This window comes from Pleurodeles waltl, chromosome 4_2 (assembly GCF_031143425.1).
Source record: "Pleurodeles waltl isolate 20211129_DDA chromosome 4_2, aPleWal1.hap1.20221129, whole genome shotgun sequence".
NCBI lineage: Eukaryota > Metazoa > Chordata > Amphibia > Caudata > Salamandridae > Pleurodeles > Pleurodeles waltl.
This window is the reverse complement of record NC_090443.1, coordinates 220,009,366-220,081,454: the sequence shown is the minus strand read 5'-3', so window position 1 is coordinate 220,081,454 and position 72,089 is coordinate 220,009,366.

The window sequence follows — 72,089 nt, the reverse complement described above, 5'->3', positions numbered from 1 at the left end:
TTTTGGACTTTTTCCACTGATCCTTGTTTTTGTCAAGATTCGGAGTGCATATAACTAGGCTAAAAGCTCCTAAAACATGCACGTGTGAGAAAAAAGCTTGACTGCAACAGAGTAGGCATAGCTGGAGATCGAATTTTTAGTCCAGTAAAGAAATTTACTCATGTTGTTCTTTGTGACTACAGGAATCTTAGGGCTAGATGTAGGAAGCATTTTGCATGCCGCAAACAGCGAAAATCACTGTTTGCGACATGCAAAATGCACTTTGCAATGCACAAAACCCGGTTTGCGATTCGGTAACCTGGCTACCGAATCGCAAAATGGGTTTGCGAGTCGCAATTAGGAAGGGGTGTCCCCATCCTAATTGCGAGTCGCAGTGCAATGCAGGATTGCCTTGTAACCTCGAACACGGTCGTAAAGCAATCGCAGTTTGAACCCATTTAAAATGGGTGGTAACCCATTCGCAAAAGGGAAAGACCCCTTCCCCATTGTGAATGGAACTGCAAATATATTTTCAGAGCAGGCAGTGGTCAATAAAACAAACACGTTTAATTTTTTGTTTTTGAAATGCATCTCGTTTTCATTTAAGGAAAACAGGCTGCATTACAAAATAAAAACTGCTTTATTAAAAAGCAGTCACAGACATGGTGGTCTGCTGTCCGCAGCAGGCCACCATCCCTGTGAATGCCGCCACTCGCAAGGGGGTCGCTAATTGCAACCCACCTCATGAATATTAATGAGGTGGGCCCTTGCGACCCCCTTGCGAGTCACAGATGGTGTCAGGGACACCATCCTACATTCCAATTTGCGACTCGCAATTTGCAAGTCGTAATTCGGAATCTACCTACATGTGGCCCTTAGTTATGTATTTTCTAGCACTGCATGAAATGTTTGATGTTTCACATATTCATATATCATTACTGTGATTATAAAGTAAGAGCAAGAACAGAACTTGAGACTCAATACTTTGTTAAGGTAGTTCATCAAAAGTGCCCCAGGGGCTCGAAAGTTGTGTGTGCCTACTTTCTGTTGGCAGGGTACTTTTGTATTACAGAAGATGCCGCAAATGCTTGTGCAACCTCTTGTGCAGTATAGATTGCACTGGTGAGCATATAGTGCCAGCTCAATCAAAAACGGACATTCTATTGTTTGTGTAGTGGTGTGGCCCCGTGAAAATAGGTGAAACACTTTACCTTTTCACCCATTGCTGTATTATGCACTCAGAAGGAAAGAGGCGGTCACGTGGTGCAGTGACTATGCACTCGAAAGGTGTGGCACACCGACAGTCTCGCTCACAGGTTCCTTCTGAAAGGGTTAAAGAGTGGTCCAATGAACGCCTGGGACATCCTCTTGAGGAGGCTGCAGTCACTCACTCCATTCACTTCCAAGGGTCTCTCCCCCTCTTTAAAAAGCAGGTTGGGTGCCGGCTACACTGTGAAAGACAGAGTGGCTTCTTTAAAGAACCTTTCTGCTTTAAAGAACCTGCACCAGCCCACAGGGCAGAAATGGGTTTGCAGCTGACCTGGGGGAAGCACATTATCTGTAATAGGATGTGCTGTCTCAGTTTGTACTCAGAGAACCTAGTTGAGGGTGTGCTCTTGACATAATGCAACCCCAGGTGGCCATGATGTGTTAACTATATGCCATTTTCAAAAAAATACTATAACATACAATGATATATGTGCAAAAACACTCTAGGGTTTGCATGGAAATGTCTCTTGAGTGCTTATTTTGTGAATTGAGCCTCTTTAGAAGTTCACGCAAAATGACAGAAAAGAGAACAAAGGCCTAAGTATGAAAACAAGACTGCAACATGAGGTGCCTTCATTCAAGGAGCATAACTTTCCCCCATACCATGTTTTGCTGAAAGGAATAGGACACTGGGAGCTGTCTCCCTCCTGGATGTATCTAATGTCTGTTCTGTGGCTCACTGGTTCACTCAATTGGGCTAATGGAAGGGTTAATTCAAGATCGTAGACGTTTACTGTATTTTAGTTAATTCCATCACATATAATTTTATAATCAGCAGCTATTGTGAAGAAAGTCATAATACATTTTGCTGAATGAACAAGATAGCGGTGCACCTGGCCAAACTAGTTGAACAGTACCTGCATAATAATTATGACAGTTTCTGGTTGTCTAAAAATGTATCAGTCACAAATGTTGAATATAATAAAGCTAAGAATTTAACTTTACACAGTGAAAAGTGAATTGCATCTTTGTCGTACAGCCACATGGACCACAGCAAAGGAAATTACAATTCAAATCTAGTCATTCAAATGAGAATAAAAGTAATTCTAATATTCCATTAAATGATGTATGTACCTCCCTTGCTAGCCAGTTTAAATCAGTTCTCTTGTCCTTTCCTCCTGAATAGAATTATTATTAGAATACATGTCTTTATAAAGATGTGTTCAGGAGGATACTCTATGTACTGTAGTGCCTCCACCCCATCTACCTTGTAATAAAAGCACTGCCCCCTCACTGGAATCTCATCAAAGAAAACGCTGTTAGTTTACTTGGCGCAATAGACACCATGCTGGTCCACTAGCGTTATTACAGGCACGCCTTCTTAGGCTCAGCTACCTTAGAAATTCACATTTCTCTTTAGATTAATGCGGCTGTCGTGTTCAAATGCTGGTCACCTCTTCTTCAGCACCATTTACTTCCCGCACAAGGTGAGTGTAGGACACAGGTGACCACCCTAATTATTGATGAACATTATAATTCCTAATATCACTAAATAACATTTAATTGCAAAAGCACCCAAAACATAAATGTAATCAGTTAAAGATACGCCTCTTGGGCTCCTTCTTGTCTATGGAATATGATTTTGAAATCATTGACAATCCAAACTGTGGCCACAATATATTTTTTTAAATACTATAATGTAAAGAATGTGAAATGTGTTATGATTCAGTAATTTGTGTTGTAAAAAAAATCTAGCATGACCAATGCTGCAGAATGGATATTTAGAAGTGGCTGATTTAGATCTCAAAATAACCTAAACACAATTATTTTACAACAATTGCATGTATTTAAACACGGAAAAGGTTCTGGGTAAGGGACTGGAGATCATTAAAAAGTCTAAATGCAGAGAAATAGTTTACAGATATGAGAATATTTATGCATAGTGAAAGTTTTGAAACAGTGCTCCAAAACGGAGAAGAGGATTTACCACTGTCCTACTATTCTATGCTCCTACAATTCTCTCAATACAAAAGGTGGGGTGTGTGGGTAGACCTAGTGCTCGTGACAGGAAGGAGCCCAAATTGCAACATGAATGCAGCACATTTTTCCACCCAAAACTGACCCTCTGTTTCGAACTTGGGTAGCTCTATATTTTGGACCCAACTCAACTGGCACATAGGACACATAGCCAACCTGTACATTCTTGAAAACGAAATACCTAGCAGTGACCAGGGTGGGCTGACTTGCGTGGCTCTTGCCACATTTTTCTACCCAGTATTCGTTGCAAACATCAAATTTTTACTAAAAAACAAATTTTCCTCACATTACTGTGATGGAAGGTTCTGGAAGCTACAGGATCCACACAGATTCCTTCCACTCAGCATTCCTCTAAGTCTCCTAAAAGAAATGTTACCTCACTTGTGTGAATGTACCTAGAGCCCACGACAAGAAATGACCAAAGATGCAACATGGAAGCAGAGCATTTTTCCAACCAAAACTGAGCCTCTTTTTCCATTGTGGGTTGCTCTAGATTTTGGACCTTAGCTCAGCTGACACATAGGGAAACCAGCCAACCTGTACATTTTTTAAAACTAGACACCTAGGGGTATCCAGGGTGGGCTGGCTTGGCTTGTGTGACTCTTACCCAGAACCCCTTGCATACCCCAAGCTTTGACTAAAAACACATTTCCCTCACATTTCTGTCATGGAAACTTCTAGAATCTGCCAGGAGCCACAGAACTTCCTTCCTGTCCTTCCCCCAAGTCTCCTGATAAAAATGGATCCTCACTTGTGTGGCTGGGCCTAGTGTCTGCACCACAACAAATCAAACCAAGGTCAAGGAGGGCCCCATTGCAAGTACTCTGATTGATGTTAGTTTGATTAGTTCCTGCTGCGGGTACTAGAGCCAACCACACAATTGTGGCAGCATTTTTATTGGAACAACTGGGGAAACACTGGGTGGTAGGAATTCTGTGTTTTACTTCTGATTCTGGAAGAATATGGCACAGAAATGCAGGGAAATGTGTGATTTTAGTCACATTTTGATGTTTGCAAGGCATTGTGGGTAAGAAAACTTGTTGGGATCCCTGAAAGGCACAGCACCCTGTACTGCCTTGGGTGTCTAGTTTACAAAAATATCTAGAGTTGGTAGATTTTCCCAAGAGAGAATGTACACCCTGGCAGAGAAAGACAGAAAAGACAAATATTACTTCACAACCACCTATTCCTCAAGTACGCACAGATACTAGATGGATTTGGCACAAGGGTGAGTGAAGGTTCAAAACGTAAATTTTTATTAACAAGCGATTTCACAAAAATGAAATAGACTGTTGATAATTGAAAGGTCAACCAACTGAACCAATGACTGACAGCTCGTGAGCTGTAAAGTCGTGGAAAGGCACCAACAGATTTACAGGCAACTCACACACCTTTTATACATGACACACACACAAGACCATTCACACTGCCAACCCTGGACCCAGCACATTACAAAACTCACATCAACAGACAGCGCCAGCCAGGGGCCCATCACTTCCATTTGCCCACATGACTGAAAAAGCAATCACACCATCTTGCTGCTGATGGAGTGTGTGGACTCGCGTTTGGCTCACATTGTGTGTTGTGACCAGTAGCAAGTCACTACTCACACACCGCCAGCCAAATGCCAACCCAGGCACATCATCAGCCAAGCACCAGTCCACACACACTGCCAGCTAAGCACCAGTCGATGCACAGCACCAGCCAAGCTCCAGACCCTGTACACTGCCAGCCAAGAGCCAGTCCACACCCACCACCAATACAATTTGTTAACAAAACAAAAGACAATTGGAACTAGATGCAAAACTGTCAACTATAATTACAAACACAAAAGCTTTAACTAAATACATCACACTAATGCCAACTATGAAATGTGAACAAAAAGTACAAAACTATACAGACAAGTCAGATCACTTTACGCCAATAAACCTGTTGAGTGTATTATAATTTAAAACATGTGCACACACATAGACCACGATTCGAAGGACACTCAGGACCGTACATATGACTCTCCTCCTGCATGCCTCTTTGAACACAGACACTACACTTCCTGCAAGGTTGTTTTTTTGGGGGCGCGGAAGGATTGTAATCAGGAAAGTGGCGATCTTTCAATCTAGCCACATTCTGCACCACTCCAACTCTAGGAACACTTGCCTAATCCACTACAACAAGGCTGCGTATCACAGACTGCTAAAACTGAACAAATGTCATCTTTGAATCTGGAGAATAATTCTTCAACAAACAAACGCATTGAAGGTTGCTAAAAGAAACAAAATGGATAGCCAACTTCTTATACCAAATGTAAGCCTTACGAACAGCAGTGCAAGGTTCCAACCTCTGATCAACTATAACTACACCACCCATGTGCTGATTGTAGTCTAAAATGCACACAGTTTTGCGCAGTTCAGCAACCTGACTCCAAACAGTCACAGGTGAAGTTCTTTCATCATGGATGGTAGTCAGCATGTAGACATCTCCCCTGTCTGGAAATTTCACAGCTAGAAGTTCATCACTATGCAAGGCAGTGCTCTGTCCCCTCTCAAGTTTTTTTCTTTTTATAAACAAGCTGTTTTTGGTAACCTTTATGGTTAGAGGGGAAGTTCCACAAGCACAAGTGTCCACTTTGAACAATCCCCTGAACAATTGTGCACCAGTGTAGAAGTTATCTTTATATTAATGGTGATCTTTGTGAAAAAGTCCTCTACCAAGTTCTCACTCAACTTTCTCACTAACTCCGAAAGTGGAGGGACAACCAGTGGGGTCAATAGAGGAATCCCTACCAGTGTACACCCTAAAATTGTAGACATATCAAGCACAGCTCTCCGACAGCATATTCATCTTAATTCCATAACGTGCCCTCTTGCTAGGAATGTACTGCCTAAAAATCAAACAGCCCTTGAACAGACCCAAAGACTCATCAACAGCTATTTCCCTCCCTTGAACATAGGTCTCTGGAAATGGATTTCCAAAGTGAACAGGGTCAGGCCAAATCTTAAAAATATGGTCCCAATCAGGGTGTTCTAGAGGCAATGCTGAAGCATTATCAACAAAATGCAGCATCCAAAGCAGAAGAAAATTCTGATCATTATTCATGGTTTCAGGAAACATAACTGTTGTCATCAAGGGACTGGTGGGCCAATATGAAGACAGAGAAGGCTTCCTTATCAAGCCCATCAACAAAGTTAAACCCAAGAAGTTCTTCAACTCATCCAGATTTGTGGTAGTCCACCGGGTAGCTCTGGAGTGGGGCTAAAGTCTGACACTGTTGTCCCTCAGATACTGTTCAGCGTACAAATATCTCATGCAAAAACATCATACATAAACAACTGAAAGAAATTTATAGGCAAAACATTTTTAGTATTTATTCTGCACCCTCCGACACCAGTGAAAGCAGGCAACGCAGACTGCACCATGCTTGGGGCAACCAGAGTTCAGCACTTCCAATGAGAAGCCTTTTAGCCCCAGGCTGCAATCCAAATGCCTCTTGCTGCACTATTGGCACATCAGTGTCCTCCTCTAAAAGAAGCACTTTCTCCACAGTGAGAGAATATCTTCATCATCAGATGATTCCTCTCAGAGAAAGAAATCACTGCCAGAATCTCGGACTTCCTCCTCTGCCTCCGATGCAGAGTCAGTCTCCTAATCCTGGTCAGAGGAAGATTCGAAAGCCATACCAACAAACTTCTGAGTGTTAAGACTGTGGCTAGCTATCATCCTTACTAATAAAATTAATTTGACAAAAAGTTCAACAATAACCAACACTGTGTAAAATAAGTAATAAACTGTGGCTTTATCAAACAGAAATGAAAGCTACTGCCAATTAGTAACCTGGAAGGAAAAGTCAATTAATACAAAGTACACAAAAACGTATATACTTGAATATCATACCACTCACTTGTCAGAGACAAATAGATTCAGGATCACCAGCACCTACTCTGTACAGACACGGCAAGCACCAACAATATCCTAGTCTGAAGGAAAAAACAAAGAAAACTACACACAAGAAAACACAATATACATCATGCACAAATCCAATCACACAGAATAAAACAGAAACTAAATATATTACTATTATTACACCATTTACAAAAAGCTCATTCATGCATGGGTACTCATGTGGAGTAAACAGTACAAAAAAGCTTTTATTACCAAAGACATGCAACTACACAAACTGCAGATCTACCAGTGCCAAGACCTTAACTAGGAGTCATAGCAGTGGAATGTAAAAGCTTTGCACTAGAAGAAAAGGAAAACATTAAATTATGATCACAAATGCCAATTATGACAAGAAATAAATAGTTAAAATGATAAAACACCATGACCATGCAAATGCCAGCCACAGTCATTGCCAGCCAGAAGCCAGTCAACACACACTGTCAACCAGATGCCAGTCCACATACAGTACCAACCTGCGCCAGTCCACATACACCAGCAGGCAAGCACCAGTCTACACACACAAGGAGGAAAGAACAAGTCTACACACAACGCAGGCCAAGTGCAGGTCCACACACGCCACCAGCCAAGCACAAGTCCACACACACCACCAGCCAAATGCATGTACACACACAGCCAGACAAATGCCTGTCCACACAGACCATCACCTTTACTCTAGTTCACACACAGAGGAACTTTCCCACAGGCAAATGGGCCAAGAAATATGGCTAATCTGCCCCCAAAGGGGGGTATAAATGGTCAAAACATACACTCTCAAAAGGGGAGTGACCCTTGCCCAAGGGGCCATTCCCCAAAAAAGAGCAGTTGGTTTGTATAAAAATTCCTGGTGTGTAGTGGCTTTTTCCCCCCGTATAGGCAGATGGGCCTACAAACATACAACCCATCTGCCTCAAAGTGGCAGAAACAGCCAAAATATTCACCCTAAATAAGGGAGTGACCCTTGCCCAAGGGGCTGCTCCCCACAGCAACAACATCTCCCAAAAGAAAATCCCTGGTATCTAGTGGGCATTCCTGCTGCATGTTTGCGGGCCCATGTGCAATTACTCAGCAGAAATACACTCCAAAGAGACATTGGAGCAAAATAAAACTCTTTCCTTTTCCCTGATGACTCTTTGGTAGCCTCAAACCGTCCCTGGAGGAAAAATCTCACCTTTCCTCCAAACCATGCTGGAAGCAAATGGCTTCTAGTGTGGTCCTGGCAGGTTTTGATGCCAGTGTCCCTCTGTTGTTGTGAGTGAGGGTGACTGGGAGCCACCGTACTCACACGCCCACCGTGGCGTTGGATGACTCCCAGCCATCCGATGCACGCAAGGGGTTGAATAACGTGCAACTGTTAAAAGTGTGTGTAATTATTCTGTAATCATTACATTTCTCAGTATTTGCTATTTTAATAGCATGAGCGCAACATATTTTTTAAAGTACAAAAAGAGTGTTCTCATCTGATCACTTTTATTTATGCACAAAGTTCAAACTTAAACTAGAATAGCTACAGTCTGGAATGCGCTCCCTAAAGGGCATCCAAACAATATTCAGCAGTTTATGTTCTACGTTTGGCTCCTCAGCACATACGTTCATTTATATTAGAAAACATAAAATGTAAGCAAATCAAAAAACCTCTCAGAACTAAAGAGAATTTGACAGAACACCAAGCAGAACCAACCTATAAATGGGCCAGTGGAGACAATATACTGCATGCTATTTCTCAAGACACGCACACACAAAATGCAACACTGCACAAAATCACAAGAAATGCCACCATGAAACCTGAAGACACTGAAATGCACAGCGACAGCTCCTCTGTTAGGGTGAAGGAGCACCAGCCCCCCACCAGCAGCAGCCACTGGAAAACCTTTAACAAATGAAGCGATAATAAACCATGTTCATTATCGTTTAGTTTGTTAAAGGGGTGGGGCATTGGGGATGACGAAGATGTGAGGAGTGCATTGTGCACTCCCCTCAGTGCTCATGTATGTTTGGATGGCCGTCTCAGGCCGGCCAAACACATATGTGCAGTAGGCTCTCTCCAGCCCGGTACTGTGTTGCTGGGCTGGAGAGAGCAGACAAAGGCTCCCAGTTCGCTCGGGAGCTCCCTGGCTGGGTTCTCCCAGCCAATACCGACGCTGCTCTGAGCAGAGTCAGGATTGGCCGCAGGGCAGGCTGGGAGCCTGTGCCTGCAGCGATGGGAGAAAGAGCACAGCAGCAGATAAGGTATGTTTTTTTTTTTTTTTTATTATATTTTACATCCTTCCAACCCTGACCCCAGAGTGCCACACCGCCCTGCCCCACCCCACCCCACCCCTTAGGAGTACAGCGAGCCCCAACTGGAGTTGCATGGCACATCCAAAAACAAAGACAATCGCATTGGTCATTTATACACTTGAACGGCTAGTAGGTAAACATTGAGATGAACCCTCAGGAATCCTTGTAAATGGCAACTCACAACCATAACTAGCACTTAGAGGTCCATTATGCACATGAAAGAATGGGAGTGAGAAAGCCCAATGACAACAGAAACCTAACATGATTACACTCTTACGGCACCACAGACGCAATATTTTAAGATTTATATTATGGCTTAATTACTTCGTAAAGCACATTGGAATGGGATTCAACTTAGGAATGCACAGCACTCCAGCCCAAATGTCACTGGACGCCTAACATTTAAGAATTCATTGGGAACATTTGATGTGATGATACTTGTGCGGTTTATAAACTGAAGTGGAATTAACTCTTGGTTGTACAAAAAGAACCTGCAATAGACACATTAACTATCAGAGCTGCTTTAATTATAAAGGGTTGAAAAAGAAGGTGCTCTAAAATATATTGTTCCTCAGGTCGATGGTTGAACACATCTCGAAAAATGATTCAAAACTTGAGAGCTACCTTTTAATCTATTTTTAAATCTCTTTGACATTCCCCATAATCCTTGTCCTCCTGGCTCCTCACAAGGATCTGCTACCCCATTCAGATCATAGAAATACCCACTCTAAATGATAGTTTCCCTCCAGAATTACTTATCATTACAGTCTCCATCTTATACTATACTGTCACCTTGAGAAACGGAGAATTCATTACATCCGAACCGGATTCACCAGTTTCCAATTCAATTGTTCTCATTAATAATTTTCACATGCGCTGATGCCAGTGAGGCAAGTTTCCCTGCAGTTATTTGATTAAGGCAGGTTTGACAACTCCATGAATCACAGGGCTATCCTTCAATTGTACTACTTTTTTATTTAGCCAAGTAGAGGCGCCATTTGCTAGAAAGATGGGTCTCATGATTCACAATTTAGTGTAAAACTCGACATGAGTTTTGCCAGAAACCTCTTCCTTGCTCACGGCTCATATTTATTCTTCTGAGTTTGACTAGACATTGGAATTTGTACTGGAAGGATATGATTCCAGCAGAGTTCCTACACAAGATAGTGCACATTCATCTCGACTGAGGTCATGTGTTGTGCAAGGCAGACTGTTTGTGCATCATCGGAGGGAATGACACCAGCATCATGCCAATATTAGTAGGAATGATGCTGCAATGCGTTTCCCCCTTGTTCAACGTGGCAAATTTGGTTGCTGCTCTGCATGACACATCAGTAAATCCAGCCCTTAATTGTCTTTATTATGCTTGTGTGTGTGGTGAGAGGTAATTGATACCAATGCTAATAATTTCATCTCTATTTCTGCTATGATAGAGCAACTAAATATCGCCAGATTATGGAAGCAACACTCCCCCTTGCCTTTGTGCACTGGTGGAACAGTTTTCCTTACTGTTATTCTTGCAACAAAAAAGTTATTAGCAAATGCACAATAATGGCACTCAATCACAAAGTATCTGGCATTTGTGAGTGCATTCAGGGGAACAGAGAGCATTAAAAATGGGTTGAGATTTTGCTTGGGCCCCTGTTTGTGGGCAATTGGCATAGGGCAGTTTTGCCAATCTTTTTGCTGAGTTGCCCTACACTAATGTAAAAGTACAGGAATGCACCATATTTATGAAATGTTGTGCCTTTCTGTCTTTCCACGTGCGCCGGCACACAATTTGCTGCCTAGAGCCCACACAGGCACTCTTGCACCAAGTTGTAGGGGTGTCTGCGGTGCATGAAGGATTGCTTTTCTGTGGGATGGGTCAGCTTCCTCCACTAAAACAATCCCGGGAGTTGTTTTCCTCTTTCTATGTGTGGTGCAGAATGCAAAAGTATTAATCCTACAGCTATCACAAACATCCTTGCCAAATATCCCGGAAGTGTTCATTATGCTTACATCATCAGGCACTCCACTATAAACCAACAATTCCAGGATAGACAATATGGCAATGGCCTACTTATAGGCAATATACCATACAAACATAACCAACACAACACAGCAACTGTGTAATACAAACAGTACATACATACGTGGACAGGGAAACACAGATGTATAGACCACAACACATAAGCCACATGCCACACTAAACACAGCATGCAATGCATATCACCCTCACATCCACCCACATCTACAAGTCCTGGCACCACTTGACCGACACATATAGGAGGCTGGCCTGGTTTGTAGGTACTTACACCTTATACCAGGACCAGTTATCCCTAATTAGTGAAATGTAGGCAGTATCTAGAAGCCAGGCTGTCTAGAGGTAGCTGTAGGCAGAGCAGCCAGGGCTGGACTAGGAGACATGCAAAACTCTTGCAATACCACTGTAGTCACACAGTGCTCACACACAAGAAAGTTAATACTCAGTGATACCAAAAATAAAGGTATTTTATTTTAGTGATACAAGACTAAAAATATCTTAGAAGCTATACTCCCTTAGGAGATAAGTAATACACATAAAATATACACTAGTAACCAAAATCAGGTAGTAAACAGTCATAAAAAATAGTGCAAACAGTGAAAATCACTGTAGGCTAGAATGGGCATAGTGGCAACACAAACCATACACTAAAATAGTGGAATGTGAAAGTCGGTTCCCCACCTAGGCAAGAGTAGTGTGTAGAGGAGCGCTTGGAGTGTAAGAAAACACCAAAGGTAAGTAAAGAACCTTACCCTAGAGCCCAGGAAAACAGGAGTAAAGTACAGCAAGTTTCCTCAGAACACACTAGGAGTCGTGGTAAACGATTATGCAAAAACCAAGCAAGACTGCAAGTCACCAAAGATGGATTCCAGGACCTGAAGACCTGTCGAGAGAGGAGACCAAGTCCAAGAACAGATGAAGAGGCCAGGAAGAACAGGAGCTCCTGCTAATCCAGATGAAGGTACAAAAGTGGATTCTTCGGTTGGAAGAAAAAGTCCTAAATGCACCAAAGAAGACAGCTGTGGGTTCCTGCTTGGTGCAAGAGATGTCCCACATTGAGTCATTGGATGCAGACTGGTTTTTGTTGTTGAATTCCACCAACAAGCCTTGGTGCATGCAAATGTCACGGTTGGTGCAAAAAGGTGCTACCTGGATCCAGTAAGGACCTGGGGGTCTTAACTCAGACTGAGGAGACGGAGGGGGCTCTCAGCGCTTCAGAGGACCTCAGAAGACCAGGCAGCACCCACAGGAGTCCCAGGATATGGGGACAAAGGAGTTGCAAATCGAGGTTGTTGCAGCTGTACCCAAAGGGATCCCACGCCGCCGCAGAACAACTCAGGGAGCTGAGCATCGCAGGAAAGAGTGCTGAGGACGTGGGCTATGCTGTGCAGGAAGGATTCCTTGGAGAAGCGCACAGAAGCTCTAGGAGCTGCAAAACACGCAGTGCACAGGGGTGCTGTCTGGCACAGGGAGGTAAGCCCTTACCTCCACCAAATTTAGACAGCTGGACCTTTGGACAGTCAGAATCACTTCAGTTCACCACTTGTGTTCCAGGGATTACGCTCATCGTCAGGAGAATAGTCCCAGAGTACCAGTTGTCGCTGAGAGGTAGAGAGGTGCCTCCTGAAGCAGGGAAGTGACTCTGGCACTCCACAGGAGATTCCTTCAGTCCTTCTAGTGCAGGATGAAGACAGGCAGTCCTCAGAGCATGCACAACCTGGAAACTGTTGCAGTTGCTGGCAGGAGCTGAAGTTACAGAGTTGCAGTAGCTTTCTTGGATACTTTGTTGCAGTTGTAGAGTTCCCAGAGCAGTTCTGTGGTTGATCCGACAGTAGAAGGTGAAGCAGAGGTTGCAGAGGAGTCCTGCTGGAGTCTTGCAAAATCGAATCTAAGGAAACACCCAGAGGAGAGACCTTAAATAGCCCTGAGAGGGGGATTGGTCACCTAACCAGGTATGCACCTATCAGGAGGGGTCTCTGACGTCACCTGCTGGCACTGGCCACTCAGATGCTCCCAGAGTTCCCTGACCATCCTGAAAAACAAGATGGCAGAACCCAGGGACACTCTGGAGGAGCTCTGGGCAACACCCCTAGGGTGGTGATGGACAGGGGAGTGGTCACTCCCCTTTCCTTTGTCCAGTTTTGCACCAGAGCTGAACTGGGGGTCCTTGAAATGAAGTAGACTGGATTATGCAAGGAGAGCACTGTTTGTTTCCCTGCAAAGCATTTCCAGAGGCTCTGGGACACCCCTCTCCTAAAGGAAACACAATGCTCTGCCTTCCTTTGATTGAGCTGCTCAAGCCCCAGGAGGGCAGTAGCCTGTCTGTGAGATGGCAGCATCTGGGGCTCCAGTGGAAACCTAGGAGACACTACTGGGGGTCCATGGTGGACTCCCAGGGTACATGGAATTGGCTCCCCAATGCCAGAATCGGATTGGGGGTACAATTTCTCAATCTTAGACACCTCACATGGCCATATTTGGGGTTACCATTATGAAGCTACATATACTTATTGACATATGTAGAACATGCTTATAATGGTGTCCCCGCACTCACGCAGTCTGGAAAATCGGTCATGGGCAATGTGAGGGCACCTCTGCTAGTGCAGGGTTGCCCTCACACACAGTAACTTAACACCTAGCCTTCAGGAACTGAAGGTTAGACATGTAGGTGACTTATACGATACCTGGTGCAGTGAAAATGGCTCCTTATGGGTGGCAAAAGAAATGCTGCAGCCCATAAGGGTCTCCTGGAACCCCAATTCCCTGGGTAGCTAGGTACCATATACTAAGGACTTATAAGGGGGGTCCAGTAGGCCAATCTGGAGTGAAATAAGTGGTCACTAGACTATAGTGACTAATTTGGAAAAAGAGAGAGCATAAGCACTGGAGTTCTGAGTGGCAGGACTCCAGTGACACAGTCCAGCATACTGACAACACAGTAAACCATACTGACATATAGGCCACAAACTATGAGCACTGGGTCCTGACTAGTAGGATCCCAGTGAGACAGTAAAAACACACAGAGAAGCAGGTAGAAATTGGGGGTAACATGCAAAAAGGATTTCCTACACAAACCCCCTCCCCCAAACGAGGGACAATAAGGCTAACCTTGCCCAGATTACTCTTCATTGTCTAAGTGGAAATATCTGGAAAGTCCATCTGTATTGGAGTGGTTATTCCCAGGTCTATGTTCCCCTGTAAAGTCAATCCCATGTAGGGAAATGGACCACCTCAACAATTTAGGGTTTTCTCCTTTCATCTGTTTTAACCATAAGAGAGGTTTGTTGCCTGTTTGAACTATGAAGTGAGTCTCAAATAAGTATTGTCCCAGCTTCTTCAGGGCCCAGACGACAGCAAAGGCCTACCTCTATGGCTCACCAACTCTTTTCTCTAGGGGTCAACTCCCTACTGGTAAAAGCAACAGGTTGATCCTGGCCCTCTGAGTTTAGTTGTGAAAGCACTTCCCCAACCCCCAGTTCAGAAGCATCTGTCTGGTCAATAAATGTTTTAGAGTAATTTGGGCTTTTTAGGGCAGATGCAGTACACATAGCCTGCTTAAGCTCCTCAAAAGCTATTTGACAGCTGGCTGTCCATAATGCCTTTTTGGGCATTTTCTTAGTGGTGAGGTCATTAAGAGGGGCAGAAATGGAGCCATAGTTCTTAATGAACCTCCTGTAATACCCATTGAGACCAAGAAAGGCTCTGACTTGAGTCTGAGTAGTAGGAGTAGCCCAGTCTAAAATAGTGTGGATCTTCCCCTGTAGTGGTTCAATCTGTTCCCCACCAACTAGGTGTCCCAGATAAACTACTTTCCCCTGCCCTATCTGGCATTTAGAAGCCTTGGTAGTGAGGCCTGCCTTTTGCAGGGCCTCCAATACTTTCCGCAGGTGGACCAGGTGGTCATCCCAGGTGGTGCTAAATACAGCAATGTCATCTAGATATACTGCACTGAATGCTTCGAGGCCTTGGAGGACTGTGTTCACCAACCTTTGGAAAGCGTCAGGTGCATTTTCCAGACCAAAGGGCATAACTGTGAATTGATAATGCCCTCCAGTGGTTGAACATGCAGTTTTTGGTTTAGCATCCTCTGATAGCTTGATCTGCCAATACCCTGCAGTCAAGTCCAAGGTGCTCATATACTTGGCAGATGCCAGTGGATCTATCAGCTCATTTGCCCTTGGTATAGGGTGAGCATCTGTTTTTGTAACTGTATTGAGCCCTCTGTAGTTGACACAAAACCTAATTTCCCTTTTTCCATTTTGACTATGAGGTCTGGGGACAAGCACCACTGGGCTGGTCCAGGGCCTGTCTGAGTGCTCAGTGACACTAAGGTCCAACATTTTCTGAACCTCTGATTGAAGGGAGTCTCCGACATGGACAGGCTGCCTATAAATCTTACTTTTGACAATATCAATAGTATGTTCACACCAAGTAGTTTGACCAGGTGTGAATGAAAGGAGTTCAGAAAATTGGCCTAGAAGGTTCTTGCAGTCCTCCTTTTACTCTGCTGTAAGGCAGTCTGCAAGGACAACCCCCTCCACTGAACCATCAGCTGCAGTGTTGGGGAAGAAGTCAGGAAGAGGGCCACTGTCTTCTTCCTGCCCCTCATCAGTGGCCATGAGTAGGGTCAAGTCTGCTCTATCATAGTAGGGTTTAAGGCAGTTGGCATGAAGTACCCTGAGGGGACGTCTTGGAGTGCCAAGGTCCACCAAATAGGTGACCTCACCCTTCTTTTCCAAAATAAGATGTGGTCCACTCCATTTGTCTTGGAATGCTCTTGGTGCCACAGGCTTCAATACCCACACCTTCTGTCCTGGGTGCTACTCAGTCAGGACAGCCCTCTGGTCATGCCATTGCTTTTGAAGCTCTTGGCTGGCCTGAAGGTTTGTAGTGGCCTTTTTCATGTACTCAGCCATTCTAGATTTTAGGCCAAGTACATAACCCACAATGTCTTGTTTAGGGGGCTTCAATGGTTGTTCCCACCCCTCTTTGACAAGTGGACCCCTAGCAGAGTGACCAAAGAGGGGTTCAAATGGGTTGTAGCCCACTCCTTTCTGAGGTACCTCACTGTAAGCAAAAAGGAGGCATGTCAGGAGGACATCCCATCTCCTTCTGAGTTTTTCAGAGTCCCATGATCATGTCTAGGAGAGTTAAATTAAATCTCTCAGCCAGTCATTTGTTTGTGGATGATAGGATGTGGTGAATTTATATGTTACATTACATTACTTGCACATTTATTTTAAGTATGCAGACATGAAGTTACTGCTCCTGTCTGATAGTACCTCTTTAGAGAAGCTCACCCTGGAAAATATTCCCAGGAGGGCCTTTGTCACTGTAGGAGCGGTAGAGGTCCTTAAGGGGATTGCTTCTTGGTATCTTGTGGAATGGTCCACTACCACTAAGATGAATCTGTTTCCAGAAGCAGTTGGAGAGTAAAGGGGGCCAACAATATCATCACCTACCCTTTCAAAGGGCACCCCAACCACAGGCAGTAGGATTAAGGGGGCCTTTGGGGTGCCACCAGTTTTGCCACTGGGCTGGCAAGAGACACAAGAATGACAGAACTCTTTTGTGTCCTCTAACATGTGAGGTCAGTGAAAGTGAGGGACAAGTCTGTCCCAGGTCTTACTTTGCCCCAGATGTCCAGCCAGAGGAATATCATGCACAAGGATTAGGAGGAATTCCCTGTACTGCAAGGGAATGACCAGTCTCCTGGAAGCACCAGGCTTCGGGTCCCTTGCTTCAGTATAAAGGAGATTGTTCTCCCAATAAACTCTATGTGAGTCACTGATATCCCCAGCTTGATGTCTTAGACCCTCTAGTGTGGGTCAGGTCTGTTGTGCCACACTCAGTTCCTCCCTGGCAGCCCCCCCTGCACCCAAGAGTTCAGCTGTGTCAGCCTGAAGCTCCTCTAGTGTAGGTTCTGCACGAGGAGTTGACTCCTCCTAATCAAAAGGGGAATCTTCTGGAGAGGTAGGGATAGTGGACAAGGCTTTGCCCTTTCTACCCATAATTTTTGGGAGCACTGGGCCCATTGTCCCAGGATCCAAGTTTCCCTGTCCTCTTTGCTTCTTGGCCTGAACCCTGGAAAGAGCAAAGATGTGCCCTGGAATGCCCAGCATTGTCGCATGGGCCTCCAACTCCACTTCAGCCCAAGCTGAAGTCTCCAAATCAATGCCCAGAAGACACTCTACAGGTATGTCGGTGGATACTACAACTTTTTTAGGACCAGTAACCCCCTCACCTCTGGTTGAGATTCACAACAGCCATGGGGTGGCTCACAGTGTTGTTATGGGCGTCAGTAACTTGGTACTGATGACCAAGTAGGTGTTGTTCAGGGTGTAGGAAAATACCATCTTGATTGGCATGTTACCCACAATTTCTGCCTGTTTGTCAGTGTGTTTTTACTGTTTCACTGGGATCCTGCTAGCCAGGACTCTAGTGCTCACAGTTTGTGACCTATATGTGTTGTCATTATGCTTGACTGTATCACCGGACGTCTGCTAATCAGAACTCCAGTGATTATGCTCTCTCTGTGTACCAGATTTATCACTATAGTTTAGTGACTTCATATACTCATTCCAATTGGCACACTTGTCCCCCTTATAAGTCCCTAGTATATGGTACCTAGCTACCCAGGGCATTGGGGTTCCAGGAGATCCTTATGGGCTGCAGCATTTCTTTTGCCACACATAAGGAGCTCATACAAACACTCCTTCAGGACTGCGACTGCAGCCTGAGTGAAATAGTGCACACACTATTTCACAGCCATTTTTCACTGCACCAGGTAACTTATAAGTCACCTATATGTCTAACCTTCAGTTCCTGAAGGCTTGGTGCAAAGTTACTGTGTGTGAGGGTACCGTTGCAATAGCAAAGGTGCCCCCACGTAGTCCAGGGCCAATCCCCCAGACTTCGTGAGCGCAGGACACAATTATAAGCGTGCACTACATATATATAGCATCACAATGATAACTCTGAATATGGCCATGTGAGGTGTCTAAGATTGTGCAATTGAACCCCCAATGCAAATCTTGTATTGGGGAGCCAATTCCATGCACCCTGGGCGCTCCACCATGGACCCCCTGTACTGCCAAACCAGCTCTTTGAGGTTTTCACTGCAGCCCCAGCTGCTGCCACCTAACAACAGGTTTCTGCCCTCCTCAGGATTGAGCAGCTCAATCCCAGGAAGGCAGAACAATGCATTTTCTTTAGGAGAGGGGTGTTAGGCACTCTCCCATTAGAAATAGGTGTTATAGGCATGGGGGGGTATCCGCCCAGAGCCGCTGGAAATGCTTTGCAGGCCAAAAACAGTGCCCTCCTCACATAATCCAGTCTACATTGGTTCAGGGGCCCCCAGTCCCTGCTTTGGCACGAAACTGGACAAAGGAAAGGGGAGTGACCACTCCCCTGTCCATCACCACGCCAGGGGTGGTGTCCAGAGCTCCTCCAGAGTGTCCCTGGCATTAGCCATCTTGGATTCCAAGGTGTGGGAACCCTCTGGGAGCATCTGAGTGGCCAGTGCCAGTGACATCAGAGCCCCGTCCTTATAGGTGCATACCTGAGTAGGTAGCCAATCCCCCTATCAGTGCTATTTGGGGTCTCTCCTCTGGGTGTTTGCCCAGATTCGGTTTGCAAGATTCCACCAGAACTCCTCTGCATCCTCTGCTTCTGACCGTCAGATCAACCGCAGACTGCTCCAGGAACCGCTGTAACTGCATCAAAGTATCCAGGAAGGCTCCTGTGATCTGCAACTTCACCTCCAGCCAGCAACTACACCAGTTTCCAAGGTGTACACGCTCTGAGGACTGCCTGTCTTCACCCTGTACCTTGCACCAGAAGAACTGAAGGAATCTCCTGTGGAGTGATGGAGTCCCTTCCCTGCTTCAGCAGGCACCTCTCTGCAATGACGACCGGTACTCTGGGACTCCTCTCCTGTTGACGACCGTGATCCCTGGAACACCATTGGTGGACCAAACTGATCCTGACTGCCCAAAGGTCCACTTTGACATATTGTCCTGAGGAGGGCCTCATGGACCGTTTGAGCCTTGGAGAATGAAACGTCGACCTTATACTCTTCATGACGCAATTCTTCGCATGAGCTGCTGGAGTCTCTTAGGAGTGATTTTATGATTGTTTGAAAGACTGCATATAAGACTCAAACCTTTTGTGGTTGGAGAGTCAGGAGGGTTGGTGGCCTCCCACTGTCCCTTGGAAGTAAAGGGATTGTGGATAAGAGGGATCACCAGTGCATTTGTGTAAAAACACAAAAAAATCTCTTTGTTGCTTTGCTGTGCTGATGTATATATTATTAGCGAATATATGAAAGATCTTCATTTTCCCAGAAACAAATTACACACTGTTTGAAGATTTATTCATTTATGGAATTTAATCTATGGTTAATTACAACATCAATAGTATTTAATATTGTTAAAATATTTCTATGCAAATGATTCCTCCATGAACATTGTGTGCTTTACAGTTTGGATTACCCAGTTCTGTGGGGAATATTGGGTTACCCTGTTTATTTGTAACTTTTAGGAAATAGGCATTCTCTTGCTTAAACCATTCTCTGACTCTACTTGTTTATGGATTCCCTTTCTTGGTCAGTTTGACATTTGGGCTGTTTGCACCCCTTGCTAGACAGTGACACAAAGGGGGCTGGGGTGTAGCCTGCATATCCTGATGAGCCATCTGTGCTAGGAGGGAGGGGAGGCGGGGTCACTTACACATGAAAGGGCCACATTTTACACCTGAAAGGGCTGTGCCTGCTCTCACACAATGTAGTCTCCAATCCCCCGGTGTGTCTGGGGCCTGGCCTCAGCAAGGCATTATCTTCCAAACAAGAGAGACTTTTCTTTGAAGTAAGCCTACTTCAAAGGCAGAAAGGACTACAAGTAGTGGACCCAAAACCCCTGAAAATGAGATCACTTCTGGAATCAAGAGGAACCTCTGCCAAGGAGAAGAGATGAGGATAAGTGCTGCCCCTGCCTATGACTGTGCTCTGTAATTGCTGCTACTGCCTGTCAAAGGGGACAAAGACTGGACTTTGTTGTGCATTCCTGCTTGAGAAGAATCTCCAAGGGTTTGAACTGAGCTTGCCTCCTGTTGTTGAAGTCTCAGGGCCATCAAAGGCTTCCCCTGCCAGCACCTGGACTCTCTGCTGAGACTCCTGGCCTGCCAAGTGGTGCCCTATCCAGTTCCTGGGCCCTCCAAAGGTGAAACTGGCAGACACAAACTGAAAATCCACGCACAGACCGCTGTGCAGGGAAATTTTAGACACACCTTCTGTGACGTGGCTGATAAACGACATGTCGCTGGCTTTGCGGATGAAATCAATGCTCCACCTGCATCGCGGCTGGAAGACTGACGCAACGTGGCTGGAGAAATGACATGCAACACCCAGTAACAGAGGCTTATAACGACGAAAACCCTAGGCAGAGCAGTTTTGTCATACCGAGCGACCGGATTTTCAACGCAACATCGCTGGGCGTGGAAAATCAACGCAAAGCCTGCCCAGACCTGAGGTGTCTGTCCAGATCGACGCATCGGTCTTTTATGGAGAGCAAAATTACGCACACTGACCCAACCGGAGGAGGAACTATGCAAGATCTCACTGGTGAGTGAGAAATCAATGCACACTCAACTGTGTGGCTTTATTTTGACACTCCTCAGGTACTTTTGTGAAATAACATCATTCTCACTGTTTTCCAAGTATTAAGACTCCTATTCTTTTGAGAATGCATAACTCGACTTGTGTATGTCAGATTTTTATTGATTTGGTCTTGTTTTGTGTTGATAAATACTACCTATTTTTCTAAACCTGTGTTGTGTCATTTTTATGTGTTTTCACTGAGTTACTGATGTGTTGTTACAAATACTTTACACATTGCTTCTTAAATTAAGCCTGCCTGCTCATGCCAAGCTACCAAAGGGGTGAGCAGGGGTAAACTTAGTTTGATTCTCCTTTTCCCTGACTAGAGTGAGGATCTTGCTTGGACAGGGGGCAACCTGACTGCCAACCAAAGACCCCATTTCTAACATTGGTGATCAGCAGCGAGGATTGGACTTGTATTTGTACTTGACACACAATGATTAAGTGTACACTACTGTTTTCAGTGCAGACCATTACGTGACCACATACAGCTTGTTTTTGCTTTTTCTCTTTTGGATTGTTTTTTCCTACTTCCATATTTTTTCTGATCTTTGATTGACTTTGTAACTTCATTGGGGACTTGTCTTTCTGCCTTTGGAACTTTGAACTTTTAACTCCTTATCAAGTCGCAATCTAGAGAATCATCAGCTGGAGCTGCTTTTGATTTAGGGAAACTGGAGTGCTATGCATTTGCCCAGTTTAGGCAGTTCCACTAAAACCTTGCTTGTCCATTAAGGGCCCCAAGAGGCAGAAGGAGCTGCAGAAGGCACTGAGGGCCTGGGTAACAGCCAAGTAAGCTGAGGGGCACACAGAGGGTATGAGGAAGAAGAGCAATCTATTCACAATGGTATAGTGGGTGGTCCTGTTATGTCCAGGGAGCCACTCTCCATGGCAGCTAGCAGTGTGTCATCCAAGGGTCTGACTCCTGAAGAGTTACACAAAAGACAGGGAGAGAGAGCTTGCCAGCTGGAGTTGGAAACGTTTAGGATGCAAAGGGAGATGAAAGAGAGGAGGATGGCCATAGAGGAAAAGATGATACTGCTGGCTCATGAGCTCAGCTTGAGGGAGCTGGAACAGAGGAGCCAGGCCAGTAGGGATGGTGGCAGCAATATAACAATGAAGCCTGAGAGGAGGGTGCACAATCCTAAATACCTTGTGAAGGATTTCAAAAGGGAGGATGGCATATTCTTGTGGTTCAAAGGGTATGAGTCTGCTCTCCACATGAATCTGGTTCCTGAAGCTCATTGGGGAGGTGGGTCTGTGGAAGCACTTTGAGGTAGAGGGGAGGGATACTCTGACATCCTTAGGGGATCCTCGGGGGCTTACCTACTCTATTATGAAGGATGCCCTACTCACAAGGTATTGTCTCACCCCTGAGCAGTATAAGGACACGTTTAGGTCTAGAAGAAGAAGGAATTCCAAACATGGTTGGAATGTGTTGATTCTTTTTGCAGGCCACTGGATGGTTGGATAAAGGTCAGTAAGGTGACAACGTAGGAGGGGCTTTACAATTTAATTGCTTGGGAGCACTTGTACAGTTTATGTCTTCCAGAGCTGGGACAGAGCACCTAATTGGCAGCAAGCTGACTGACCCCAGGAAACTTGCGCAGGAAGCGGACCGCTGGGAGAGCACCAGGGTCCCGAAGAGATATGGGGGAGACCACGCAAAGGGTGGGCAGGGTCCTTCTCAGAAGAAAGGGGGGTAAAGGTACACAGGGGGAGTTCTCTAACGGGTAAGGATTCCCAACCCCCTGGTGAAAAGACGCCATGGTTCTCCAAAGGGAAACCTGTGGAAGTAGGTCCCCCATGTAAGGGTTATGCATGTGACCAGCTGGGTCATGTGAGGGGGGACCCCAAATGCCCCATGAGTACACCATCACCCACTAGTGCACAGTCCCAGGGTTTTGCTAGTGTAGCGCTTGGGGAGGTGTTGGTTCCAGGTAGGCAGGAGCCAGCTGAGATGACCCTTGTCTCACTAGGGGACAGTGAGATGGTCCAGAGAACCCTTGTGGCTGAGAACACTAAAAAGTACATGCAGTGGGTGACCATCAATGGACAGAGGGTGGAGGCTCTGAGAGACACTGGAACCAGTGTGACGACAGTGAGGAGTCACCTGGTGTCTGAAGAGCAGATAGATCCCTGTGTACATCACCAAGTAGTTGCAGTGGACAACTCAGAGTGCCTGTGCAGAGTGGCGCAGGTTCCCTTTGAATACGGGGGTCTCAGGTTCCTTGAAGGTAGCTGTGAGTCCAACCATGCCAGTTGATTGTTTGCTTGGCAATGACATGGAGGATTCCCCTTGGAAGGAGGTATAACACAGGTCACACTTGGAGGTGTTGGGCCTGCCTGGGTGGGAATGCGTATCCACCAGTTTAATAGCAGCCCGTCAGGGTGGGCAGAGGCCCCTGGAGCCAGAAACAGTGGCCCAGAGGACCACCAAAAAGAGGAAGGGCAGCGTGCGTGGGAAACCGGCCCCAGAAGTTCCCATGGTCTGAGAGGAGGTGGAGCCTGAGGTTAATGCCCCGGATCCTACAGGGGAACAGGTGGCTGAGCTGGGGGAGGTCCCTGAGCTGTAACAGTGGCAAAAGGAAGGGGGACCCACCAGGGAGGCATTCTGTGAGCCACAAAAAACATGGCCTACTCTAGTGGGTTTGCAGCAGCAGGCTGCAGACCAGGTGGCTGGCAAGCAGCCAATATCTCACCTGATTTTTTGGGAGGATGGCCTCCTGTATAGTGAGCCTAAGGTTGCTGAGCCTGGGTCAGCCCGGGTGCTGGTGGTACCCCAGTGCTTCCGAGCCTTCCTACTGGGTCTGGCTCATGATGTGCCTTTAGCTGGGCATTTGGGATAGGATAAGACCTTTGAACGGCTTGTCACCCACTTTTATTGGCCCCCAATGCACAGGCACTCGGATGCTAATTGCAGGTCTTTCCAATCTTGTCAGGAAAGTGACAAGAGTGGGAGGAAATGTAAGGCCCCCCCAACCTTTTCCAGTGGTCAGTACCCCCTTTGAAAGTGTCCGTATTGACATTGTGGGGCCTCTGGATCCCAAGACAGCCAGGGGAAACATGTTTATCCTGGTCTTGGTGGACCATGCCACCCGGTAACCAAAAGCCATTCCTCTGAGGTCAATCACTTCCCCTGCGGTGGGTCGAGCATTGATGGGGGTTTTAACCCACCTGGGGTTCCCCAAGAAAGTGGTATCTGATAGGGGCTCCAACTTTATATCCACGTATATGAAGTCTCTTTGTTAGGAGAGTGGGATAACTTATAAGTTCACCACTCCTTACCACCCCCAAAGCCAAGTACTGGGTTAGTTTGCCTCCCTTTTCTCCTTGATACCAGGGGTCAAACATGATGTGGACACTGGGGAGAGTCCACACATGTAACAGAAGGTTTAAAGGGTAACTGATAAGGTCAGGGCTAACATGAAAGATGATGTGTCTATGAGGTTATCCCTAGGGTTGATTGAGTTTTCTAGCAGTGCTTGGGCCAGCCCTGTGGTCTTATTCCCAAAGGCTGCTGATCCTGGTGCCCCCCCAGAGCTCCGGTTCTGTGTGTACTACCGGGGCCTCAATGCGGTCACTAAAACTGACGCGCAGGCCACCCCCGAGCTGATGAGCTCAGAGATCGGTTGGGAGCTGCTAAATACCTCAGCACATTTGATTTGATATCTGGGTATTGGAAGATTGCTCTAACTGAGGGGGCCAAGGAGAGGTCAGCATTTTCTACCCCAGATGGACACTTTCAGTTTAAGGTGATGACATTTGGAATGAAAAATGTCCCTGTCACATCCCAGAGATTGGTCAACCAGGTGTTGACTGGGCTGGATGACTTCAGTGCAGCATACCTGGATGACATTGCAGTGTTCAGTTCCACTTGGAAGGATCATTTGCAGTACCTCTGCAGAGTGTTGGAGGCCCTGCAAAAGGCAGGCCCCACTATTAAGGCAAGCAAGTGCCAAACAGGGCAGGGTTCAGTAGTGTATTTGGGAAACAGGTATGGAGTGGCCAGTTGGCAGTTCTACAGCCAAAAACTGACACCATTCTGCCTTGGAAGCCTCCCAAAACCCAGACTGAAGTGAGAGCCTTTTTAGGCCTCACCAGGAATTACAGGAGGTTTGTCAAGGGGTTGCCCCCTTGAATGAGTTGATTTCCAAGAAGCAATCAAAGAAGGTGATCTGTACAGAGGCTTGACAGCCTGCTTTTGATGCCCTAAAGGCTGCCGTGTGCACAGCACCTGTGATGAAGGCACCTGACTATTCCAAGGAATTTGCTGTGAAAACAGAAGCCTCGGATCATGGTATAGGAGCAATACTCTCACAGCTTAATGAAGAGGGCCTAGATCAACCTGTAGCCTTCATTAGCAGGAGGTTACTTCCCAGGGAATGTAGGTGGAGTACAATAGAGCATGAAGCTTTTGCTGTGGTCTGGGCGCTGAAGAAGCTAAGACCCTACTTGTTTGGGACTCACTTCCGGGTTCAGAGTGACCACAGGTCCCTCAGGTGGTTAATGAAGATGAGGGGTGAAAATGCCAAATTGTTGAGGTGGTCCATCTCCCTGCAGGGAATGGACTTAGAGTGGAACACCACCCCAGTACAGAACATACTAATGCTGATGGTCTGTCCTTAGTGATTAGAACTCCCATGAGGTTGGGTAGTTGCTCCCCACTTTCAGCTGATGGGGAACACGTGTTAGACTTGGCTTCCTTGGCGTGATCTCCCCTAACTTTTTGCCTCTGTTTCCCAGGTTGTTGATGTGTACTGGACTCTGTTTTTGATCCTCTGGGAACTTTACCAGTGCCAGCAAGTGCTCCTTTGTAAATTGTATGTGTAATTGACTTTTCCATGATTGGTATATTTGATTTACTGGTAAGTCCCTAGTAAAGTGCACCAGATGTGCCCAGGGCTGCAAATCAAATTTACTAGGGGGCCTGCAACACTGGTTGTGCCACCCACATAAGTAGCCCTGTAAAACATGTCTCAGACCTGCCACTGCAGTGTCTATGTGTGCAGTTTTAAGTTGCCAATTCGACTTGACAAGTGTACCCATTTGCCAGGCTTAAACCTTCCCTTTTGGGCCATGACAGAGAACAACTAGATGATTGGATAATTTTGATTTTGGATTTTTGTTGTTTTGGTCTTGTTTCATTTAGCTAAATATTACCTATTTTTCAAAACTGGTGTGGTTTTCATTTTTGTAGTGTTTTCATTTTATTAGTGTGGGTTTCTGACTATTCTACCCTGTGGCTGGAGTAGGGTGGACCCGAGAGGACACACACTACCCTCATCATATTGAGGCCTTGGTACCAAAAGAGCCAAAAAGTTGAGAATGGATGTTAGACACAAAAGACCATAATTTACAGTGCACCCCTACCGTGCAGATTGTATTCAATTTCATCAATCTGCCAATAACATACATGTTTGAATAATTGAACTTAGAAAATGTATGTTGTTAGCACAACATACCTAAATATAATCTCAAATGCCCAGCTAGGTGGACCAGGCTTGTTGCTGTCAATTTCCGGAAGGACAAATGTGTTCAATTAACATCTTTAAATGTGTACGTGTCCCATGATTACTTACAACTGATAATGACCAGTACAAATGTCCCCCATTGTGGAACATTGTGTTACACAGATATGAGTACACAGCTTTCGAACAATGGCCTACATATAAGATAGCTATATTTGAGATTTGGTATGTGTCCAATCCCTAAACACACCACTATATCATGCAGCACTTTTCAGACATGATACATATATCATCACACAATCTACAAGTCACATATATAGCTATAATCACACATCAGCATGCCATCTCCAACATTTTTCATACCTGGGGAACCACAGGTTACATCTCTTGCTCTGCATCATTAACTCTCCTCTTTACAACACACCTGAGTGTGAACATATGTTCACTCACATTGAATGGCTTATAGTCAACAGCATCCTTTGCAAATGATTTGTTAAGGGAATTATGTGCCAGAACATGTATTGCACATGGGCCTTCCCATCTTATGTTGAGTATATTAACGTACAGTCGAAATTCTGAAATTACAATGTGGTAGACCTAAATATGAGGAGCATTCCATATTTACACTCAGTACTCATGTGTAAAAATGTATGTGGCTAAGAGTCTTCATACACAGGCACATTTACAAACTGCATCAGTCCTCACATTGTAAAGTGAGTTTACTTTCACTTTTACTTTATAGTCTATTCTGTCTGTGGTTGAGAAAAGTTGTGTGGCATTGGTGCTGGCTGAGGAGTGGTGGTTGGAGAGAGTTTTGTGCTGTGTCCTGTTGCTGTTCAGTCTCTTTTGTTGTATTTGTGAGATTTTTGCAGTGTAATTGTCTTGTCATTGTATTAGTGTTCTCAGGTGTTTGCCTTAGGGTAGTGTAGTTTGTTGGGGTATTTGGGGTTAGGTGGGTGTGAACGGGTCTCCGAGACCGTGTCCCCTCCTACACGACACAGGAACCCCTCGGACAAACCCGTCACGTCATTTCTGCGTTCCCATGGTAACATGGGAACGCTACAGGACGCAGCGGACGCGGACTTCCGGAGGCAGAAGAGTAAATCGAGGACAGACTCACAGGACGAGGGAGAGAACGCCACGGAGCGGAAAGAAGACGACGGAGAACGGAACCAGGACGAGAAGGACGAGAGACGAGCTGTTCCAGGAGGTGAGAAGACGGACACCAATCCCAGCGCGGCTCCGGAACAAAGAAGCCGAGGATCCTGCCACAACCCAGGAGGGTAGTGGCTTGCGAAGGTACGGTCCCTCCTGGGGACACGGGAGCCTACAACTAAAGGGGCACCGGGGAAGGGACCAGGGAAGGTGGGAGAGGGAAAAGGGAGGGCGGCACAACCCACTAAGGAAAAGTATTTCATCACCACTCACTGGGAGCACTAAGATCTATTATAGGCACCATTAAGAAATTACTTTTCCCTCCTATTCACTGTGGCGTACCCTCACTCTCTATCCCTCTTGGAAAAACCCTTCCCCTCCAAATACGCTAAGACCAACCCCAGAACTAGCCCTCCACTTACCTTCGCGTTTTTTCATTTTTTCTTTACCGGTAACCTGTACTGGAGCCTCCAGAACCCACCGACCTAGGAGAGAGGAAAAAGAAACAAGAACGCGCCACCATTAATGAAGAACTGAACAAAAACCCAAGCAACATAGATATTATACTGGACTGTATTTCCCCAGAGTAAAAGAAGATTAAAATATCAAATTACTTACCTCATTACGCAGTCTCAGCCTTGTTTGTACCGCCATAGCCTATCACAGTGGTGTCAGAAGTGGGATCCCCTTCCCAAAGGCTGGTTGGCGGTATAGACAATGAGTGACAAACCCACCCTGGAGGACATGATTAAACAGCTGGCGGAAGCCCAGCGCCATTTACAACTAGTATGGGAAGCACACCAACGGGAGGCTAAGGAAGACAGGGAGGCCTTACAATCGGCCCTAAAAAGCCAAGCTACTATCTTGGCAAACAACCAACTTGTACATGAAACTGCGCTGCAGAAGTTAACAGATACAATAGCCGCCAGTAAAGTACACCCCAATGTCCCTAGTTCCGTTTTACAAAAATTCCAGGAGGGGGAAGACCCGGACTCCTTCTTTACCAACTTTGAAAGGGTGGCTTCCTCCGCTCAATGGCCTGAGGATCGATGGGGACAATACATCGCACCTTTACTCACGGGGATTTTACAGACGGCATACCAAGCGGCTAATCCTGGTGGTACCAACCCATACAAGGACATAAAAAGGAGTATCTTGGAAAGGGTTGGTCATGATGTAGAGTATTATAGAGTAAAATTCCGGAAGGTGAAATGGGGACAGAATGAGGACCCTCGTACCTTTTACTTCCGGGTTAAAGATTTAGCACTCAAATGGTTGGGCCCTATAGGAACTAGCAGGGAAGATGTCATAAAAACAATTATCCTCGAACAGTATTTGGATTCCTTACCCTCCAGTACAAAAAATTGGATAAGGCAACATCCAAAGGTGGATACGGAGCTTGCTATAGATCTGGCTTGTGCCTACCACCGGTCCACAGATGTGAGGCCCCTACAGGCCAGACCCGCCATAAAACCGATCGCACCACCACCAAAGCCCATCCCGCGGTACCTGCTAGAAGACTCTGGGACCCATAAGCAAGGGGAGGGTCACCCGATGCATCTACCACAATGTTTTAGTTGTGGGGAATGGGGCCATATAGCAAGAGTGTGTCCCAGGAAAACGGAAGGAGTTGAACCCATGGAGATAGGGGTTACCCGACGCAGGGTATTATGTACGGGAGTCGGGAATGCGAAATTTAAACAAGTCATAAAAATAAACGGGCGCTTCCCCTCTGCCCTCATTGACTCGGGTTGTAGTCAATCCGTAATACAGAAAAACTTAATAGACCCTATAAACATAACCTCAAGTCAATGGGTCACTATTTGTTGTATACATGGCGATAAAGAGCAGTATCCCCTGACAATAGTTGAGCTAGAATGGGGCGAATATCACGACTTCCTCCCCATAGGGGTTATGGACCAGCTGATTGAAGACTGTATTATCGGTTCTGATTATATCCGGTTCCAACAACTCCTAGACCAAACCCAAACCCAGAAAGAGAACCCGGAGTGGTGGACTGAAGCTCCATTTTCTAATAGCTTCATTGAATGCCCCCCAAGCCACAGGAAACTCACCCGAAGTGAGAAAAGACACGAGAAATTGAAATTTCAGGAAACCCGAGAGGATACAAAACCCACAAGGGTGGTAGCCGAGACTAGTGGCGCTCCAGTAAGCTTCCGCACCTGCCAGAGAGAAGACCCTACCCTCACTCATGCTTGGAGAACAGCTAAAACTGAAGGCACGGATGAGGTGGGTCCCTATTTCCTAGTACAGAAAAAACTTCTTTATAGGATTACCACAACTACCACAGGAGAATGCAAACAACAATTAGTAGTTCCAGAATTGTACATGAATCAAGTACTCTTCCTAGCACATAATCAACCCGGAGGGGGCCATTTCGGTAGAGAAAAGACAGAGGAATATCTGCTCCGGAAGTTTTATTGGCCGGGGGTTTTCGCCCACATTAGGAGATATTGCTTACAATGTCCTAGATGTCAGCTCATAGAACCAGGTAGGCCCAGGAAAGCACCATTACAGCCTCTACCCATCATTGTCATTCCTTTTAGCAGGGTGGGTGTGGATTTAATCGGGCCCCTACTTACCTTGTCCAGGGGACACACATATATTCTGGTTATAGTAGACTATGCGACGAGATACCCGGAAGTCCTTCCCTTATCAAGTATGACTACCAAAACGGTGGCACAAGCCATGATAACGGTCTTCACTCGGACAGGTTTTCCCCAAGAGATCCTCACTGATCAAGGCACACCGTTCATGTCGAACCTTATGAAACAGATATGTAGGTTATTGGGAATGACCCAAATAAAAACGTCGGTTTATCATCCTCAAACGGACGGTCTAGTGGAACGATATAACCGTACCATAAAAACCTTGTTGAGGAAAGTAGTAGACGACTCTGGGAGGGATTGGGATCAAAAGTTACCCTTAGTTCTTTACGCCATTAGAACCCACGAACAGTCCTCCACTGGTCATAGCCCGTTCGAATTGGTCTTCGGAAGACAACCACGTTGTCTTCTGGACATGGCAGCCGAAACCTGGGAGGAGGAAGAAGAGGAAGGGAGACCATTGCTAGAATATGTCCATAAGCTCAAAACACACTTAAAAAATTTATGGGAGGATGTACGGCGACACCTCGAGAAGGCCCAAGATACTCAAAAAAACTATTACGACAAGGGAAGTAAATTGCGTACATTTCTCCCGAAAGATCAAGTCATTATAATGCGACCCACGTCTGAACAGAAACTATTAGCTCAATGGCAGGGACCCTATAGGGTTATTAGAGCAGTCTCCCCTCGTCACGTACCTTATAGAGCTAAGTGTCAATCCCCCAAAAAAACACATCTACCACGTAAACCTCCTAAAGAAATGGGAAGCCGTAGAAGGGCTAGATACTCAAACAGGGACGGGGTGTTTTATATCTCCATGTAAGGAGATAGATCTAGAATTTTTTCCCTTGGAAAAACAACAGATGGAGAGTGTTCCCTGTATTAACAACTCTCTAACCCCAACTGAGAAAGATCAACTGTCAGCCCTGTTAAAACAACACTCACCTTTCTTTTCTGACATATCCGGAAGAACCTCCTTGATCTATCACAAAATTAAAACACCGTCAGGACAAACTATCCGACTACGACCTTATCGCATTCCCGAGGCTAGGAAACATGTCATTGAGGAGGAAATAGAGAAAATGATAGCCCTAGGAGTAATTGAACCCTCTAGTAGCCCTTGGAGTTCTCCAGTAGTTTTGGTTCCAAAACCCGACGGATCTGTCCGGTTTTGTATCGACTTCCGCAAACTCAATGACATATCACTATTTGACACATATCCTATCCCTCGTGTAGATGATGTCTTAGAAAAGTTAGGGAGAGCCAAGTATTTATCCACGTTGGATCTCACTAAGGGCTACTGGCAAATTCCCCTTTCTCCTGAAGACAAAGAGAAAACAGCATTCTCCACACAATCCGGCCTATATCAGTTCACAGTTCTACCCTTTGGTCTTCACGGAGCCCCTGCTACCTTTCAACGGTTGATGGACAGGCTATTAAAACCCTTTCACGTCTTCTCAGCAGCCTATTTAGATGATGTTGTCATTTACTGCGATACCTGGCTAAATCACCTCCAGCATCTCAAACAGGTCTTCACTGCCCTTGCGGAAGCCGGTCTGACGGCTAATCCAAAGAAGTGCGTCTTAGGGAATACAAAAATCTCCTATCTAGGCTATATGATAGGCAATGGGACCCTTCAACCACAAACAAATAAAATTTAAGCCATAAAGCAAGCCCAAACCCCAAAAACCAAGAAAGAATTGCGCTCCTTTTTTGGACTGGTGGGCTATTACCGTAGATTCATACCGAGATACTCCACTATCGCGGCCCCTCTTACTGATCTACTGGCCAAACACCGCCCCAACACGTTAGCACCGTTTACAGATTCTCAAAAGACTAGCTTTGAACAGTTAAGGACATCCCTTACCACAGACCCAGTATTACAATGTCCTGATTTCTCTAGACCATTCCATCTGTACACGGACGCTTCTAACATCGGTCTCGGGCTGTACTCACTCAACCTGATAACGAGGGACGTGACCACCCAGTTGCCTTTATCAGTAGGAAACTTCTTCCACGCGAATGTCACTACCCCACCATTGAGAAGGAGTGTTTGGCCATTAAGTGGGCGGTGGAGAACTTACAATATTACCTTCTTGGCAGACCTTTTGTACTGTATACAGATCACGCTCCTCTTACTTTGCTTGCTTCCCACAAGGACTCCAATTCTAAAGTGTTAAGGTGGTTCCTTGAACTTCAACATTTTACCTTCCAGGTATGCCATGTCCCGGGGTCTCAACAAGGCCCCGCAGATTACCTGTCCCGGTTCCCCTACTCCTCTTCGGTCCTCGACCAGGACCGTTCATGGGATGGGGTGTGTGAACGGGTCTCCGAGACCGCGTCCCCTCCTACACGACACAGGAACCCCTCGGACAAACCTGTCACGTCATTTCCGCGTTCCCATGGTAACATGGGAACGCTACAGGACGCAGCGGACGCGGACTTCCAGAGGCAGGAGAGTAAATCGAGGACGGACTCACAGGACGAGGGAGAGAATGGCACGGAGCGGAAAGAAGATGACGGAGAACGGAACCAGGACGAGAAGGACGAGACACGAGCCGTCCCAGGAGGCGAGAAGACGGACACCAATCCCAGCGCGGCTCCGGAACAAAGAAGCCGAGGATCCTGCCACGACCCAGGAGGGTCGTGGCTTGCGAAGGTACGGTCCCTCCTGGGGACACGGGAGCCTACAACTAAAGGGGCACCGGGGAAGGGACCAGGGGAGGTGGGAGAGGGAAAAGGGAGGGTGGCACAACCCCACTAAGGAAAAGTATTTCATCACCACTCACTGGGAGCACTAAGATCTATTATAGGCACCATTAAGAAATTACTTTTCCCTCCTATTCACTGTGGCGTACCCTCACTCTCTATCCCTCTTGGAAAAACCCTTCCCCTCCAAATACGCTAAGACCAACCCCAGAACTAGCCCTCCACTTACCTTCGCGTTTTTTCGGTTTTTCTTTACCGGTAACCTGTACTGGAGCCTCCAGAACCCACCGACCTAGGAGAGAGGAAAAAGAAACAAGAACGCACCACCATTAATGAAGAACTGAACAAAAACCCAAGCAACATAGATATTATACTGGACTGTATTTTCCCAGAGTAAATGAAGATTAAAATATCAAATTACTTACGTCATTACGCAGTCTCAGCCTTGTTTGTACCGCCATAGCCTATCACAGTGGGCTTATTTTATATATTTGTTTTTGGATCATTGGTTGCTGTGGAGGAAGATAGCAAGATATCTGGCAAGGGAAGTGTTGGAGGCTAGCCTGGTTTGTAGTTGGTACCTAAGATACCTACACCTTATACCAGGTCCAGTTATCCCTTATTAGTGACATGTAGGCAGTATTCTGGCAGCTTAGGCTGTCTAGAGGTAGCTGTAGCAGAGCAGCTTATGCTGAACTAGGAGACATGCAAAGCTCCTACAATACCAGTATAGTTACACAGTACTTACACACAATAAAAGACAATACTCAGTGTTACCAAATAAAGGTTCTTTATTTTAGTGACACAAAGCCAAAAATATCTTAGAGGCAATACTCCTTCTGGAGGTAAGTATTATACACAATATATACACTAGAGACCAAAATCAGGTAAGTAAATAGTCATAGGATAGTGCAAACAGTAGAAAGTACAATAGAATGCAATAGGCCTAGGGGCAACACAAATCATATACTAAGAAAGTGGAATGCAAATCACAAATTGCCCCCTAGGCAAGTGGAGTGTGTAGATGGGTGCTGGGAGTGTAAGAGAACACAAAAGGTAAGTAAAATACCACAACCCAGAGCCCAGGAAAGAAGGAGTAAAGTACTGCAAGTTTCCTCAGAACACACTACAAGTCATGATAAGAGTTATTGCAAGAACCAAGCAAGACTTCAAGCAACAAATAGTGGATTCCTGGACCTGAAGACCTGTGGAGAGAGGAGACCAAGTCCAGAAGTTGCAGAAGATTCCAGGAAGAACAGGAGCCCCTGCCAACCTAGAAGATGGTGCACAAGAGCATTCTCCAGTTAGAAGAAGTCTGTATAAGAGCACCAAAGAAGATGTCTGTGGGTTCCTGCATGGTGCAGAATATGTTCCACGTTGAGATATTGGATGCAGGCTATTTGCGTCGCTGGATTCGTCCAACAAGCTTGGTTCAAGCAAGGTCACGGTTTGCGTCAAAATGGTGCTGCCTGGACCCAGGAGGGACCTGGTGGCCTCAACTTGGACTGAGGAGTGAGAGGGGGCTCCCAACACTGGAGAGAGCCCACAGATGACCAGGCAGCACCCATGGGAGTCATAGGACATGGGGACAAAGAAGATACAAATTGCCGTTGGAGCAGCACAATAAAAGAAGGTCCCACGCCGCCAGAGAACAACTCAGAGAGTTGTGTATCACAGGATGGAGTGTTGTGGACCTGGGCTACACTGTGCATGAAGGATTCTTTGAAGAAGTGCAAAGCAACCCAAGGACCTGGAGATGACCTGATACAAATTGGAAAGGCAAGCTCTTACCTCCTCCAAATTTGGACAGCTGGACCTTAGGACAGTCTGGGTGGTGTTGGTCTACCACCTGTGTTCCACGGAGCACGTTCGTCATCAGGAGAGGAGTCCCAGAGAACCGGTCGTCATCTTGGAAGGTGCTTGCAGGAACAGGGAAGTGACTCCATCACTCCATGGGAGGTTCCATCGGTTCTTCTGGTGCAGGGTGAAGACAGGGTGTCCTCAGAGCATGCGCACATTGGAAACTGTTGCAAATGCTGGCTGGAGCTGAAGTTGCAGGTCACAGGAGTCGTCCTGCATACTTAGTTGCAGTTACAGCGGCTCTTGGAGCAGTGTGCAGTTGATCTGACAGTCAGAAGCTGAAGAAGAGGATGCAGAGGATTCCTGGAGGAGTCTTGCATGCTGAATCTGAAGAGGAACCCACAGGAGAGACCCTAAATAGCCCTGAGAGGGGGATTGGCTACCTACCCAGGTATGCACCTATCAGGAGAGGTCCCTGACGCCACCTGTGGGCACTGGCAACTCAGAGATCTCCAGAGTGCCCCACCACCTTGCAAAACAAGATGGCTAACACCAGGGACACACTGGAGGAGCTCTGAGCACCACCCCTTGGGTAGTGATGGACAGGGAGTGGTCCCTCCCCTTTCCTTTGTCCAGTTTCCTGCCAGAGCAGGGAGTGGGGGTCCCTGAACCGGTGTAGACTGACTTATGCAAGGAGGGCACCATCTGTGCCCTTCAAAGCACTTCCAGAGGCTTTGGGAGGCTACCCCTTCCAAGCCTGTAACACCTATTTCCAAAGGGAGAGAGTGTAACACCCTCCTCCCAAAAGAAATACATTGTTCTGCCTTCCTGAGACTGAGCTGCTCAGACCCCAGGAGGGCAGAACCCTGTCTGTGATGTGGCAGCAACTGTGCTACAGTGCAAACCTCAGAGAGCTGGCTTGGCAGTACTGGGGGTCCATGGTGGAGCCCCAGAATGCATGGATTGGCCCCCAATACCAGATTTGGAATGGGAGGAAAATTCCATGATTTTAGACACCTTACATGGCCATATTCGGAGTCACCATTGTGAAGCTACATATAGGTATAGACATATATGTAGTGCATGCGTGTAATGGGGTCCCCACACTCACAAAGTCCGGGGAAATGACCCTGAACTATGTGGGAGCACCTTTGCTAGTGCAAGGGTGCCCTCACACTTAGTAACTTTGCACCTAGCCTTCAGTAGATGAAGGTTAGACATATAGGTGACTTATAAGTTACTTAAGTTCAGTGAAAATTTCTGTGAAATTGTGTGTGCACTATTTCACTCATGCTACAATGGCAGTCTTGAAAAAAGGTTTGTCTGAGCTCCGTATGGGTGGCAAAAGAAATGCTGCAGCCCATAAAGGTCTCCTGGAACCCCAATGCCCTGGGTACCTAGGTACCATACACTAGGGACTTATAACGGGGTCCAGTGTGCCAATTGGAATTAGAATATGAAGTCACTAAACTATAGCGACTAATTTGGAAGCAGAGAGAGCATAAGCACTGGAGTTCTGGTTAGCAGAACTTCAGTTACACAGTTAAGCACTACTGACAACACACAGATTAGCGAGAAACTATGAGCACTGGGGTCCTGGCTAGCAGGATCCCAGTGAGACAGGCAAAACACACTGACAAATAGGGTTTAAACTATGAGCACTGGGGTCCTGGCTAGCAGGATCCCAGTCAGTCAGTAAAAACACACTGACACACACTCACAAAGAGGCCAAATGTGGGGGTAACCATGCTAGAAAGAGGCTACTTTCTCACAGGAAGGGCCCAGCGCAGATGAACTGCGGACAATCAAAATACACCGGGGTCTTCCACTTTTGAAGACCCCGATGCGACCAGTAATTGTCACCTTGAATGTCACAGATGTATATAGAGAGCTGTGTCTAAGAGGGTTTAATGTGTATTAAGCCATGTACAAATGGCATGTGTGTGAATTTTGACACATCATTTATCCTTGGGTATCGACATCATGTCTGATGGTAAGCTGAGGATGCGTAATTTATAGATTGTTGCAGAGGTGCCAACGTGTGCTGCCATGGATTAATTGGTCTCAGGAAATGTTTTCTATGGCCACACACACGTCAGTCACATTATGTGTCAGAGGTGCTGACTGTCTGCAATGCATGGATATAGCAAACATATGTTTTTACAGCAACCGTTACAGCATTGTGTGCAACACTTTGCACAAATTTAGTCAGGACATGGTACTATATATGTACCTGGGTAGAGCTCTCCAAGAGTCTTTCAAAAGGAGACACTTGCACACCCGGTACTTCACTGTTCTTCAATAATGAAGCTAAGCACTGGATGTACAAGGAGCTCTGTTGACAAAGACAACAGTCAGTTGAGTATACATTGAGATTTGCGGTCCTCTCCAGATGGAGGTGGGACAAGTCCACGGATTGTAGAGAATACGACCTGTGCAGATGAAACAACAGGTTTAAGCCATCATGATAGTTGTAAGCAAGCATGATCACATCAAAGGTGTGTGAAATGTGCATGGCGATTGTGTACCTGGTAGTTAGGAGGTATATCAAGTTTGTGCACAGATAGGGGCAGATACAAGTAAACAGGTGCTGCGCCCAGTGCTGCACGACTTCTCTTGCAGTCCTTAGCTCCCCCCTATTCGCCACCATGTGTGTGCCGTATATGATACAGGGTGCACCATGGCACTGAGTATGTGCCAAATGTCGTAAACATCCTGATGAACATGATGTACCATTCATGGTGAGTGTAAGAGAAACTGATGGTAACCCTGGACTGTACATAGGGGCCCATTGTGACCAATGGTGTGCCTCCTTTTAGTTTCAGCTCTGAGTTTGCATTGAAACTAGGAATAAAAACATGAGGCTGCTGAATCCTTCAGATTGCAGTGCATCATTTTGGCTGTCACCCTACTGGGGTAACACATACCTTGCATGCATCATGCCTGGCACAGGCCTATTGTGGGCCAAGTGGTGACAAAGTGGCACAATATAGATATTGCACCACGCTGTTGAGATTCAGCTGACCATTTGGCCTTGTTGTGCCTTATTTGCATCGTATTGCTTATGACGTTAATGTGGTGGAAGTAGGCCCTAGACCCTCTTGTATCTTGTTCCTAGTGTACAACTTTCGAGAACCATTATCCCCGTGACATGTACCAAATACAGTAGATGCTTCCTAGGCAGATTTGTATGGCCCTTGTTGGCTTACTGCTTGACAACATGTACCATCACAAAATGCTGTTTACTGTGCATGCTTGTTCTTCTTCCACCCAGCAAATTTACTGATGACATGTTCTCCTCATGTTTTAGCTGCCACAATGACTCCAGTGAAAAAACAGAAGTTCACTCAACGTGTGGAAAGTGTCCGGCACATTTGCAAGTCCAGGCTGCTTACATCAGATGATAAGGAGATGCTGCACGGAAAAGTCATCTGGGGTGTGGAAGGCCTTTTCTAATGGTGGATCAGCCAAACATCCTAAAACCACCTCAACTACAGGGGTGTCCTCAGCACCTAGAGTCTGAGGTGCTCCTTCTGGTCCGACACCCTCAACATCTGCAGCACATCAGACAGCACCAGCACCATGACAGCCACCATCATCTGCCACTGGGACCTGCTTTGAGGCAGAAATGCGAAAAGACATAGCCAAGCTTAAGGCTAGGTTGGCCAGCCTGGAGGCAGACAATACCGAAATTACAAAATGTTGAAATTCCTAAAAAGAAAGTTCCAGAAGCTGTAGGTGTCGCCACTCAATACTTGCATGGACCTTCTCTTACCCACTGTCAATCGTTCAAAGTTTTACTGGGTTTTAGGGGGTTAGACATAGGTTTGGTGGGATAGTGTAGGTTAGTTGTAGGATATCATTAGTGTAGCTTGGGGGTGGGATTTAGGCATTGTTTTTGTTTTGGGGTAGCTGGGTGGGGGTTATGTTTAGGGGTATATGTATAAAAAAATAAAAAATTAAAACATTAAAAATGTACAAATACATATATATATATTTGTACAGAACATATGATTTGTTAGTATGTGTGTAGTCTAGTTCATGTTGTCCTACACGTCTATAGTCTCATAAGGGGTAGGGGGACAATGCTTATTGAGTTACGTTATGTGTATAATTTACATTTAGAATAGGATAGATAGCTGTAGGGTTAAGTCAAGATAAGTAAGTATAGGTTAGCTTAGTGTAGGTTAATGAGTAGGTTAGGTTTTTAATAGCTTGTCTGTTTAGGTACCAATAAATCCTGTTATATTTCAGACATTTAGGTGTCCATGATGATTGACTGTATGAGTGTTCTCATGTTTGCACTGGCCAAACTGGAGAAATGCCTTAGAGTCTGCTATCAGTATTGATTTACATGTATGACTATGTGTATCTCTAATGTCCAAGGACCTATCTGATTTGCAGCACTATGACATCAGATACTCAAGACAGTTTTCAGCTCAGTTCCTGACACTCTGATTGTGTATGGAGGCAATATATTTGACATGTAATGATGCTACATCAATTGTCATTGCTAAGATCTGTCACAATCTTTTTAGAAACGTTTTTCACATTATACTCCACCTTATTTGCGGTATGGATACTGGCAAACTGACAGCTGCCTGTCACAGTTTTGAGAATGCTCTTCAGTTCCTCACATATTTGTTGTATTGGTACATTTGTCAGGGAAATTTCCTGACACTTGAAATCTGAACCATTCATGCCATATGTCAACTTGCATGGAAATATGTTCAATACATGCTTGTGAGGCTCAGTAAGGTGTTTGTAGTCTACAATACTATTGGTCACCTGTATCATGTTTGAGTCCTAGTGTGTGCTCTTGTGTCTGATAGTAAGCTACACGTGCCATTTGGTTCTGTTCTCATTCTCATTGTTTCACACAATATAGACATTTATATAAGTTGATTAAACACTGAAAAAAGTGCACGATACATGTGACTATGGTAATTAATTTACACGTGCAAGTTTATTTTCCAATGCAGTAGAATGTCCAATTCACTGACCCCATGAGAGACCATGAGCCATTTGATATACATTGATGTACATCCAAGGGTGAGGGTCATGTCATGAGAGATGGGTCGCAGACATGTGCATTAGTGAGGGGGTGTCCAAATTGACAATATGTAGGAATGTAGACAATGTCAGTCCATAAGCAGATAAGTCAACAATGGTTGAGTGAAGAGGGCACATTGCAAGGTGTCACAACACTGGCATGATCTTAAGCACATAATTAAAGAGATGCTGTCCATGAGGCACAGACTGGTGCTACCTGGTGGTTTTATGTGTGAATGTTTGCCTTCCACATCTTCATTTTTTGATGTATGTGGTACCCCCTGTGCCATGGGTAGTGCTGTTGTTAAAGTGGAGGGGGCCACACACACATCACGGGATAGAGAAGTGAAGTCAAAGGTCCCAGCTGCTGCCACTTGTGGGAACACATAAAGCATCACTGCAGTAAGAAGGGACTGCTGATTTCTCAACACCACAACTACATCACGGTGGTAGGCAATCATGTTTTCCCTGAGGGAGGTCACGTTCCGCTTTATGGACTCAGGGACATTTTGTATCACTCCCCAGCCTGTTACCTATCACGCTGCTGCAAGTTTGGAAGGGAAATTGTTCAAGCCTCTGCCTCATGGGAGCAGCTATGTCGGCCAGGGACTGCTGACGTTCAAGTAGCGGGGAGTGAGTGCCTCTCATGGCATCTGAGTTGTCCTTATTTGGACTAAGGCACCTCTGCACTCCCTCTAGGCTGCCTACCAGGGTCTCCATCCCCACCCGCATCTGCTTGGCCAGCTCCAGTTGGACTCCTCCTGCTGTATTCTGAAAGGTGATGTCTGGGTCCTCAGAGTCCAAGGCTGTGGCAAGACTGGTTGGTGCTGTGTGTTAGAAGTTGGGTGGTTCATACGGAAACCCTGCAGTGCTGTGTGTCCTCCCTGTAACTGGAGATGGTGTCTTAAAGGAACCTAGAAGATCTTGGAGAGTCTCTTCATTGATGGTCAGAAGCCGGTAATCCTTGTCATCTGTAAAATCCAGGACAGGCAGGTCAGTAGGATGTAAGACATCATCTTCTGCAATAGGATAGTGAAATGTCAATCTTTGACTATAGCAGCTTTTGACATGGCTCATCATTTACTTGCTACTGGTGGCTCAGTGACATGTTACTGACCCCAGGTTGTAGTTCTTTATTATGTGTTGCACTGTGCATCACACATGGGGCAACCTTTTAAGGTATTTTGTGCATTGATCCCACACCACCATATTCCTTCTAGGCCCCTTTCCCCAGCTACTCACACTATGGTAGCACACCATTTACATTCCTATTCACCATGGTGGACATTCCCACGGTAGTGTCATAAGTGTTGTCACTATTTTGGTGCTTTACTACACTGACATCATGAATGATGGCACTCGTTCAGCAAAGCACTGGGAGGTCCATTGCTTACGAAGCTTGTGTAACTTTGCCATCTGCCTTTAGCAGGCCCCACACATGTGCTAATTGGATGGCACAGTGCAACCTTTATGGATTGTTAGCCCCATTAGTTAGTCCCTCCCTTCACTAGGGACTTATCTTTGCAAACATCATATCTGCCACAGGCATATGTTGGTGTAAGGATGTACAATGTGGATCAATGCATGCATTTTAAGAGCTTGTTAATGTGGCACAAGGGGAATGGGCAGCTTGGATCCACATTGGCAACTATTTGTATGATGGTACTGTTGCATTACAGGCTAGTGACATTGTGCCCGTAGGGCAACATTGATGCCACTTGTGCCTATTCTTATGTATGAAGGTGTCCCTTTATGTACAATGCCAACCACTCCCACAACACAGGCAACCTTGTTACATGGTGAAATTGAAGCTCCTTGTACAGCAGCACAAATGATGATCACAGACATGCCCCATATGTTCTATATGTTCACTTTTGTGCCCATTCCAGAAGGATGCATGGAGGTGTGTGTGAGTTGTTGTTGGGCTGATCTGTGCAAGTAGCCTAGGGCATGTTGCTCACTGAGGCCCTAATTTGTTCTAAAGTGGGGCAGCTCAGTGCAGCGGCAAAAAATTGCTGCACTGCGCTGTACCACTTTTGAAATGCAGGGATGTGCTGTATTTATAGGAATACAGCACACTCCTGCATTTCCCCCTGTGCAGATTTAACCTCCCTGCACCAACGCAGGCATCCATAGTGCAAGGGTGCCTGGGTTGAGGGGATAGATTGTTTATATGCAGGAAGGTGTCCCTTACTGCGCACAAACAATCAATTATGGCTATTCAGAATTTCTATGCGTGCTGCAGGATGCAGCACACATAAGAACGGCAAAGACACAAGGAGGAAGGATATATTTTACCTTGTTCCGCAATCATAACACCCGCCTGGGGTGGTGCTGAATTTAGTTACAGCCTCAGGTTAACATATATTCTAGTATTCGGGGCAACAACAATATACAATGGGTGTTTTGATTTCAGGCTCCTTTTAGGCAACGTGCTTCATGTATAGGGGTCATATATACAAGGTGGTGTTAAGCCATGGGAAGTGGCTAAACACTATGCTGTATACATGTTGGAGTGTATAGTGCCACAAGAGTGTCACTAACAGTGAGGTTTCGGTGGCAATAGTCCTTTTGACTCCAGCCCTATGTATCCTGATGAGACCCTTTGCATGCATTCAGTGTGTCCTGTGTGCCTCCCCCTTCTACCATTTGTAAGATTCAAGATAGTCCCCCTGCAACTTTTCATACATTTGTGGTAGTTCTTGGTAGTCTGTGCTGTCCTGTCCTGCAATTCCAGTGACCAGCTCCTCCGGGATGACTGCTGTCACCATCTACCCTAGCTCATCCAGGTCATCCTGGGGTGCAGGACTTCCACCTCCAGTCTGCCGTGCTGCCTTTCAGTTCCTGTCCAGTTTCTCCTTATTTTTGTGCTTGCAATTATGCCAGTGCTTTTTACAATCAGTGACAGCCCTCTTAGCCCCTGCTGCACTGTTGACTTTATCTACTATTGCCTTCATATAGCCTCTCTCCTACTTATTGGCAATTTGGAAGTGTCGAACAGCTGTTGTTGGTGCTGCGTCACTTCTCTGACAAAGATGTTATTGTCTGCCTCACTAAAGTGACACTTCCACTTCCTCTTCTCCTCCTGGGACTTTACTGGTCGCTCCTGGCTGATACTGGGCTGATTGGGATCCCTCTGGGTTCTCTCCTGGCCTGAATCCTCCATCTTGTCCCCCTATTTTGTTTTTCTTGCTTGCTCAAAAACGTGCCACAAAGCATTCTAACGCCACTTTTACAGCATTAGCGTCATTTTTCTTTCTGGCATGTCGCATGGTTAGCTACATTTTTTTACACGAACATTTCCTTAGCACCACGGTGTCATAGTTGGACTCTTGCTCTAGGCAACACTGTTGATTTAAGGATGACAGTAGTTATGTTTGTAGGTGACTATGCAAGTCCTACAACAACTCACAACTATCGTCCCAACCATCCCGCCTCACAAGCAGCACCTCACCAAAAACCCAGACACAATTAAAAGGTGATTTGTGGCAGCCTTTACGCAAGGACTCAAGAGTGTGACATATCAGGAAGTGTTGTGGCTAAATGGAGATTACCCTTTCCTCACATAAACAGCATGGCTCAATCAACCAAAGGCAATGAAAAAGATGCAGTAAAGTTTCAATAGGTTTTATTTGAGCAAAACTGCAATCTCCGATAAGTTGCATGGGATGCAATGATTATGATAATGAACAGTGCAAGAAACAGAATGGTAAAGACAAGAGTCATTAATATAAAGACCCCCACCATCTTGCAATAATATGTGATATGTTCTAATACCCTAGCATGATGAGCCTAACCTCTAACCTAGAAGAGAGCTAGGTATGTTAAATCTAATCTGCCAATGCCATGTCCATGAGAAGAGCCCCCCTAACCCTCGTTACCTTGGAATGAGGTCTCTAGCTCAGACTCCGTAGGGATATGAAGACTGGGTCAGCGTCAAGGCGACGTGCAGCATTGATAGCAGCAATGGCATCTGGTCAGAATCTCTCTGACTATCTGTTTAAGTGAGGAGTATTTGTACAGATCTGCTTGGACCCCTGACGTAGGTCTGTTCCCAAACAATAGATAACAAGGCATGCTTGGGTCGGTAGTTTATATACACAATTCCCTGAGGGTTGCCTCATCTTTAAAGTAGAAGAGACCCTTGAGGCTATAAATAGCCTAAAACCTGGCAAAGCACCTGGACCAGACAAGCTTCCTGGAGATCTTTATAGATCGGAACCATATATCTGGTCCTGGTATATTAATGCCATCTCAAATAGCATAGCTGCAGGGGGGCAAATTCCAGGTACATGGAAGGGGGCAGAGATCATACCCATTTATAAAAAAGGAAATGCTAATCTTCCAGCTAACTATAGGCCAATTAGCCTTATAGACAACCTACAAAAGATCTTTGCTAAACAAATTTTGCAGAGGCTAATCAATTGGGTTGAGGAGTACCAAATCCTTTCCCATTTACAGGCAGGGTTTCGTGCAAAAACTAGCACGATAGACCAGGTCTTTCGATTGGCCATATTGCATTGGAAATATGTTCTTGTTGCCAAGCAATGCCTGTATGTGGTATTTATAGACCTGCGATCGGCTTTTGATCTGGTCCCAAGAGCCAAACTGTGGGAAGTGCTGGGTAGATTGGGAGTCCCAGAGGATCTATTACTCCTGTTAAAACAACTACATGAGAGCACTTATGCCCAAGTGAGGTGGGGTGAACAAGGCGAACTGACAGAACAGATCCCAATTAGAAGGGGAGTTCGCCAAGGTTGTGTGCTAGCCCCCCTAATGTTTACCATATTTATCAACGAAGTAGTAAAGGCTGTGTCCATAGGCCAGAATGATGCCCCTTCCCTGAATACACAAAAAATCCCCATCCTGCTCTTTGCTGATGATTCACTCCTCATTTCTAAGACACCAATGGGGTTGCAAACCCTTGTTGACCGGTTTAACCAATATTGTAGCGATCATGGGTTGGAGGTTAATATTAACAAAACCAAACTGATGGTGTTATCCAAGGGACATAGGAAAAAATGTTCCATTCATATTGAGGGAGTACCGTTGAAGGAAGTAAGCTCTATAGATTACCTGCGAGTTAGGCTAACCAGTAAACTATTATGGGAAGAGCAGATTACAAAAAGTGCAGGGCTCCTACAACACAGAGCCTCATCTATATTGCGTTTCTATCAAAGCACCTCTACAAAAGTTGTTTCCCCAGCAATAAAAATGTATACAGCTAAGGCTCAAAGTGCAGCCCTGTACGGAGCGGAGGTATGGGGTTACGCTAACTGTAACAAGATCAGTGTGGGGGAAAACAATTTTGCAAGGGCTTTAACTGCATGTCCACGCACCACACCTCTGCTTCCAATATTTCTAGATCTGGGGTTAAGCCGAGTAGCAGATCTAGCTACTCTAAGACCTCTCCTTTATTGGATCAGGTTATGGATAACCCCCGAACTAGATATATATAAGACCGCATTACTCGATCTATTGAAATGCCAAAACGCTATTACTCTTCCCTGGATTCGCCATGTGGCCCATTGGCTTCGGCTATTGGGTCTGGGTGATTATTGGGAAAATCCCCACAAATTAGAGAGACGGCATAAAAACGTTTTAAAGTTAACCTATTGGTCTTATGTTAAGGATAACTACATAACCCACAAATCCCATGGTCGCTTAACTAATTCCTTCATTGATATTAAATGGTCCCCAAAGTATGAATCCTATCTGGATGTTATACCGGATCTGCAGGGCAAGAGATTATATGCAAGGTTTCGTTTTGGCTCTTTGCCCCTGATGTCACAGATCCATAGGTGGGGGTCGATTCATCTTCCCGATATATGCCCTGCCTGTGGCAGTACTTTCGAAACCATTGAGCATTTCATGTTCTTCTGCCCAGCCTATGCGATTCCGCGATTAAAATGGATTCGCAATATTTGCAGGGACATGGGATTCAAGAACTGCTCTTTGGCTCTACGGGTTTTAAAAAGCCATAATTCAGCCGACGTAATTCTTTCAGTAAGCAAGTATTTAGCAACAGCTTGGCGCATACGATGCCATCTCCAAAAAGTAATTTAAGGTCTCATTGATCGAACAAAGCTGATGATGATGGTGATGATGAATTATTTGACCATGTGGTTTGGACAGGGGTTTGGAATAGATTTTTTTCAGACAATATGTGGGTAATCATCCTGTGTTTCTGCTATTTTATCACTAGTGTTAGCCGCAAAGAGTTATTTTTATGCACCTGTTTGGTATTCGTGCCATTTTAACATGAATCCGATATCTGTTTTAAGTTATTATATAAGCTTTCTATCACACTGTGCTTGTGTTTTTAATGATTTGACAGTGCCTAAATTTGCCTATATGATTGTGCCGGTAGTAGGCTCCCTTTGTCAAAGTATGTTATCTAAATTATCAAGAAACTGTATCACTATGTAACATCAACTTAGCACTTTAAATCTTTAAATCTTGGGTCGGATAGTTTGCATTTATCTTGATGATTGTATTATCTGGGAAATTTGAATCTGTAACCACCTCATATTGTTTTAAGAGCTCTCAAATATTTGTATTATTCTAACATTATGAAGCAGACGTTTTAGAAACCTTAGTATCTAAATGTTAAGTTATTTACCGGGAATAATGGTGGACTATAGTAGGCTATGGCCTATGACTGTGTTTTTTTATTGCTAGAATTTGAAGGTTTTAGAGAAGCTATTTTTATTCTAAACTTTATTTTAAGCCAGTGTGAAAGCACAATGAAACAAATGCACTTTCTTTTGTACAATTTTATGTGTAACTTTTATGACCTATGGTCGAAATAAAGTATATGTATAGTATGTATAGTATAGTACACAATTCCCTCAAAAGTGTGAAGAGGGAAAGACCCTTAAGTGAACACTTACAGTTTGTTTATCTTTGTCGCTTGATATTGACACCTTAGGGCAGAGGCACTGATAATGCAAACTAAAACATAGGCCTAACTAAAAACAAGGCAGCCATCTTAAAAGATTGAATTAAATAAATACGATAAAAAAACGAGCAAGCTAAGTAGGGTAAACGTCACAAGGTGACGGACGCACATGTCTGCCAGCCAAAGGCTAAGTTAACTCCTGTATCTCATTAAAACAAACTAGGATTCACTACACCCTCCCCATTGCCATAACAAGTATGACGCCATAACTTGACGCCACCGAAGATGAATTAATCCAAATGCTAAAAATGGTCTGGAGGAAAAGCTAAAGGCATAAAAACTAGATAACAAAATCACATTTAAGATCGTGTTAAAATCAATAGCTAAAAAAAACATACAAAGAGATATAAAGTCGATCATGGCAAGCACAGCAGGCCAAAGTAATGGTAAGAAGGAAATGTAAATGTTGCATTTGGTATAATAAGCCAATCATCAAATTTTCTAACAATAGTCATGATCTTGAAGAGCATCTTCAAAGCCATTGAATTGAAAGTACCTCAGAAAAGAGGCCACATCGTCAGATGATAGATCGATCACAGGATAGGCAGATGGATCCATGAAGCAGTAGCGCCTAGTAGTCTCTCGTGCAGGCCCACCTGCAGTAGGGGTATCCTCTATAGTGCAAAGAGCCAAATCGTTCAACAAGGATGGCTCATAAGAGGCCTCGCAAATCAGCCTCAGTCTCAAAGAGCACAACCGTGAATGAACCCTCATCGGGGACATCAGCAGTTCTTGGTCCACAGGAGGCACTGGCGTAACAGCAAGACACACCCTAGGCAAGTGTTCGAAGAGGCACCATACGCAGCGAAAGACTGGCTGCATGCACCATAGGAGTGGTCGGAATGACAATGACCAATCATGCTCCAATTTCTCCAGCAAGGAAGCATCGAAGAGCTGAACCATGTGTTCACAGCACAGTTGAGCTGATGGCAGCGGATCCATTGCTTTGCGCAGCTGGAAAGATACAACCAATGCGAATCAGAAGAAATAACAGTAGTATTGCAGCAATCAATGCCAAAATTATAGGAAAGCCGCCAAACACACTTGAAAAGAGTGAATGGATGGCCGATGGGATGACTCCGAAGACAGTCTGGAAGATGGAGACAAATCCAGACCCAACAGCCTCAAAGAAGTGGACAAACCCAGTAGTGCTCAAGGCGTTGAATATTCTAAATACCAGCTCTCCAAAGTGCTTGGGGAAGTTGGTATTTAATAAGGATTGTATCTCAGCTGATGATCTCGCTATCTGGAGACCATACGTCTCTCTAGATGATGTCAACTGGACTTGTTTTTCAAACAGTAGCGCCTTTAATCTGCTCAGCTTGTCATAATTTACATTAACAGTATCAATTTGAGGCCACATTTCTGATTATCTCTCATGTGGGGGGGGAATAAAACTTGTCCACAACACGTAAAGACCTTAGAGACTGAAATTGCGTAGGCAATTCCTGGTCAGATACCGCAACAGCTTTGGTCGTTCCGCACCAAATAACTTCCATTTGAACGTACATGAAATGCTGGTCAAATCAGAGGGACGGGCGTACCCTTAAAAAAACAGGCCAAGTTTGCATTCCCCACATTGCAAAGGCCACGAAGGGACACCTGTTTGCAGATCCTTGCATTACTAACAGTAGTCTCACATTCGCTTCCGATGAGAAATACCTCTGTTTCATTATTCAGACAATTGTATTCAAAGGGCAACTGTCACTCTTCTTTAATATAGCTATCGCCTAGTCGCTCGTACCTGCCCACAGCAAGATGTTTCAGACATTTCGAAAAATGAAAAGTGGAAATGAGCGGATTAATTATGCCATGTAGGAGCCATACTGTTGAAGGACTCTCTGCAAGTGTGAAAGGCCACTCTTCTAACTTCTCTATATGAAGCATGGTGAAGCTCGCTTCCCTTTAGCCATTGTCTGCTGTTTCCTGGATAAATTAAAGGCAGTGAACAATTCACTACCGTTAATGTACTTCCATGGAATTCAGCCATTTTTCAATGTCTGTAATGTCCAACCTAACTGCATGATGGAACGCAGCTGACTTTGTCCATGATATAAAAGGGACATGTCTGTCTGAATGTTATCAATCGCAGTCAACACTATGTTTGTATAAATCCTGTTGGACAGAGAGTTCATGCCATTATCGACAACATCTAAAGCCTTTTCTAAGTTTTCCTTATCCATTTGCCTTAAACACGGTGCAGCTTCTATCTGAGAAAGCTTCCAGATCTCATTATACATAGCATAGATGAATCTTTTAGAGCATGGCTCTCTAGGACCTAGTAAAAAGTCCTGTAAGTCTACATCTTCAGAAAGAGTGTTAAGATGTTCCTTAACTGGGGTTTACGTGTTAGACTGTACCCATTGTTGGCCCAGTTTACCCACACTGTATGTTGTAACTATACCCGTGTGCTGACCCGAGACAAAGCGAGGGTCTGGCTGGCTAATCTTGAAACCCCCTGAGGAATTAAAAAACATGCCTGACATACATTTGTTTCTATTGGCCAAATCAACCACCTGCCAGGACTGGAAAGTGAAGGGTTATAGGTACCAGCCTGAACCTTTCATCTAGCTCTTCCTCCGTGACATTCAGGAATATTTGCCAATCATTAAACTTCGCCAGTGTGGGGATACTGGGCGTGTTCATTTATTTTATTTTTGCTAAATCTAGACAGGATGTCTGTTAAATGGTGTCATTTAAAAAGATCATTTGCACAGGAATCAGGCATGCTCCAAATAAAGCTTCACTGCCCTGTATTTGCCAATCTTGTGTTCCCCATACACTTTTTAAATCAACAGTGTTTTTCCAGTTTTCATAACTCTCAACTGCAAGACGGGAAACAAAGGAATCTGAATAAATCAGCTTCACATCAGTTAGCAACATTTTCCTAATTTTGGAAGGAAGTACTTTGAAATAATAAGACTCAGGATCTTTTGTGTCATGCCCAGAAAAATAAGTAAATTTATCTGTACAACGTTTTGGGCTCCCGACTGGTGGTGTTGAACAGTGTTCCCACTGTGTATAGTTAAATACTGGTCTGTGTCCAGTGGCACAGTGCAGGTAATAATGTCCCCAGTTATTGTAACAGAACATTTCCCCATAATTCAGTGTATGTCTATAAACATCATCACTTTCAAACACTGAATAGTCCTTCATTTCACTTAACATGGAATCAACTATCTGGACATCCCAATCATCAGATACAACACCAGGTGTAATTACATCTGTCATAGAAATTTTAAATACATATGGAATTTGAATGACTTCAGTAGGTCCGTATATATCAAATGGTATGTTGTTCTACACAAACACACCACGAATTGGTACAGTTGAAAAGTTCACTAGGGACAAGTCTCTTGGGACCTTATGTGAGGAATGAAATGGAGTTAAGACTTCATCCACAAGTTCAACTGAGGAGCGTTCAGGGAGGTAATGACCATTTATGAGCAAAAAGAAAACAGTCATGAAACCAATCCATAAAAACAGTGCAAAAAATGTCAAGCAGAACCATACATAGTTCCTTTGGCAGGTTCAATAGTAATGTTTAAGCCATAGGTACAGCTTACGCATCTTTGAAACATTTTCAATTACTGAAGTGGATGAATCTGAAGAAAAGTCATCAATGGCGATGAAGTAACAAGAGGAAGTCTCTGCACACGCAGGAGCAAGTGCATTACTGGTTGATGGATCCACTTCATGTGGAGGCTCATAGTAGATGGTATCGTCAGTCTGTATAGTGTTGGTGTAGAAAACAGCCAAATCTTGGACAGGTGGCATCATTGATGTGGTAACTGGAATTAGCAAGAGCTCAGTTTCCGCGCTCCCCATGTACAAGTAGGTATTTGTAGCATCACTGGACATTGTTATGTAGTCCAAAATAGTGTTGTTATTTCTGCTTTGAAGAGCTATATCCTGTTGGGTAGTGAGAGGGGACCGGGAACTACCCAAGGGACCTCTGGGTCTAATGTGAAGGGTAGGCCACATGGTGAAGTTTGATGTTGTCAATGGAAATGAATCTGTTTCCTTTGGAATCAGGCAACAGTGGTAGGATGACAGTTCTGATACCTTGTACTCCCAGGACTGGGACCAGTGCTCTGTAAGATGGACCAAATTCCTTCTTCACAGTAATCTTCCCATGAACCAGATCCCTGACTGTAGGAATCCAGCCAGTGGAAGTTGTTGATAAATCCCTCATTTCTAAGGTGGCAGCACTGGCGGGTAACTTATCATCACAAAATTGCTGAAGCTCCTGTAAAATAGTGAGACGTTCATTTATGTCAAAAGGTGTGTCTGCTACCACCAAACCAGGGCCATCAAGATCTGGGACATACATAGGTATCCCAATGAGAACCTTATAGGGAGTGTGCCCCCCCCCAGACCGTATTGGCAGATTATTCAGTGCTCTCTGGACCCCATATAGGTGAAGAAGCCAGCTGCAGCCAGAACCTAATACTCTAGCTGTTAAGGACTGCTTTAGATCACTGTTCCGCCTCTCCATGACCGAATTTCCCTCAGGATGGAATGGTGAGGAGTAATGGAGTTCAGCACCCATCACCCCCATGGTGTCCCTGAATGCCTTAGAGGCAAATGCAGGGCCCTTGTCCGAATGGAATGCTGCAACTGCATATGTACCGATCAAGATCAGCAAGTCCTTTATAACAGTTCGAGCATCAACCAACCACTGTGGCCATACCCACAGAAATCTAGAACAAGACTCTACAGCGACTAAGATGTATTTGTATGCACCATCAGGTTGGAGTGGACCGCAGTGGTCCAGATACACATTTTGTAGTGGCCTGCTGGACACTAAGAGGGATGTCTGGGGTGGGCGTTTGATATTAGAGCCCTTTATTTGCTGGCAAATGTCACAACAAAGGACATATTGTTTTGTCTGTTTGTATAGATTTGGCCACCAGAAGCGTTTCTGCCAAAGTGTTACTGTGGCCGAGATACCAGCATGAGCAGAAACAAGACCCTCATACGCTGCTTTTATTAGATATAATCTCTGGTCTTGATTGGGGATCGCTTGATCTCCAACCCCAAGAATTGTTGCATATGCAACATTCTGTGCACTGATGTGGTAAGAATATTTTATAGGGTATGCTTTTGGGAGAGACTTGCCTTCAGCCGAAGCTTTCACTGCAATGAGAATTGAATTATCCAATCTTGTCTGAGAATGAGTCACTGCAGCCACCGAAGCTGTAGCTACTGCGGATTTGGCTGCTTTGTCAGCCAAAGTATTGCCAATAACGTGTACTCCTACACATTGGTGGCCCAATGTATGTACAACATGGACACACAGTAGCTTATCCTTGAGATCAGCCACCCTCCCCCACAATGTTTTGTGTTTTAAGGTGTTCCCCATGGAGTCTCTAAACCCATTCAGCTTCCAATGATTGTGGTACTCATGATAGGACTGGACGCAGCAGTATGAGTCACAGACAATTAGAGTCGGCAAGCCTGGATCAGTGAGTTCTAGCGCTAGAAAAAGGGCTTTACGTTCAGCCAGCTGAGCTGTGCAGTCCCCTAGGGTCTGCGTGTAGATATTATGAGGGTGGAAAACTCCATCCTTCATGACTCCACTCACGGCTGCGCAAGCAGCTGATTATTGATGTTTGCTACCTACAGCTGGTTGCGCTGAACCATCAGTATAAATGACAGCATGGTATCTGTCAAGTGGCAAAATATGTAGAGGAGCCGGGTACTATTGTTCATATTGGAGAAATTCTTGTGTCTGAAGTTTTGGATCAAAGATGTAGTTAACATCAGTGGCGGTCATGGAGGTAGCCTACTGAATCCAGCGTGGATGTAATGCTTTAGTGTTAGGAACACTTGCTTTGGTGACGGCCTCTAAGGCTGGCACAGGGGTAACAACAATGAGCTGTTCCCCTTGGGCAAGTGGCCACTCCTGTTAATGACAGCCATTTGAACTGCAGTTAGAATTGTTTCTGTGGGTGCAAAACGTTGTTCTGCTTTGGAGTATAAATGTGATTTATATGCTATGGGCACTGTGTCGCCCTCGTTAAAGGTGACATAAGTGAACCCAATGGCATCAGCAATTATTCTGATGACCAAATTCGTCTTGTTGTCATGGGTGTGCAAGTGTTTTGCTTCTAGCATGTCCTTTTGCAATTCCCTAAGGATGCGTGTGTGTTAAACTGTCCAGTGTTTGCTAGAAAAATCAGGGCGTATTAAGTGATATAATGGCTTGATATGTTGCACAAAGTCAGGAATGTATGTTCTGCCAAAATTAAAGAAACCAAGTAAAAACTGTAGTTTCTTGAGAGTGTTAGGTGGGTGAAGTTGTGCACATTTCTGTAGAAAGTGTGGGGCCAGGCTCTTTCACTTGTTTGATAGCTCGCATCCCAGGAACTGTACGCTGAGAAAGGCTATTTTAGTTTTCCTAAAATGTAATTTGTAGCCAAGGGCTGCGAATCCTAAGATGAACCTGGCAAGATGAATGTTGAGGACGTCACCTGTGAGATAGATATCACCAACGTAGGACAATGCCTCAGGATCACTATCGTGCAATATCGATGTCACACAGACTGAGAACAGCTCTGGGCTGTTCCTGTAGCCTTGTGTCAAATGGCAGAAGCGTTTATGTGAGCCAAATTAGAATGCACTCAGGTCCCGACTTTCGTGTGCTAAGTTCTGGCAGAAAAACCTGTTGCAGATATCCAACGTTGTTTTGTATTTTTTGCACACTATATTGTTAATTAGTGCTGTGCTATGTGAATTTTGTATAGCATATGTACATCTATGGAATGTTTAAGTGTCTGTAATCAAAGACTATTCTATAACAATGGTCGGGTTTTGCAACAGACAATAACGGGTTATTCATTGCAGAGAAACAGGACTCAATTACTCCCTGGTACTCAAGCTGAGTGAGGATCTCCCTCACTGGAGCTTTTGCTTCGTGTTTAACAGGATATTGTGGCTGAGGTTGGGGTGTAGACCTGATAGATATAACATGACAAGGAAAATCCATGTCCCAACCTACATAATTGAGGTACAACGTAGGTGCCTGGCCCAAAGCCCAATTGACAGCGTATGCTTGTTTTACCGCTTTTGGAACAAGATTAGAGAAAGAAGGCAAAATTACATCTTCCCCATGTGGGAGCTTGCAGACGTGCTCAGGTGGCCAGTCCCTTTCGGCCAGCAGGATATCACAATTAAGTTAATCCCAAAATATCACACCAATGATGCGCTTCACGTCTCCCTCAATTTGAATATTTAAATCCTAAAAAGACTGTTGGGTGGGAGGACGCGGCCACCTGCATTCTCAACTGCAATGAAATCGCTAGTTGCTGTTGCATCCAGATGATCTTTTAGACTCTGGTGACATATCGTGACCTCTGCTGCACTGTCTAACAGTGTCACTGCCCACGTCTTGTTCTTCAGCAATGTTCTCAAGTGTACTGGCAGTTTTAATTGACAATGCTGCCACATTTTTCTTTTTAAACTGTGGCTTTTATTGTGGAGACTTTTCTTCTGTTTTGTCTGAAGACTGTGAAGAGTCTTTTTTCTGTTTCACATATTCAGGACGTCGATCAGGGTGGCCCCCTCTCTCGCTATGTCTATCCGGTGTGTCCTGAAAGAAACGAGGGGTACGTGAATCAATGTATCTGTCAGGAACTTTTATACTTTCTCTAGTTCTGAGAGTGTATCTCCTTTCGGAATTCTCTGGATGTGGAGAATCTGCTCTGTGATTTAATCTATCTTTAAATTGTTTTTGTTTATCCCATCACTTCTTAGAACCCCCCTGTGCTTGTTTAGTACCTTACTTAAGGAAGTACCTTTAATTCAAACTTTGTCGGCTTGGCTCCTAAACTATCCCGTCTTATACTGGTATAGGTATTGGAAATAATTTTCGGTATCTCTTTCTCCCGGTCCAATGGTGGAATCTCTCAGAGACGCTACCGCTTCCCCTTTAATGTTACTGAGTATGATTTAGGAGGTAGCATCGAAGGTACGCATTAATTTAATTCCCAAATCTAGAGCTGGTGCAGCCCTGTGCTAATTCTGTATTTGTTTTAACACTTCCGGCAAATTGGCAAGTGACGGGTTACCATGTGTGGTAGTATAAACTGCAGCGAGAACCGTACCCATGTGGAGCAGTCATTCACTGAGGGAACCATCCCGAATGGCAAGCACATTGTGAGAATTCTATGTTTCTCCTGTGGTCCCGTACCGGGGAACACAGCTTCCAGCTGATTTGTTTTCTGGGCTATCCAGAACGGGATTTTTTCTCGTTCTGTGGGTACCTTACCCATGATAGTATGTAGTGTTTGTGGACTAATCCCAGTAGCCAAATGCTATCCAGTAGGTGCTGGAAGTGCTGGACGTGCTGATGTAGTGTTCAAAGTTCGTATTACGAACTGAACAAGTCGCCTGTATAGTGTTACTAATTCAAGATATAAGTTTCGCAGGTCTGCTGCCTGCATATTTTGTATACCTGGGTGAGGTGTGTATGTGGCAAACATAGGCCACGTTGGTCCATCATTACCTAAGGGACCTAATCTCATGGGTTGTACTGTATGTGGTAGGGTGCCATTATAGCAGTTCTGATGTTCTTGATTAGTAATCGGAATCTCAAGATACTGGTATGCTTGGTACCGTTGAGGTATGTTCGCAATTCTGCATGTGTGGAATGTAAAAGACCTTTGGTCTTCCTCAGGAAAGGTGACCCAAGAGTAGAATGTTTCTGTTTGGTAAGATTCAGTAGCTTCTACTCTGAATGTGACATCCCCATCCTCATCCGTTAAGCCATGCACTACTAGGTGTAGTGTTAATGCTTGTCTAGCATTCTCAGGAATGTCTATGGCATTAGCCATATTGTATAATGGGTATATAAGATGGAACACAAAATGGGGAGTAAAGTCCTTTTAGGAGTTTGAGCTCGAATAACCTGCAGCCTATTTAGGTGGTCCCTGTTCAGCTGAGGAGGATCTTCCCCAAGACCACAGACGGCTCCGTATAATGGTACTTAGGGTACCTGAAGTATGTGAGACAGTGATAGTCGGGGTATCTGTAAATTAGTGCCTAAACACCATCATTGGTGGCGCCATGTCATATTTGGACTCTTGCTCTAGGCTAGACTGCTGATTTAAGGATGACAGTACTTATGTTTGTATGCGACTATGCCAGTCCTATAGCAACTCACAACTGTCATCCCGACCCTCTCGGCTCACAAGCAGCACCTCACCAAAAACCCAGACAGTAAAAAGGTGATTTGTGGCACCCTTCACGCATGAACTCAAGAGTGTGATCTCAGAGAGTTTTGTGGTTAAATGGAGATTACCCTTTCCTCACATGAACAATATGTCTCGATCAAACACAGGCAATAAAGAAGATGCAGTAAAGTTTCAATAGGTTTTATTTTAGCAAAACTGCAATCTGTGATAAGTTTCATGGGCTGCAATAATTAGGATAATGAACAGTGCAAGAAACAGTATGGTAAAGACAAAAGTCATTAATACAAAGACTCCCACCATCTTGCAATAATATGGAATGACATAGAGTAACCTCTAACCTAGAAAAGAGCTAGGTATGTTAAACCTTATCTGCCAATGCCATGTTCATGAGAAGAGCCCCCAAACCCTTGTTACCTTGGAGTGAGGTCTCTAGCTCAGACTTCATAGGGACACGAAGACTGGCTCAGCGTCAAGTCAACATGCAGCATCAATAGAAGCAATGGCATCTGGTCAGAATCCCTCTGACTATCTGTTTAAGTGAGGAGTATTTATACAGATCTGCTTGGACCCCTGACGTAGGTCTGTTCCCAAACAATAGATAACAAGGCATGCTTGGGACGGTAATTTATATAAACAATTCCCTCGAAAGCGTTATGAGGGAAAGTACCTTAAGTGAACACCTACAGTTTGTTTATCTTTGTCACTTGATATTGACGCTTTAGCACAGTGGTACTGATAACACAAACTAAAACATAGGTCTAACTAAAAACAAGGCAGCCATCTTAAAAGATTCAGTTCAATAAATGTGCTAAAACAGAGCAAACTAAGTAGGGTAAAAATCACCAGGTGACAGGGGCACTAGTCTGCAAGCCAAAGGCTAAGCAAATTCCTGTATCCCATTAAAACAAACTAGGATTCACTACAACGGTGCATCATTTGCGCACGGATGGTGCTAAGGAATGGCATTAGCCCGCAGTAAATGTTTTGATGCACAACTGCACTGGCAAAGTTGTGAGTCATTTTTCTTTAATCACACCCAAGTGCCTTGCTGCGCCGCCCTGTGCTACCAGGAAAGGGCAGAGCTGTGCTGTATCTATAAGATCTGGCTCATTTTTGTCCTCTCCCCCTGTGCTGGTGCTAAAATTAGCTGCCTAGAGCCAATGCAGGCACCCTAGCACCATGGTGCAAGGGTCCCTGAATTGTGGAGATGATTGTTTATGTGCACATAATCAATCAGTAATGGCATTTTGTTACTTCTATGTGAGCTGCAGAATGCAGTGCAAGGAGGCATTAAGCCATGGAAATTGGCTTAGAGCCGCCTTGTAAATGTGGAAAAGGGCACATCACCACCCCAGAGTTCCTGGGGGACGCTCCGGTGGCGCTAAGGGTTTGTAAATAAGCCCCTCAGTATATAGTCCTCGTTAGTGTGAATGACTTAGTGTGCTTGGATTCAAACTTGGCACCATCAGATGATATAATGGGGAAGAATTATCCAGGTGTGGGGCTTGTGCCAAGTCATGAAAAATGACAGAAATTGGTCTTGATAAAGTACGTACTTTGCAGCCCTAAACCTTGTGCTCTGGAAGGTTGCCCTAAAAGTAACTTAAATTATGTTTTGCCCTCCTTTGAGTTACTTTGCATAAAGGGGGTAGTCCATAGGTGGTATTGCCAACTCCTATACTATTACACCTGGTGTAATAAAAGCCCATTCTACTAAAATTTGCAGACAGGTCTTTGTGCCACAAAATAGCACCTAATTGAGGCAGGCATTATTTTTCATTGCTCCTAACTTTTCATACATTGTCTGTCTGCTGCAGTGTACAACAAACATTCAATGAGTGAAACGTTTGAAAGTTAGTCTAAACATAGGGCCTCATTTAAGAGGCCCTAGTGCCACACTGCACAAGGGAGGCATTCTGGCTTTAGGAGGCCCACAAAAATGGTGCAATGAAATCTACAAGATTTAATTGCTCCAATTTTGGCTTCATTTTTTATGCCTGTTCAAAACAGGTTTTAAAAAGACGCAGCCATTAAGCATCAATGGGCCTCCTTGCACTTTGCTCCACTAGCGTAACAAATTTCCTCGCTAGTGGAGCAAAGCGCCACAATAGCGTCAAACATTTTTATGCAATTGGCCTAACGTGCACCATGGTGCGCCATATTATAAATACGGCACAGCCATGGTGTTGTTAGGTGGCAGTGGGGAGATGCAAGAAAACTGGCACATTAGTACTGATGCACCAGTTTCTTGTAAATATGGGTATCAGTATTTTATACTGAAAGGGTATCCTTCCAGTTCAAAAATTGAGCAAGACTTCACACACACAACTTTGCATTATGGTGCCAAAGTGTGTGATGCTAAGCAGCCTGTTTATGCACCAGCTCTGGGGAACAGATCAACAGCACCATATATTGGAAGTTATGGCACTATGATGCTCTCTCTCCCTAGAATAATGCAGCACAGCAACCTTGGCTGCTGCACTTCATTGCTCTACTTTTTAAAAAACAATGTGCCCAAGATTTCACAAGACTTATTTAGCCATTTGAGTGGCATAAGTCCTTGGTGAGGCAAAGTTAATATGGGATTTGAGGACCCAGTCCATATGTGGCCAGGGTTCAGTCCTCCAAGGAGAAATGCCTCAGGTATTTGGAACAGGCACTGGTCAGGTTTTTTTTTGCAATTTCAAGTTTCATAGATTAATGATGTTGATTTGCTCCAGCCTGAGAGCACTCGTCTTATCCACCTTATTATTCTGGTACCTAAAGAAAGTGCCTGGTCTCCAACGGTCCTCAGAAGTAATAACAATGCGGGCAGTTCACAAAAGCATTTTTGCCATAATGTATGTTTACACCCAACAATGCCTCTGTTTACACCTATATAGATTTTACAAAAAGAAATGCTGGGAGGCATGATTGGGTAAGGATATTTCATCTCCATTACAGTTTCAACTCAAGGGATGGGAAGTCGCCCAGACAAGGCATGATTAGCCTTGGATGTGAGTTCCTACAGTTTAAAAAAAATATTTTTATTAACCAAGGCTCAGCATACAGTGGATACAGTAGGTAAGTTGCAGCAATCAACATGTATACATTATGACCAAACTAAGTTATGCAGGCAAACATGCCTATAGGCTGTGGTACATTCAGGATGGATGTCATGTGGCTATTAATAACACTGGCACCCACATAATAGCACATCACTGAACATCTCTCCTCCTCTCCCTCATACCTACTACCCCCCATTTCACCACCCACAAAAGGATCCCCGAGTGGCCCACACCTTTTCCCATTTCCTGGGGGCAGCCCCTGTTTTCATAAATAATTTGTTCAGGCATCTCGCACCAGTCTAGGCCTTTTTCCCAGGCATCAATCAGGGGCGGGTGGGTAATCCCCCAAGTTCTTAATATGTTTTGCTTGGCTACCTCTGCTGTAAGACTCAGCCAGCTTTGTTGATCTTGTTCAGGAGGTATCTCCTGTAATAGACAGGAGAAGCCATTTCGGATCTAAAGGAACTGTTGCAGCTAGCACCTGAGTCATCACCACTCTTCCCAGTAAGTCTGTATTATGGACCAGTCCCAAATGATTTGATGGAATGTGCTATTCTGCCCACACACCCACAGGCAAAGGGCAGAAGTACCCCTTTCTATCCTTACTATTTTATGGAGTAGCACCCTAGAGAAATATAACCTATGCAGGATTCTTAGTTGCACTAAGCAGAACAGGCACAGATTGCTATCACTTGTGGGCTCTGGGGAGCTTCTGTCCAATCATCACCCTCAAGGACTCCCAGATCTTCCTCCCATGCCCCCCTCAGTGCCACCATGGGTTCCAGGGAGTTATGAACCATTTGTTTTTATATACAGTAGAAATGGTGTGGTCAGTTATGGTTTCTGTGAGGAGACGGTCCTCTAATGGAGTTGCCTCTGCTAGTCATTCACCTTCAATTAAGCGTCTTCGAAGAGCATGACCCAGTTGTAGGTATTCATATCTTTTGGTTTCTGCAAGATCATATTCTGGGTGCCCCCCACCCCAAATTATTGCTCCCAGATGCTTAATGCAAATCAGAGCCCACTTTGAGAATCCCTTCATTGTGGCCACCTCTCGTAGGAGATCACAGCACCAGACTGATGATAGGGTAGCAGGTTTGCTGCTCCATCCAAATAAATGAGTGGCTTACCTTCACACTCTGACTACTGTTTGTATGTATGTTGGTGTGGTCTGCTCTTGTGCTCCTCGGTATAGTATTCCCTCATAGCCCACATGGCCCATTGTCTCCCCGTCCATCCGGGTGGCCAGCTGCTCCCAGTCAGCAAAACTCCACTCATTCACCATCACCAGCGGATTCACCTAAAAATATCTAAGTATGTCTGGGACAGTCAGCCCCCCATCATAATGATGATGAATGCAATTTATAGCATGCACAGCTACCCACAGGAGTATCCTGGATTGAAACAGCAAGGTCATACAGAAGAAACAGCATAATTTATTGCAGCACAAAAAGCCATGTTTTAAGGGTTTTCCTGAACACCATTGTGTCCACCATTGTGTCCTTCATAGGCCATGTCATAGCCCCCTCGCTGGAGATTTCTCAGGGCTACACATGAGCTAGTATCATTCCAGAGCAATGTTCTAACCTCCTGTTATATGTTCCCATAAAAGTTGAGAGGGATCTCAAAAGGCATGTTTTGAAGGATGTAGTAGAGGCACAAGAGGATCATAATTTTCTACAGGGCAGCTCTGCCCATAAGCATATGCGGTAGGTGCCTCCAGTGTTCCTCATCTCTACACAGTCTGTCAACCTGTAAGAATACATTTCTGCATAGGAATTCAGCTTTGTCTTGATTAACATAGATCCCAAGATATGGGAAGCCATTAAGAGCCAATCGGGCCACTCAACGGGGGGTACGTTTCAGGACACCATATGCCAGGGGAAAGAAAAGCGATTTGATTGAGTGGATGTGTTATCCTAAGGGATCCCCATAAATGTCAAACGCTTGTAGTAGTCTGTCAATAGTGAGGGTTGGATTAGTGATAAAAAGTAGCACATCATCCACATAGAAGGAGATGCGTACCTCCCAGCCTCTGCCACTCCATGTTCCTTTAATGAGAGATCTTGACAGACGAACGCTGCTAGCGGTTCAAGTACCAGAGCAAATATCATGGGGGACAAGGGACAATCCTGTCTCGTGCCCCTCTGAAGGGAGAGAGGGCAGGACACAGCACCATTAACTTTAACCTACGTAAGTGGTCCCTGATACTGGAGTTTGATCTAGCCACAGAAGTGGGGACCAAAGCCCAAACTTGTCAGGGCGGTGAAAAATATAGTTCCAATCAATACTATATAATTCCATTGTGGCATCTAAAGCTGTAAGTGCTGCCTGTTTAGCTCGTGGAGACCAAGTCATGTGTAGTACTTCGTAAAGCACCTGAGGTTGACCCATGTGCCACTATCCAGCATAAAACCAGATTGGTCTGGATGAATTACCATGGAGATAACTTCTTTCAATCTGGTGGCCAAGGCTTTAGCCAATACTGTGGCCTCCACATTCAGTAGTGATATGGTCCGGTACGAACCACAGTCTGATGCAGGCTTTCATTGTTTATGTATGATGACAATAGTCACTATACGCTGGTCTTCCAGTAGGCTAACATTTTTACGCGCCTCTCGGAACGTGCCCATCATAGGTTCCATAATTTTGTCTATCATACCCTTTTACAATTCAAACTGCAGCCTATTGGAACCCATCACCTTCCCGGATTGGAGGTCACAAATTGATGCTTCTATTTACTCAGTCCTCAGGTCTTGCTCTAAAGTCACCCCGTCCTCTGTTGTGAGCTGCACTAGGTCTATATCTTTAAAGAAGTCAGCACAGTCCTCTAGTGTCATAGTTGTTGTTGAAGTGTCTAGGCTTGCATAGTACAAGGGAAAGGTATCAGCTATTGCTGCACTCTTTCTCTGCCCGATATCCTCATTGTTAAGAACCTCCAACACCCAGTTGTGTTTTGTCTCCCTTCAATCTAGCCGCACCAGCAATTTTTGGTTTAGTCACCCATGTCATATAGTCTGCACTGCTTTGCTAGTTCATCACTATGGGCCCTATCTTCTGCTAGAGTGTGCATCTCCTTATGGCCGGTTGAGGTCGATGGCGGAGATCAGCACTGTCATCAGCCAGAAGCCGAGCCTCATTATGAACATGGTGGCAATCACCGCCGACTGCCGTGGCGACAGTGAACAGAAGACCGCCAGTGGCAGTGAACAGCACACCGCCGTATAATGATGCCAAAATCAAAAACCTCCCAAAATCCTGCAGCCTCCAGCCACCGCCAGGGTCCATGATGGCGGAAAGGCTGTACACCTCAGTCAAGCAGACAAATCCTCCACTCACCAAATAATGATGCACAAATCACCATGGCAGATAGTGGATGTCGAACAACCATTGGCGGTACGGACCACCGCAGCCTGCAATGGGACCCAACAGCAAGAAATGCACACATTGGCAAATTTGAATCCCACGCACCTGACATACATCCACAACACTATGAAACACTCACATACGCACCCCAACAATCCTTTGCAATGCCAATAGCATGAATGAGACTGACAACACTACATGCATAAACTGAACACAACATAACAAAAGTCACACACACATACACAAAAACACCCTCACCAATACACCAAGAACACCACACCCATAATACACAACATGGCACCCCCTAAGAACCCACGCTTCACAGATAGGGAGCTAAGGACCATGGTAGATGAAATACTGACAGTCGAGCCACAACTTTTCGGGGAACAGGTACAGCAAACAATCATTGCCAGGAAGATGGAGTTATGGCAGACGATTGTCAACAAGGTCACTGCAGTGAGAAACCATCCACGCTCAAGGGACGACATCCGCAAGAGATGACCTGCGCGGGAAGGTGAGGTCTATGGCATCCAGGCACAACATTGCCGTACAGAAGACTGGGGGGAGGATCCCCACATACACCCCAACTACACAGACTGGGAGGAGAAGGTACTGGCTACCCTGCACCCTGAGGGCCTCACTAGACTCACTGGAGGACTGGTAAGTCAACTACAATTACTTCATATCCACCACACCTGTAATGCATGTACCACCCCATCCCACCAACTACCACCAGGACCACATCCCCACCCAGGCCACAACATCCACATCCAGTCACCCTGCATGCCCACAAACCCACTAACAGGCCCAAATCACTCCCCCTGTGCACCGTCACCCACCCCTGCAAGGATTCACAATGGCACTATTGCACCCACAATGCACCTCCACATCCCACGCAAAATGAAAGGATAATCCCACAAAAGGTCCCTGCTTTGCCCGACAGGGGAATACGCGGCAGAAAATAGGACAGAGCTGTGCATCCATTTTTGAATCAGTACATGTAACATACATGTCCATTCCCCCCCACAGGCACCACCACTCATGCCACCCAGACAGAAAGGCCAAGGAGTGCCAGCGCCCCTCATGGAGACAGAGGCCGCACTCAGGAGACTGGAGAGGGATGTATGGACAGTGAGGAATACCCTAGCCTGTCACACAGTCCTGGACTGTCACCCTCCAGCAGCCCCACCCAGGATACCACTGACACGTGGACCACCCAGCCACCACCATCAGCTCTGGCCAAACGACCCCACACCAGTGCCTCCAGGCCACAGACTGGCAGACCACATGTACAGAGGCCAGAGTCTCCACCAACCAACAGGCAAGATGATGATGGCCCCAGTGCAAGTTGGACTGCCATACCTGTACAGGGGACACAGGCACAGAGGGCATGGGCCAGTGGGAGGGCATCAGTGGCCCGGGGGGGAGGCCAAAGGATGGATTCTGCAGCCCAGGAGGTGATCACTGAGGTCCTGTGTGCCTACCACCATACCCAAGACAGGATGGGCCAGATCCTGCCCACCCAGGAGCAGAATCAAAGGCTGCAGATAGCTCAACACCAAGAGGCCATGGAGCAATGGAAGCAGCTGAATGCCACCATGGCCTGGCCACCATTGCACCACTACCCTAGCCAGCCTGAGACTTCCACCCACCTGGAAGCCCCTACCACTGCCCAGGACACAGACCTGCCATCCACATCTGCAGCAGCTACTGGTCTGGTGGAACTGACAGAGGATACACAGGAGACCAGCACCCCTAGCCCTGCAGCCCACCATCAGTCACTCAAACGTGCCCTCAGACGCAGATATGGCACTAGCACACCTGCCAAGACCAAGGCCCCTGCTAAGAAGTGACTTTGCCCTGAACTGTCTCCCAAGTGTGCCGCTGTGCTACCATGTTGACCCGCCAATACCAACATACCACCTAGCAAGGAACATAAGGACCAATACCCACTACCACCAACCGCTGAGCCCATGTACCTGATATGGATATGCACCATGAGCCCACTCCCTATCACTGTAGAGTGCACTTATGAAATTGTGACAAGTAATAAAATACATCTACACCAAATCATATGTCCCCTGCCATTATGAGTTTACAATTGTCAGTGTGTATGCATTAGCCAGTCAATTCCATAATCATACCTTTATTGCAGGGATGGTACAACAGTGTCTGAAGTAAGTCAAAATTGACACCATTACTGTTTCCCTCGCACATGCCACTTCAGGTAACAGTGTCAATCACTGCAGACAGCACACCCCAAGCAAATGAGTCAGAATAACATTATGCAGTGCAGACAACAGCATCAGTGAACAGTACCCCATAGTCACTGGAAGTATAGTCAGATCATCTGATTCCTGGAGTTGACATCTTACCTCTCTTCATCCTCACCATTACTGTCATCCCCTCTCAAAGTTTGCAGGTCTGATTGTACAGCACCCTCCTCCTCTAGAAGGGGGATAGCTCTCCTCACAGCCTGCAGCAGGCCACTACTATTCTACACACCTTCTCAGGGCCATAGCACAGGGATCCTCCAGAGAGATGGAGGCAACAGAATCTAGCCTTCAGGAGACCTATAGTGTGCTCAATCACCCTCCTAGAACGTCCATGGGCCTCATTATAATTCCTCTCTGCATCTGACCTGGTATTCCTCACAGGTGTCAGGAGCCATTGCAAGTTGGGGTAGCCAGAATCACCTTCAAAAGTAGGCGAAACAGGACCTTAACAAATTGACTTTACTTGCATTTAGTCTGGCTGTCAGCTATGTACAGATCCAGTGTCATACACACTCACCTATGAGCCATACTCTGTCCCCTTGTAGTTGTCCCATCACGTGTGGTACACTGCTGTTCCTCACGACAAAGGAATCATGGATTGATCCAGGAAACCTGGCATTGACATGTGATATGTACTGGTCAGCAGTACACACCATTTGTATGTCCATTGAGTGAAAATTCTTTCTGTCCCTGAACACCTGTTCATTCACTCTTGAGGGGATGAGAGCTATGTGGGTTCCATCAATGGCACCTATCACATGGGGGATGTTAGCAAAGGCATAAAATCCAGACTTGAAGGCAGAGAGTTCAGCACTTTGGGGAAACTGGACATATGGCTGCATGTGTTGAACAAATGCATGCAGGAATTTGGACAGCATGAGGCTAAACATTGACTGTGAGCACCATATTTATACTATGACGACCGACCCCACGGATGTCAAAATTCCTCCGTGTGCATCATTTTTTGGATGTGGGAAACTACCTTGCGTTAATGACATGTTCCCGCCCAAAAAATGACTTTAAGGCCTGTGCGCCTTATTTATACTCCCACGTCATTTTGACGCACAGGAGGAGGCAGGCCTTAAAAAAACGGTGCCTAGCCTGATGAGCGCCGTTTTTTAACACCTGGGTGAGGGCAGGCGTTAATGGACCTGTGGGCTCACTTCTATGGTCTCTGACCATGGAAGGAGTCCAGAGGTGCCCTTCCCTGCCCCCAGAGACACCCCCTGCCACCCTCGCCCACCCCTGGAGCCCCCCTTGGGTGGGGGGACCCATCCCAGTTAAGTACAGGGAAGTTCAGGTAAGCGTTTCTTTTTTTTTAAGTGGCATAGGGGTCATAATTTGCCCCCTCCACATGTCACTGTGCCCAATGGCCATGCCCAGGGGACATATGTCCCCTGGGCATGGCCATTGGGCAAGGGGCATGACTCCTGTCTTTGCTAAGACAGGAGTCATTTCAAAGGGGGTTGTATGCCAAAAAAGGCGCAAGTCCGGTTTGAGCCATGATTTTTTACTCAAACCTGACTTGCACCATTTTTTGATGCACAACCCCCATTTTCCCCTACGCTGGTGCTGCCTGGTTTGAGTAATTTTTTTTCACTCTGACCAGCCCGCAGCACCGGCTAACGTCAATCCTTAAATATGGTGCCCGCAAGGCACATAGGAATGGCGTTAGCCGGCAGTAAAATTTTTGACGCAAACCAGCACCAGCGCTTGTTTGCGTCAAAAAGTATAAATATGGGCCTAAGTACAGGGTCCAGTAAGGCACATAGCACATGAATTGTTGCACGATTGAGTCTGTAGGTGACAATCATGTGACATTCATCCATGGTTTCCAAATCAATAAGAGGTCTGTACACAGATGGGGTTGTAGTGTGGTTAGTTTTACGTATTCATTGCGCTTTAGCTTCAGGCTTTAGGCCTTTGTGCACTTTGCCCTGAATATATTTTATTCATTTGCTGACAGCTTAGAGCCTCTGTGCACTTTGATCTACATGCTTTTTATTAGGCTTCCTACTGTTATTTTTCAAATAGCCAGTTCTACGGTGTTGTTTTTTTATTCATATCACACTGTTTTGCCTACTTCAGCACTGGAGTTCTCCATAACATATTTACTCTGTGCTTCAGTCAAGGATGCAGTCTGGTACATTGCCGATAGACGTGGTAGGAGTTTAGACTTGGCATTCCTGCGTAGGGACATTTTGTGATCACGATGACATGTTAGTTATAAAATCACTTCCTTGTCCCAATACACGCAAGAGGGAGATTCCGACCAGGGAACCACAACTAGACGCTGACTGCCTCGTTGCAGATGCTGAACCAAGATCACAGGTCTTTGCTCAGGTATGAGGGCTGATGTCTCCACAGTGATTCTAATAGGCAAGCTAGAAGCTTAACATGCTGTGCTCTAAATAGAACAAGCAGAGGGAGAGTAGAAACTGTTAGACAATATGATAGCTTTGTTCTTATGTTTTACTCTCCTGGTGACTATTTCAATCCTACTGTGTTGTATCGTTCTGGTTATTGCGGCTCACGCCTTAATATCTAAAATACAGTTGTTTTATTAAAACATTATATAAAACTTATACTGTCTTTGTCATTTGTATATGAGATCATATTGGAAATAAGAGAGTTGGTTTGGATCTGAGTAAACACGACTTCCCTGAGAAGTTCCAAAGATGTCATGCGCTCGGCTGCCGAATCATTCCTTCCACATGGGAGAAATGAGGCACTGCTAGTTAGCAGGAGCAAAAACCGGATTTAGGGTGACAGAGTTCTTTACACGTGGGTCAGACTCAGTCCCCCACACCGTTATCGATCCTGCTGCCTAGAAATCCTGTAGTCTCATTTAGAATAATGAGAGCCCACGCGGCATGGCGCCGCCAACGTTTGGTCTGGCTCTAATGATTAGGTCCGACTGACTCTCTTGGTCTCATATATATTTTGACTCCTCGGTTCAGTATACGGAGACATCCGTGGGGCTGAGGGTTTCCGCTGCCACGGGATAGGTGCTTCCTATTGCTTAGTGGTTGGTTGTTCAAGCTTGAACTTTGAAAGGAAAACCCCGATATTGGTGTGCCTTCTCTGACCTGGAGCTATTTTTTATAAATGGCGAATCCCAATGTAGTGAATATAGCAATCAATATGCTTTACCCGCTCACAGGACATCTGTTGGCACATGGACTGACGGTCCAGGGGGGTCCAGTCACTTTTGTGGTGGACGCCCATGCAGCCTATAGAACGGAACTTTTTTATTCTTGGGTCAGATTTCCGGCAGTGGATGGGGGTACAAATACTTTTCACGAATACACTGTTGCGAATGTCCCTGGACAATACAGGGCTTACGCTTACTTAGAAATACCTCTATCTTATCAAGAACACCATAATTGGCTTGATGGCGCCCTCCCACACACAGTAGCACAAGTTAGGTTAGGTCCGCTGAGTAATGATGGTCCTACCTGGCCTTTATTGGTTACATATACACCTCATCCTGCGGTTGCTCAATTGGCAGTGGTTGAAGTTCGTTGTTTATATACAGACTTAACGGCTACATATAGACGATTAGTTCAGTTTGTCATGCAGACACTAAATACGAATGCAGTGCGTGCTGCTCCGGCGCACCCACAGGCAGTGGTTCCGGGTATTAATCTGGCCACTGTACATTCAGTTATGGGTAAAGTACCGGCTAAACGAGAGGAGACTCCATTTTGGCTGGCGCCAAAAATTAACACGCTGGAAGCAGTATTTCCCCATACGGGACCTCAGGATAAACATAGAATTTTGACGATGTGTTTGCCGTATGGGATGGTTCCTCCGGTGGACCTTTGTAATACCTGGGGCACGGTGTTTGCCGCGCTCTACACTACGGCACACGGTACACCGACATTAGCTAATTTACCGGAAGTGCTTAAACAGATTCAAGATGAATATGGGGCTGCCCCTGCCTTAGATTTGGGCATGCAGTTGCTGGGCAATTTTGCCACAGTTTCTTCTATTATTTTGAGTAATCTCAAAGGAGAGGCAGTAGCACTAGCAGTGCGAATGCGTCTTCGGGATGTTCCGCTGCTTAATCAGGAGCGGGAGCTTCCGAGAATAATAGCGGAAACATATTCTAGTATTGGTCGTGATAGCCTAGGGGCTAGACCACAAAAATCCCAGTTACAGGGTAAAAATAATAAAGATAATGCTAAACAGCAACAACCTGAGGGTTCGAAAAAGCGCTGGAAAAGAAACAGCAAACACCTAAGAAAGATGGTGGGCAGTCTCCGCAACCGGAGACCCCACAGAATAAGTATAATCTCAGGAATAGGGATACTTTGAAGACGCCTGATAGATATCAATATACTGATACACGCCAATCTCGTTCCTTTCAGGACTCCTCGGAAAAGAGAAGTGAGAGAGGTGGGCGGTCAGAGCAGAGGACGGAGTACGTGAAACCGAGACAGGATTCACAACGCTCAGCGGAGGTTTCTATTAAACAAGAAGAGAAACCGCTGCAACAAAAACAGCAATTTAAAAAGAAGAAAGTGGCAGCAGTCTCAGTTGGACATGCCGCTCAAGAAGAGAGTTCTCTTGACGAACAAGACATGGGCGTTAGCACTGTTAGACAGTGCGGCAGACGTCACAATAGTTCGCCGGAGTCTTCTAGAGCATCTGGAGGTGAAAGCAACTCATGACTTCATACAAGTCGAGACGGCGGACATGCGAGTCTCTGATCCTGATAGAGTATATGAAGTGACTCTGCGATTGGAAGGGGACATTGACCGTATTATAAACGCCATTTTTTGGGACCATGTGGTAAAATCATATAATGTTCTGTTGGCCGAACAGGATTGGCCACCTGACTTTGTTCGCGTCTGTCCGGTTGGGGAGGAGGTTATTACACCTTCCTTCTCACCACTTGTTCCGAGAGAACTAGCGGAGTCCTATAGTAAATCATGGGCTCTAGCACAGGCTCCCGCCCTGTATAGAAATAACGTGGGGTGGGATAGACAATCACCTCATCATGTTATTCCGATAAAGGGCGAACCTCAGCCACAACCGCAGTATCCTATCAAATTTGAAGCAAGGGCATCGGTTAGAAAAATTCTTACACAATTGGAGTATCAGGGTGTAATTGAGCCCTGTGTCTCGCCGATGAATAATCCCTTGTTTCCGGTTGCTAAACCGGACCATTCATATAGGATAGTGGTGGATTACTGACATTTGAATAGTCATACACGCACATATGCAATACAGAATTCACATAGCGCAGCGCTTATGAATAATATCATACGTAAGAAGTACAAGACAACATTAGATATCTCTAATGTATTTTTCTGCCAGAATATAGCGCCCGAGAGTCGGGACTATACCTGTTTCAGTGCGTTTGGCTCTCAGAAATTTTTGGGCCGTTTGCCTCAGGGGTATAAGAATAGCCCAGGACTGTTTTCTGCTCGTGTAACTGAAATGCTGCATGAGTTCGACCCTGAAGCGTTATCATATGTTGATGATATATATTTGACAGATGATGAGATTCTGCAACATCTGAGGCGTGTATCGCGCATTGTTGTGGGGTTTGCTGATATTGGCTATAAGTTTAATTTTAAGAAATCGAAGATTGCCTTCCTCAGCGTCATTTTCCTGGGATATAAGTTGTTGAGTGAGGGCAAGAGCCTAGCGCCACATTTTTTGGAGAAATGTGCTTTATTGCAGCCTCCTAATACGGTTCGGAAGCTCCAGTCATTGTTGGGGTTTCTGAATTTTGGCAGAACTTACATTCCTGATTATGCGACGCGTATAAAACCCTTATACGAGTTGATTCGCCCGAATTTTTCGAGTAGATTTTGGACGATTGAACATACACACATACTACGAGAGTTACAGAGTGATCTCTTAGCAGTTTAACACTTACACACACGGGACAATAAGACACGTTTAGTCATCAGGGTGATACCTGGGGCTGTTGGGTTTACTTATGTCACCTTTAATGAAGGGGAGACAGTCCCGATTGCATACAAGTCTCACTTGTATTCTGCTGCAGAACAACGTTTTGCACAGACTGAGAAAATTCTCACTGCAGTACAGATGGCTGTCATTAAAGAAAGACCGCTAGCCAAGGGTCAACGCATCATTGTCGTTTCCCCAATTCCTGCCTTAGAGGCAGTTACAAAAGCGAGTGTTCCAAATTCGAAAGCTTTGCACCCGCGATAGATACAATGGGCTACGTCTTTGACAGCCACTGATGTAGATTACGTATTTGACCCTAAACTGCAGACTCAAGAATTTCTTCAATATGAGATGGAATACCCTGTTCCTGCCGGTACGTTGCCTATTGACCAATATCAAGTGGTCATGTATACCGATGGCTCTGCGCAACCAGCGGTTGGGACTAAACAACAGTATTCTGCTGCATGTGCGGTGGTGAGCGGCACTGTGGAGGTGGAAGTGTTCTGCCCCGACATACTTATACTAAAACCTTGGGAGATTGCACAGCACAGCTGGCTGAGCTCAAAGCTCTATTGTTAGCATTCGAGCGCGCGGATCCGGCGACTTTAACCTTGCTGGTCTGTGACTCCTACTACTGTGTTCAGTCTTTCAATGAATATCTACACTATTGGAAGATGAATGGGTTCAGAGATTCTAAAGGCAACACCATTAAACATAAAATGTTGTGGGGTAAGGTTGCGGATCTGAAGGAAACGCTTCCTAACGTCCATGTTGTGCATACACTTGGACACCAGCGCGTTGGAATACACATTGCTGGGAATACTTTGGCTGATGAAGCCGCAAAATCGGCAGTGGCTGTCGCCACTGTGGCCGCAGTGACTCGTTCGAGTTCCAAACCAGACACGGAAATTTCGGCTGCCATAAAGGTTACGGTTGATGGCACGCCCTTTCCTAAAGGATTTCCTTCAAAATAAAGTTACTGCTTGAATGGTGCGCTGAATGCTACTGTTAAAATTCCAGGCATTGGTGTACGTGAAATTCCCAATAAAATTGAGAGACCTCGATTAATTTCTGCAGCACATGAGGGGGTGGCTTCTGCACATGCTGGTGTGGCTGCCACGATTTCACTTTTACAGGCTCGTTACTGGTGGCCTGGTCTCTATAAAGAGACGAAGCAATATGTCCTTTGTTGTGACGTTTGTCAACAAATTAACCATTACAGTGAGTGTACTTGGATCATTGCGGTCCGCTGACACCAAATAGTGCATACAAATATATATTGGTTGCTGTAGATTCGTGCTCCAGATTTGTGTGGGTATGGCCACAACGCTCGGCTGACGCTCGAACTGTTATTAAAGATTTGCGCATCTTTGTCGATACA